Genomic DNA, 72,089 nt, shown 5'->3' on the forward strand with positions numbered 1-72,089 from the left:
AGTTGTACAAAGATTTGATGTATGCGATGGCATGTCTTTATGAATGAAGCAGAAAGAGAAAGAGCAAATAGTGAAAACATCGCAAGTTTGTCAATTACGTTAAAGATGCAACTAAGGTTCCGCTTTCCCTTGACGTACACCTCTCGGTGATCGGCCACGTTCCCATATCTCTATGGTGAAATAGGGATGAACGTGATGAATGTAAGGTTGTTTCCATCTCTAGAAATAATTCTTGCTTTATTAACACATTCTTCCAACCCTCTCTCGATAGGTGGAATAACATCTTCACTTCTGCTCTCATAAGTGAAGATGCTGTGGAGCATGCTTTAGCCAAACTTACTTATTTCCTTAACACAGATTAACTTACTCGCTTAATTCTTACTATTTACCCAAGGGATTAAGAAAACGTCATGGAGAAAATGGATTATGGATGTATGGAAAGAGACAGAGAGATGACAATGGAAATTATCATAACATTTAATACTAAAATTAAACGTCTGATACATGTTGTGAATGAAAGAGTAAAGAAGATGAATACAGATGATGAAATAGAGATTAGAAACAAATACAGAAGGAGTGTCAACATCTTGACATAGATTCCGAACGGAGATTGTGTTTGCCGGCGTATGGAAGTAATGGAGAGGAAAGCTTCCTCTCAGGCTTGCTTTCTCGGTAGAATTGACCTTCGCACAGAGCTTCAACTACGAGAATTGGAAGGATTCTCTGCTTGGAGACTCACCTCTTGGCCTTGTCTCGTGATTCGCCCGGATCTACTCTGTAAGTCGCTTCAGACTAGCCTCTCTCTCAGAATTAGTATATGCACGTCTCTATGTATTCATGTATATTTTTCAATAAATTTGCAGAAGTTATTTATAGGCGAGGCTTGACTCTTTGCATTTGTGGTCCCCACTTTATGGTTATGGTAGTTCCTGAAATGGTGGAGTGAATATTCCTTCTGTTCAACTCATCAGAAATGCACAACTGAAAGCTATACATTTGTCAGAATCCTCCACAATTGCATTGCTCTTTACATCTTCGATCGATCGCCGCATGCGGTGTTATTTTTGATTACTGCATGCGGTTGAACTTAGTTGATTGCTAGAGCTCTTGATCGATTGTCGCATGCACCGTCATTGCGTTGATCATCTCTTCATTGCTGAATGATGGGCGCAATGCGACGTAGATGCGTTGTTTATTTTATCATTGATCCATGAACGCATGCGGTGGCTGATTTCCTGTAAAACAGAAATTGAAATATTCTATTCTACCATCGCAATGGTGTTAGTGGGTGTATTGATGACAATTTATAATTTTTGCATTTCTTAGCCAATTTATATGCTATCAACGCAACTTTTCTTTCTTTTAGCCTCTATATCTAAATAAAACAGTATAAATAACTTGTATTTCTACAAGTTATCACATATCTGTTGGGAACAAAGGTACTCATTCACACTGATCACTCGACAATCAGAAATTTAATGACAAAGAAGGTTGCAAAACCGAGGTTGATCAGATGGGTTCTCCTCCTTCAAGAATTTGATATTGAGATAATTGATCTGAAGAGGACAGACAATCAAGTTGCGGATCACTTGTCCAGATTGGAAAATCTTGAGGTTGACCGCAATGAATCTGAGGTGAGTGTCGTGTTCCCAGACGAGCAGATGTTCCACATAGAAAAATTGCCCTGATATGCGGACATCGTTAATTATTTGGTCTGTGAACAATTCCCTAAGGATTACACCTACCATTAATGGAAGAAGCTCAAGAATGAATGCAGACACTATTATTGGGATGAGCCAAATCTTTATAAAAGAGGTGCAGACCAAATCATTCGATTATGTGTACCAGATGCTGCTCAACAACGCATATTGTCACAATGCCACGATTCGCCATATGGAGGGCACTTTGGAGGGCAATGTACTGCAGCCAAAGTTTTGCAAAGTAGATTCTTTTGGCCTTCATTGTTTAAGGATGTTGTTGATAACTTGTAGAAATACAAGTTATTTATGTTACCTTATCTAGATGTTGCGGCCAAAAGAGAAGGAATATGCGTTGATTGTATGAAAATTAGCTCAGAAATACAATAATTATGAATTAACACAATTACACCCACTAACATCATCAACATAGTAGAAGAGGATATTTTTACTCTATTTTGCAGGAAACCAAGTCACCTCTTGCGATCAAGGCTCAACGAGAAACTGAATAACGCATCTTTGTCACATTGCGCCCGTCAATCAAAAATGAAGAGACATTAACACAATGATGGTGCAATGTGACAGTCGATCTCGAGCTGAATTTCAACCGCATGCGGTAATAAAAGCAACACCACATGCGAGCAACCGATCGAAAGATGCAGCTGAGCAACGCAAAGGCGGAGGATTGCGACACGTGTACAACTAACCGTTGTGCAGATTTGACAGTCTGATTGCATAACAGAAGGAATATTTATTCCTCCACCTTCGGAATTTCCATAACAAGATGTAACGACCCGATCCCCTAGGACTTAGGTAAGGTCGTTACTAAAATAAATGCATGCAAAGAATTTAAAATGACGCTCAGTTATTTGAAATAAATGCTAATTAAAACAAGAGAAGTTCAAAAGACATTTATTAAATGCAATTGTTAAAAACAATAATAGGGTACCCATAAATCATAAAGGTTAATAAATACATATGAAAAACATTTCTTAATAATAAGTTTCAAACATCAAAACTAAACATTAAGAGAAACATGAAAAGAACTCTAAATCTCATGATGCAGAAGCGTAAAAACTAGTCCCAGTGACACGATCACGAATTCCACTGCGCCATCACCGGTGCATCTCTACACTTACCTGAAACATCAACATAAGAAAGAATGAGTATGAAATACTCAGTAAGTAGCCCCACCATTGGGGTCAGGATAGGCATCTATGTCTTCTAGATACCCGCATATGGCACATAAACACATGAAACAGACAAGAGACTGAGTCCTATCCTATTGTAGTTAAGTATGCCCACAAAACTGGTGAATCTCGAAGGAAACACAAAACTGGTGAATCCTAGAGGAAACATAAAATTGGTCAATCTCGAAGGAAACACAAAACTGGTGAATCCCGAAGGAAACACAAAACTGGTGAATCCCAAAGGAAACACAAAACTGGTGAATCCCAAAGGAAACACAAAACTGGTGAATCCCAAAGGAAACACAAACTGGTGAATCCCGAAGGAAACACAAACTGGTGAATCCCAAAGGAAACACAAACTGGTGAGCATCTAACTAATTAATGAGGATATTCACACAGTCTTAACGTGCTAAGAAACAACATTGTACAGTTCTAAAACATACATAAAAATTCTTGATACCATGGCTTCATCACATACACATATTTCTTAATAACATATTATAATCATCCATGTATAACTTACATCATAAATCCACAACATGCAAGTATGCCTCAACACCAGCAGATCAGACATCGACATATGAAAACACATACTATCACATACTAACGATCAAGTACTTAGGTGTGTATGTAAACAAATCAGAATTTGTGCCAGAATGTACTTTGATTCAGGTCATACTGTCAATCAACATGCTAACATTTACCATAACATACACTTATCATGCTAGCATACAACTAAAGCCTGGCCCGTGGGCAGTTCTAGTAGTAAGATTACTTACCTCGAAATCAACTTCCGATTTTTTTTTATCCAAGCTAATGATCTCCAACCAAGAAGCCCTGAACTAATTCCCCTAATACAGAACATAACACAAATTTTAAATTCTTGGAACCAAGATCCATACATATAAATTAAATTTAGGGATAACCAATGAACTTACCCAACGAAACTTGATCAACCAACACTCGCGAGATTTCGACTCAAAATTTCCCCTTAGCAGATTTTAGAACCCAAGGGACAACGACTTGGAACCTTCGAGAAACAAGAATACTTGCTGAACGAACTCGAATCCGCTAAATAGTACACTGCGCACTCCGAAGTACTCCAATCTTGGATCTGGATTCCAAATATAGAGATAACAAATTTTTAACCTAAAATCCAAATGGGTAATCAAACTAGATCAACCAAAATCTTGCCCAAAACAATAATCAATCGCTTACTCAAAACACAAGTCTAGTGGTGTAGGCGGGTCCTGGCGATGAACAGGGTTGGCGGCGCTGGAAGCAGCCGGCAGTAATGCGGTGGGCGGCGGAGGAGAGACTCGGCTAGGATCTGGGTGGAGAAGGACGTCGGCGGCTCGAATCTGGTCGAGTTAAGAGCGGCGAACGTGTGGCAAAGGAGTCGGCTAGGCAGATGCTTACACGGCGAGCGGCGGTGGAGACCAGCTTGGGCTTGGGTGGAATAGTCTGGACGAGCGCTTGGCTGGAGAGCTGGGTGACTGGCGACGTGTCTGATCGGCGGGATCTGGCCAGCCGGAACCCACGAACGACGGCGATTGGATGGCTGAGAGACGCGACGTAGTGAGGCGGCGTGGAAGAAGAAAACGGGGGGGGGGGGGGGGCTCTCGTGAGGGAGAAGGCGTGAGGAGGGGGAGCCCTTTTTATTTTTAAAAAAATACTACTAATAATAATAAGAATGATAATAATAAGAATAATAATAATAAATAAATAAATAATAATAATAATAATGATAATAATAAACAAAATAAAAAATAATAATAAAAGGAAAATAGTATAACTCTAATTAAATCCTTTCCTTAACCCACCTTATACTATTTAATTCCTTTCCTTTTTCTAAAAATAATTAATTTATGCCATAACTTTTCAAATTGAATAATTTTTTAATAATTTCCACGACAACACTTAAATCCTCGCACTTATACTTTAAATTCAAAATTCCAAACATACCCTTCAACTAAGGACAATTACTGAAAAAGGAAAAGTTTTACATTATTAATAAATAAAAAAAAAAGTGTGGGATGTTACACAAGAAGTGGGGTCCACCAGCCAAGAGTCAAATCTTTTCACCTATAAATACCCCCATAGAATTCAAAGAATTACTGGATACGAGTATCATTGATACGAGGGCTAATTGCTGCCGAATTACTGAGAGAGAGGCTAAGCTGAGTACTGATCGGATGAAATCCAGGAAGAAAAGAGACAAGATCGAGAGGTGAGTCTCAGGGCGAATCTGCCAGATCCCCGCCGTGAAGCTCTATGCTTAGATCTCTACTAGCAATTGAGCAAGCTTGAGAGGGAAGTTCATCCGTCTGCACGATCCATCCATATTGGCAAGCAAATCTCCATCCAGATCAACGCCAAGACTTTGGCGTTTATTTGTATTTGTTTCTAACTCTATTCATCACTGTATTTCATCTTCTTAATCTCTTCATTCACAAATCATGTATCAGCGTTGAATAGAAATATTGAGTGTCTTGATCGATTTCATATCCCCATCTTTGTCTATTTCCGTTCCTCCGTTTATCGCTTTCTTCATAAAGTCTTCTTAATCCTTTGGTAATTAATATGAATTAAACAAGTAACTTACTCTGTGCATTTAGCTAAAGCATGCTACACGACATCTTCACCTGTGAGAGCAGAAGTGAAGATGCCATTCTAATATATCGAGAGAAGGTTAGAAGAATGCATTAACTAAAGCATGAAGTTCTTCCAGAGATGGAAGCAAACTTGCGTTCATTATGTTTGTCCCTGTTTCACCATAGAGATGTTGGAGCGTGGCCGATCACCAAGAGGTGTATGTTAAGGGAAAAGCGGAATCTTATTTATGCCTTTAATGCAATTAAGGAACTTGCGATGTTTGTATTAATTATCGTTTTTGTTTCTGCTTCGTACATAAGACTTGTCACCGCACTACATGATCTTTGCATAATCTTAACAGCCAACTTTGACCTTAGTATCTTGTATCATAAAACCTGTACCTTGTATTATCTTAGCTTAGATTTACTTTAACGCAATTTATTTTATTATAGCATCTTTACCGCTTTACTTTACTTGATCGCATGTTTATATTCTTGTACACAAAAAGTTTTATTAATTGAAAGCTCCTAGTCACATGTATAACAAGCATAATGCAATAACCTCAAACAGTCCCTGTGTTCGACCTCAGATCACACAGAGAAACTTGCGGTGAAATTATGCTTGGTTTCAATGCAAGGAAACTTGTGACAACACACAGCATACTACAAGAACATTGTTAATTAATGCATATCTAGAAGTAGTATCACATCATATACATCCATGCGTTGTGTGACATAAGATCAATTCCTAAGTTACATGTTTATGGCACCGTTGCTGGGGAATTGGTAACGGGGACATGGACTTGTTCATTCATTCATATCCATATTTGTATCAGCGCATTGTTTAAGAATAAAATTTGCGTTACAGCTGCCGACTACGCAATGAAATGTGATCGGTGTCAACGTACAAGCAACATTTCATGGAAGAACGCAATGCCAATGAACACTATCTTGGAGTTGGAACTATTTGACGTATGGGGGATTGATTTCATGGGACCATTCCTTCCTTTGAACGGTAAGCACTATATTTTATTAGCCATCGACTATGTCTCCAAGTGGGTAGAGGAAATTGCATGCGCTGCAAGTGATGTGGCGGTAGTCTCCCAGTTCCTGAAGAAAAATATTTTCACTCATTTTGGCACTCCCCGTGCCATCATAAATGATGAAGGATCACACTTTGTCAATCACAATATCAAGGAGCTGCTACGCAAGTACAATATCCTCCACAAAGTGACCACCGCATACCACCCGCAAACGAATGGGCAAGCTGAAGTGTCCAATCGAGAAATTAAATTGATACTTGAAAAGGTAGTAAAGCCTTCACGAAAAGACTGGGCAACAAAGCTTGACGAGGCATTGTGGGCATATCGAACCGCATTTAAAACACCCATAGATATGTCCCCCTATGCATTGGTATTTGGTAAGGCGTGTCACTTGCCTTTGGAGTTGGAATATAAGGCACTGTGGGCAGTAAAGAAGCTGAATTTTGATTTGAAGAAGGCAGGGTAAGTGCAGAAAATGCAACTGGTCGAGCTAAAAGAATGAAGGAACAACGCATATGAAAATGTGAAGATTTATAAAGAGCGCACCAAGCGCTGGCATGATCAACGTATATGTGGTAAGAACCTTCAAGTCGGGCAAAAAGACTTGCTTTTCAATTCACGTCTGCGACTCTTCCCGAGAAAGCTAAAGTCACGTTGACCGTTCATAATTCGACAAGTACTTCTACATGGCGTGGTGGAATCATCAAATGACGATGGAACCAACATATTCAAAGTAAATGGGCAGTAAGTAAAGGCATGCCATGGAGAAGACTGGCATCGCCAAGTCAACTCCATGGAACTAAGAAACTTTGAATGAAGAAGGAAGTAGGTGGTCCCTGCATTATCAAATGATCGCAAGTTATCAGGGACACAAGTTTTGGGAAACCTCAAGTCTTCAACTCTTTTCTCCACTACTCGAAATTTTCATTATCTCTTCAATTCTAATTTATCCTTACTTTATTATCACTATCATTTCTACAAAAAATAATAATAATAATAATAATAATAATTGCAATAACAATTTTTATTTTGTTTAAAATAATTTGACTCTTTGTTTTTCTTACAACGATTGAGGCGCTAGATTGCGGAAATGTTACGCGAGGGAACACTTATCTTATTAAATCATTGCAACCCAACAAAGAGTGATCGCCGTAAAGATGGATGTGTCAATACAATGCGGGTGACAGCGCAAAATTTGTTCCTTATCTTTATTTCCGATTTTGCGCTATCACATTGCATTTTAGTTTTCAAAGTTTTATCACCGCATTTTCTTTAATATCCACAATCATTTGACATAGATAAATTTAGTGAGTTACCGCATTCTATTTCTTATCCAAGTATGATTTCAATGATGATAAATATGCTTCTATTTCTTTCGTATACACTAGAGTCAACTTAGTCTTAAAATAGTCACCTCATGAAATATTTCTAGAAGTTAGGGGTTTGCTAGCTTTCTTTCAAACTCTCTTTACAAGCATTCTATGACCATCGCATGATCTATTTTAATTTCTTTTGGCAATGAGGACATTGCCGCATTTTAAATTTGGGGGTGAGGTATTTATTTTCGACTTTTCTATCTTCTACAAAAAAAAAACATTTTTGAGAATAACAACTCCACTATCAATGCAATGGAAACCCACGTGGGGGCAAGCCAAAGCGAAAGTAAGTCACCAGGATCAACGCATAAATCAATGACTATAACTCCACTGCCAAATCAGTATGAGTTTATTTTGAGAAAGAGTGCATTGCTCGTAGTTGGATGTCCGCATGAGACACGTGGGGGCAAGCCAAAACGAAAGCAAGGCACTCGAATCAGTGCAAGGTCAGAAAAAATAGCAATGAAGAAAATTTTTGTGCAAAGATAAAATCATTTGACACCTCAGAAGAAAATTTTCTTTTAAAATAAATCATGGATGGTCCAAAATTTAGTAAAGTTCTTTTGAAAGTTAAGCTTGCAATCCCTAAGCCTTAAAAATATTTTAAGAAGAGGCTTGAATAAGACTTAAGGAAATTCTAGCATATAGGATTTGAACGAAGTATCCTTGAGAAATCTAGGGAAAGAAAACTTTGCGAATAACTTGCTAAAGGAATCTTTAGCTTATGCTTGAGGATAAGCATTGTTTAAATTTGGGGGTGTGATAACAAGCAGAAATGCACGTTATCATAGTACTAAGTTCTTAAACAATGTTGGAGTGCATTGATGAAATATGTTAAATTGTGTCCATTAAGCATAAATTCTATAATATTGTGGTCGCATGCATCGAACGCGTTAGAGCAGTTGATCTTTACATTTTTGTGCAGAATATGCGTTAACGCAATGTAGAGATTGCGATCATAGGAATACATTTGTCCAGCGCAACTTCACCGTAAGACTTTGCATTGATCGTGCTCACAAACATTCGCTCAAGAAGAATCACCGCAACTTGGTCAGCGCAACATGGTGGGCGCATCTGGGTGAAAGGATAATTAAGAGTGATGGGACAGAAAGCTGATGACAGTTGGATCCAAATTAAGTTAACAACCGATAACGGTCACAAAGTACATTCAGCTTTATCTGTAACAATCATCCGACACATCAATCAGGAATTAAACCTGTCCCATCTGTACAAACGGGAGAGAGAAACTGCCTTTCACCATTGATGCCCTATAAATACCAAGTGCATTCTTCAGAAAAGGGGTTGATTAGTTCACAAATTCACCAGTGCTTCTGTTCATAGTTTTCTTTTCCATTTTACAACGAAGCAATAGAAGAGTGGTGGCGCTGGAGATCACCCAGGGCAGCTTGAGAGAGAACCTTGGGGCTTAAGAGCAGAGAGCGGGCCGAATCTCGCGAGAGCGAGAATATCTTTAGAGCACGAATAGAAATAGTGTAACCACCTGGCAACAAGAATTTGCTATCAGGCTCTTTACTATACTTACATTGTTATTTTGTACTTCATCTTATATCTATTGAATGGAAGTTCTATTTCTACATCTATTCACTCTCTTAATACACATGAGTAGCTAAACTAATTGAATGGGTTGAGAAGAACTAAGCTAACATGACCTAGGAAGTTCATTGCTTGCGACTGTCTTGTTTTATGCTGTGAAAAATATCCTTTAGAGTTACTCGAGAGAGAATCTAAAGAAAGAACCTAATGTCTCGAGAGCGCTAGGTTAGAATCTGGACTCGAAAAAGCAAGATTAGGCTTGCATAAACAAGAGGTAGGGACTTAGAGATAAGCTCTGTTTGTCAACTTGCATCGCATGTATCCTAGGAATGGGAATGATATTATGTGGTCACATATTTGTGTGAATGTCATGTTTTCATCGCATAAATAGAGATAGAGGTTTATGTGTAAACCCTGTAGAATTATCGCATATTTATCGCATGCGTTCTAGCCTTAGAAGCTGTAGCATTCACGTCGAAAGGTGGTTTACTATTGTATGCATGTCACATGATCGCAAAGCATGAACGCATTCTAGGGAGTGTTAGCCGAAACTTTTCTCAACCCGTTCACCACATATTAATCGTATTTCCTATTTACCAACTCTTTTCAAACTCTGCCGCATTCGTTATTTATTTCATCAACGCAAACAACAAACCCAATGATTTATTTATTTAACTGGTTACCGCAAGTCTTCATAAAAATCACCAACGCAACTATTTTCACAAGTCCCTGTGTTCGACCTTGGACTTACTAGGAACCTCAGAGGAACATACGCTTGAATTTCGTTGGGGAAACTTGAGTGCACATTGCAATCCATCAATGCATATCATCCATATTTTCATTCATAAAATAACGCATCAATACCCGACATAGCCATCCAAAAAGCAGTAAAAGTCATTTTCAGCTAGATGGTCTAGCATTTGATCAATGAACAGTAGGGGGAAACGATCTTTCTTTGTGGCCGCATTCAGCTTGTGGTAGTCCATGCAAATGCACCAATCAGTGACGATCCTTTGTGGTATTAGTTCATTGTTTTCGTTTGGGACTACTGTCATGCCACCCTTTTTCGGCACACACTGCACGGGGCTGACCCACGTGCTATCTGCTATAGGATAAATAATGCCTGCATCTAACCATTTAATGATCTCCTTTTTAATGACCTCTTTCATCATAGGGTTGAGCCTACGCTGATGTTCGATCGTTGCCTTATGGTCTTCTTCGAGATGAATGTGGTGCATACAGTACGCTGGGCTGATTCCTCGAATGTCGGTGAGCATCCAACAAATTGCTCGCACATGTTTCCTCATAATGCTCATCAACGCATTCTTCTAGTCTTCGTTGAGTTCAGAGGAAATAATTACTAGTAGCTTCTCGTTCTGCCTCAATTATGCATACTTTAAATGATTGGGCAAGGAATTTAATTCCAATGTTGGTGGTTCTACTAGGGACGGTTGCGTTGTTTTTCTTTCTTCTTTTTCTGTTGGCTCTTCTTCTTGGTTTGCGATCATCTTTTCTTCCTTGTTTGTTTTGTTATGATCGCATTACAGGCATGCATCCTCTTCTTCATTCTCTTTGTCAAACTTTTCTTCTTCAATCAAATTCTGGTCGTCGTCTGAGTCATGCAGGTCTTCTTCGTCAGGAAACTTCATGGCACAGATTATGTTGAACTTGAGCTTCTGTCCATTGATGCTAAAAGTGATCTTCCCTTTATGCACATCAATCTGGGCATGAGCTGTTGATAAAAATGGTCACCTCAGAATGATGGACACATCTTTATTGGTCTTGTAATCCAATATGATGAAGTCGGCTGGTAGGATAAATTTGTCAATGGTGATTAGCGCGTCCTTCACCTTCCCCTCTGGATGCACCAGAGATCTATCAGCCAGTTGGAGAGTCACGGTTGTGGGCACAAGTTGCCCCACATTCAACTGCTTAAAGATCGACAGAGGCATCAAATTGATGTTGGCTCCCAGGTCACACAAGGCTTGCCCGATGTACAGTCCTTCTATGGAGTAGGGTATAGTAAAGCTCCCAGGATCGCTCATCTTCGTTGGAATGATTGATTTCGAACTCTGTGTTAAAGACACCGTGGCAAACTTACCAGTGCCCCTCTTCTTGGTTACCATATCCTTCAAAAACATTGCGTAGGCAGGCATCTCCTCAATCGCTTCACTGACTGGAATATTAATATGTAATTGTTTTAACATAGACAGAAAGCGTTGGTATTTTACCTCTTCGTTCTTTTTCTTTCTTAGTCTCTTCGGGAAAGGTGGCAACTACACTCTCACGATCCCCTTCTCTGTTGGCTTTAAGGTCGATGCAACTTCTGGCTCTATTGCTTCTTTTTCTCCTTCTTCTTCTCGCGTCACCGCAATTTCAGGTTCCGCTTCAATGGGAGCAATCCGGCTAGGCTTCTTTTTTTCTCCCTCCATAGTTTTTCCACTTCGCAATGTCACAACCTGACATTACTCTTCACCTGATCTCCCCGGGTTACGTGGGAGTTTTGTTGAACTCGGTAGAGCCCCTTGCAGTCTGTTCTTTAGCTCACTTGCAATCTGGCCCAACTGTAATTCTAGATTGCGGATGGACGTAGCCTGACTTTGAATCACTGTTTCATTTTTCTCTATATATTGCTTCAATAGGCTTTCCAAGGAAGAAGATTGCGGTGGTTGCGAGCTATTGGCTTGATTGCTTGTCTGACCGTTATTGTGTGGGAAGAATCCAGGTGGCCCTTCTTTTTACGCTACAGGTTGGAAATTCTGCTGCTGTTTTTTCACCCGGGGTTGTAGGTATTCGAAAAGGGATTATTTTTCACAAAGTAAATAGACTGTGGATTCTGTGGGCATTTTTCCATTGCGTGCCCATCACCGCAAGTCGCACACCTTGTGATGTTTTGACTAATTGTGTTGACTTGTCCATTATGCGGTATTGGGCTTCTGATCGCAATTCCCTGAATTAAGTTCATCATTACGATCATCTGATTTTGTAATGAAGTAATAGCACCATTACTTGCATCGGTATCCTTGATTCTCAATCTCTGATCACTCTCTCTCCAATCCTCGTGGTTCTTAGAGATACGATCCAAGATGTTCTTAGCCTCGTCATACGTTTTGTCAAGCACACCACCAGCGGCTGCCGCATTGGCAACAATCTGCGAGGCGGAATTTAAACCATGATAAAAGATTCCATCTGAAGGCAGTCTGACAAACCATTGTGTGGACAGTCCCAGACCAACCTCTTAAACCTCGCCCAGGCATCGCTGAGAAATTCGTCCATGTCTTGTTCAAAATTTGTTATGAGTTTCCTTCATCTAGCGTTCTCAGTAGTTGGAAAATATTTCTTCAAGAACTACTCTACGACCTGTTCCCATGATGTGATTTCTTCTGATCGAGGGAATACGCCCATTTTCTTGCCTGATCAAAAAGAGAAAATGGGAACAACGTTAGTCAAACTCTTCGGTAGAGATGTTCGGGATCATAGAAGTATTGCAGATTTCGATAAAGCTATGGAGGTGGGCATGCGGGTCCTCGCCACGCCGTCCTTCGAATTGTCCTGCAGTCTAGATCATCTGCAGCATCACCGGTTTTATTTCGAATCAGCTTCCATCAAGGGCAGGCCTCATGATTCTTGGAGAGAAATCATAGAGGTTTGGTGATGCATAGTCCCTAATGGGTCTATTGCGATCGTTAGCCAGAAGGATTGGATTCGCCATGACGTTGTTTTCGTTTGGTGCTCCGTTTCCAGGTTGCTCTGCCATCTATTCTTTGTCTAACTGTTGTTGTTGGCGGTCTCTTAATCTCTTTCTGAACGTTCTCTCAATCTCCGAGTCGTAGTTCGCCAGAGATTGAGAGTCTACAAAGAATTTAGAAAAATTACTGTTAGCACACTATTTTTCCGAAGTCCCTGGCAACGGTGCCAAAAACTTGATGCGTGGTTTTATGATGTGGAAATGTGGATCAAATGCGATGATGAATATGTGTTGAGCACTCAAGTTTTCTCAGTGAAATCCAAGTGTAAACTCCACTGAGTTTCCATGGTCGAACTCAGAGACTTGGGAAAATAGGTTGTGGTGGTAATTTTTTAAGAAAACCTTACAGTAACGAAATAAATCAATAGTTGTTGAGGTTTGTTGTTTACGGTAATGAAAAATAAACAAATGCGATGGAGTTTGAAAAGAGTTGAATAAATGGAAGATGCGATGAGTATGCGGTGAACGGGTTGAGAAAAGTTTCAGCTAACACTTCCTAGGATGTGTTCATGCTATGCGATCATGCAACATGCATACAACAGTAAACCACCACTCGGCATGAATGCAACGACTTCTAAGGATAGAACGCATGCGATATATGCGATAAGTCTATTAGGATCTACACATAAGCCTTCATTCTTATTTATGCAATGACAAAATGACACACACACAAATAAGGTGACCACATAATATAATTCCTATCTCTAGGATGCATGCGATGTAGGTTGACAAACAGAGCTTATCTCTAAGTCCCTATCTCTTATTTATGCAGTTCGAATCTTGTTCTCTTGAGTCTAGATTCTAACCTAGCTCTTTCAAGTCTTAGGTTCTTTTTTCAGACTCTCTCTCGAGTAGCTCTAAAGGGATACTTGGCCCAGCATAACACAAGATAATCACAAGCAATGAACTTCCTAGGTCATGTTAGCTTAGTTCTTCTCAATCCATTCGACAAGTTTCGCTACTCATGCGTGCAAAGAGAGTGAATGGATGTAGAATAAGAACTTCCATTGTATAAATATAAAGATGAAGTACAAAACAGGATAGAATAAAGAGCCTGGTAGCAATCTCTTACTGCCCTGGCTTTTACACTATTTTTCTACTCGTGTTCAAAAGATAATCTCACTCTCGTGAGAGTCAGCCCACTCTCTGCTTCTACGCCTCAAGGTTCTCTCTCAAGTTTCCCTGAGCGATCTCTGGCATCTTTACTCTTCTCGTGCTCCGCCTTAAAATAAAAAAGGAAAAACTATGGACAAAGGCGTGCTGAGCTAACTGATCCGAACTTATGAATTTTCGAACTGGTGAACCCCTTTTCTGAAGGATGCCTCTGGTATTTATAAAGCTTCGGGGTGAAGGCGGCTTCTCTCTTATGATTGCTCAGATGAAATGGCTTTAATTCCCTGATTGATGTGCCAAATATTTGTCACCGAAAAGCTAAATGTACTTGTTATCGTTGCGGCTGTCAGCTTAATTCGGATTCGACCGTCATCAGCTTTCTGTCCTATCGCGATTAATTATCCCTTTTACCCAGATGCGCCCACCAAGTTGCACTGACCAAGTTGCGGCAATCCTTCTTGAGAAAATGTTTGCAAACACAATCACTGCAAAGCCTTGCGGTAATGCTGTGTGATAACTTGTAGAAATACAAGTTATTTATAATGCTTTATTTAGATATTGCGGTTAAAAGAGAGGAAAGTTGCGTCAATTGTATGGAAATGGGCTAAGAAATGCAAGAATTATAAATTGTCATCAATACACCCACTGACACCATTGCGATGGTAGAAAAGAATATTTCAAGTCTGTTTTTCAGGAAATCAAGTCACCGTATGCATTCATGGCTCAAGAAAAAAAGATTAATGCATCAATGTCGCATTGCGTCCATCATTCAGGAATGAATAGACGATTAACGCAATGACGGCGCATGCGACAATCAATCAAGAGCTTTGCGATCAACGTAACTTCAACCGCTTGCGGTAATAAAAAACAACACCGCATGTGGACAAATGATCGAAGATGCAAATGAACAAGGCAATCACGGAGGATTTCGACACATGTACAACTAACTGTTGTGCATTTTTGATGGATTGATTGCATAACAGAAGGAATATTGTTCCACCATTTTCGGAATTTCCATAACAATAAAGTGGGGACCACACGGCAGAGAGTCAGAGCATTCATCTATAAATAATCGGAGAAGATCCAGGAAGAAAACAGGTAAGGCCGAGAGGTGAGTCTCAAGGTAAATCATTCCAAATCCCCACCGTGAAGCTCTATACCCAGATCAACTCTACCAGTTGAGCAAGCCTGAGAGGGAAGCTCATCCTTCCATTCACTCCATACGCTAGCAAGCAATCTCTCCATCCAGATCTGTGTCAAGACATTGGCACTGTTCTGTATCTGTTTCTAACTCTTATTCATCAATTGTATTTCATCTTCTTAGTCTAAATCATTCACAACCATGTATCAGACACTTGATTTTATGATTAAATGTCATGATTAGTTTCATCTCCACATTTCTGTCTATTTCCGTTCCTCCATGAATCGCTTTCTCCATGATGTTTTCTTAATCCCTTGGTGATTAATATGAATTAAGCAAGTAATTTAATCTGTGTTAAAGAAAGAAGGATGTTTAGCTAAAGCATGCTAGACGACATCTTCACCTGTGAGAGCAGAAGTGAAGATGCCATTTTGATCTGTCGAGAGAAGGTTAGAAGAATGCGTTAACTAAAGCGAGAAGTACTTCTAGAGATGGAAGCAACCTTGTGTTCATTACATTTGTTCTTGTTTAACTTAAAACAATCCCTATGTTCGACCATGGATCACACCGAGAAACTTGCGGTGGAATTATACTTGGTTCCAATGCAAGGAAACTTGTGACAACACATAGTATACTACAAGATTCTCATAAATAACGCATATCTAGAAGTAGTATTGCATAAATAAAGTGTGTCTGAATAAGCATAACACAACATCCACATTCCATTTCCATTCCAAGTCATTGAGTTTATGGTAACATGAGCGTGTATGATCCATCATTCATCACCATCCATATGCCTATTTAGAAACACCGCATCTTAAGTGTTGTATGACATAATAAGATAAATTTTATGCTTACAAGTTTATGGCATCATCGCAATTTTTATGTCAAACACTATGCTCGACCAATGATTTCCCATGATCGAAATTTCTGCCTTGCGTCAATGCATATTTTGCATAAAAATACAAAAATCAACTGTTCCTATGCGATGAATGCATGCGACCGTAATATTATGAATTTGATGCTTTTTGGACGCAATCTAACATTTTTTATCAATGCAAGCCAACATTGTTTCAGAACTTAGCACTATGATAACGTGCATTTCTACCCGTTATCAGCAACCGAACTACCCTGAAGCACAACTATGCTAGATAAAATGATGAAGTGAAGCACACTCGTGCGTGCGGACGAATGAAGAAGAGCGTTGTGATAACTCTCGGATAAAGCTATTTTTATGTCTTTTATTTTGTTTGCTTGTTATGTTTTAAATAATTAAATATATATTCTCGTAGGAATTCGAGCAAATCATGCATCTCAAAGTGTATGTGCCGTTCAGGGATGATTTGGAACTATCGAAAGTGAAATCGAGTATCTGGAGCTTTAAAGGAGATAAATTATGAAATTTTCCCTGAAGGGAGCACATGGCTACCCTTACTGGTGGTGAGTATGTAGACATGGAATTCCAGAACTATTTGATAGAACATGAAAGTCAGTCTCAACTCACAGCCCCTGGCACACCTCAGCAAAACGGTATGGCAGAAAGGAGAAATAGAACTTTGTTGGACATGGTTCGTTCCATGATGAGTTACGCTAAGTTACCAAATTATTTTTGGGGACACGCAGTTGGGACTGCAGGTATATTTTGAACATGGTTCCCTTGAAAAGTGTTTCTGAAACACCTTACGAGCTCTGGAGAGAATGTAAAGGAAATTTGTATCACTTTAGGATTTGGGGTTGTCCAACACATGTGTTGGTGCATAATCCTAAAAAGTTGGAGAGAACGTAAAGGAAATTTATATCACATCAGGAAAAATTGGCTAAGTACAAAATTAGACATGTATGGGTGTTAGGTAACCTGAACGCATGAGGCTTTGTGTATGAGTGGCAAAGACTTTCAAAGAGTATGCAAGGTTGTATGGAATCTAAGGATAAGCTAGGTGTTGTAGTAGAGGCTTGGATGCATAGAATAAACCTCCATGATGCATAAATGTGAGGTTAAGCCATAGACATAAGATGCCATGAGTAACCTTTGAGTGGCTTTAAGTTGAGGCTTAACGGGTGGAAATTTGACTAAGTGTTGAAGCCTAGGACAATGATGCTTGATTTTATGATGTGGAAATGTGGATGATATGCAATGATGAGATTACATTGAGCACTCAAGTTTCCTCAGTGGAATCCAAGTGTAAACCCCACTGAGTTTCCTGGTAAGTCTAGGGTCGAACTCAGAGACTTGTGAAAACAAGTTGTGTTGGTAATTTTTAGGAAAACTTTGCGGTAACCAAATAAATAAATAGTTGTTAAGGTTATTTTTTGTGATGATAAAAAAAAATAACAAATGCGGCGGAGTTTGAAAAGAGTTGGTAAACGAAAGATATGATGAGTATGCGATGAACGGGTTGAGAAGCGTTTCGGTTAACACTTCCTAGGATGCTTTCATGCTTTGCGATCATGCAACATGCATACAATAATAAACCATCTCTCGATGCGAATGCTATGGCTTCTAATGCTAGAACACATGAGATATATGCGATAAGTCTATAGGACCTACACATAAGCCTCTATTCTTATTTATGAAATGACAGAATAACACACACAAATAAGGCAACCACATAATATCATTCCTATCTCTAGGATGCATGCGATACAGGTTGGAAAACAGAGCTTATCTCTGAGTCCCTATCTTTTGATTATGTAGTTCTAATCTTGCTTTCTCGAGTCTAGATTCTAACCTAGCTCTCTCAAGTCTTAGGTTCTTTCTTCAGACTCTCTCTCGAGTAGCTCTAAAGGGGTATTTGGCACAGCATAACACAAGATAATCGCAAGCAATGAACTCCTAGGTCATGTTAGCTTTGTTTTTCTCAACCGATTCGACTAGTTTAGCTACTCATGCGTACTAAGAGAGTGAACAGATGTAGAATAAGAACTTCCATTGTATAAATGTAAAGATGAAGTACAAAATAACAATGCAAGAATAGAATAAAGAGCCTAGTAGCAATCTCTTGCTACCCAGGCTTTTACATTGTTTTTCTACTTGTGTTCAAAAGATAATCTCGCTCTCGCGAGAGTTGGCCCGCTCTCTGCTTCTACGCCTCAAGGTTCTCTCTCGAGTTGCTCTGAGCGATCTCCAGCATCACCACTCTTCTCTTACTTCGCCTTAAAATGAAAGGAAAACTATGAACAAAGATGAGTGATCCAAACGTATGAATTTTTGAATTGGTGGAACGGTGAACCCCTTTTCTGAAGGATGCCATTGGTATTTATAGAACATCGAGGGTGAACGGTGGCTTCTCTTTCATGATTGCACAGATGGGATGGCTTTAATTCCATGACTGATGCGCCGAATATTTGTCACCGAAAAGATGAATGTACTTGTTATCGGATTCGACTGTCATCAGCTTTCTACCCCATTGCGATTAATTAGCCTTTCACCTAGATGTGCCCACCATGTTGCGCCGACCAAGTTGCGGCAATCCTTCTTGAGCAAATGTTTGCGAACACGATCACCAAAAAGCCTTGCGGTAATGTTGCACTCGACCAATGATTTCCTATGATTGCAATATCCACCTTGCATCATCGCATATTCTGCACAAAAATACGAAAATCATCTGTTCTAATGCGATGAACGCATGCAACTGCAATATTATGAATTTGATGCTTTTTGGACGCAATTTAACATGTTTTATCAACGCAATCCAACATTGTTTAAGAACTTAGCACTATGATAACATGCATTTCTGCCCGTTATCACACCCCCAAATTAAAACAATGCTTGTCCTCAAGCATAAGCTAAAGATTTCTTTTAGCAACTCAACCGCAATGTTCTTTTCCTAGATTTCCCAAGGATATTTCGTTCAAATCCTATATACCAAAATTTCCTTAAGTTTTATTCAAGTATCTTCTTAAAATATTTCTAAGACCTAGGGACTACGAGCTTAACCTTCAAAAGGATTTTACTAATTTTCGGAATATCGCATGATTTATTTCAAAAGGAAAATTTTCCACCGGGGTGTCAAATGATTTTATCCTTGCATATTTCTTGAAATTATTATTATTTTTTTCTGACCTTGTGCTAATCTAAGTGCCTTGCCTTCGTTCTGGCTTGCCCCCACGTATGTCATGCGGACATCCAACTACACGTAAGTGCCTTTCACAACTTAACTCTTATCAACACGGGTTTCCCATTACGTTGACAGTGGAGTTGTTATTCTCAAAAGTGCGCCCTTTGTAAATCTTCGCATTTTCATATGCGTTAATCCTCCATTCTTCTACCTCGACCAGTTATATTTTTCGTGCTTCTCCTGCTTTCTTCAAATCAAAGTTTAGCTTCTTTACCGCCCACAGTGTCTTATATTCTAGCTCCAAAGGTAAATGACATACCTTACCAAATACCAACGCATATGGGGACATACCTATTGGTGTTTTAAATGCAGTCCGGTATGCCCACAACGCATCGTCAAGCTTTGTTGCTCAATCTTTTCACGAAGGCCTTACTACCTTCTCAAGTATTAGCTTAATTTCTTGATTAGACACCTCGGCCTGACCATTCGTCTGCGGATGGTATGCGGTGGCCACTTTGCGGAGATTATTGTGTTTGTGCAGCAGCTCCTTGATATTATGGTTGACAAAGTGGGACCCTTTATCACTTTTCATGGCATATGGAGTGCCAAAATGAGTGAAAATATGTTTCTTCAAGAACTGGGAGACTACCGCCGCATCACTTGCGGCGCATGCCACTACCTCTACCCACTTGGAGACATAATCGATGACTAATAAAATGTAATGTTTACCATTCGAAGGAGGGAATGGTCCCATGAAATCAATACCCCATACGTCGAACAATTCAAGCTCCAAGATAGTGTTCATCGGCATGGCATGTTTCCATGAAATGTTACAGATTCGGCTCATCCCAATAATAATGTCTGCATTCATGTTGAGCTTCCTCTATTGGTGGTAGATGTAATCTTCAGGAAATTGCTCGCAAACCAAATAATTGACTATGTCTGCATACCAGGGCAATTCTTCAATATGGAACAGCTGCTCATCCGTGAACACCACACTCACCTCAGGCTCATTGTGGTCAACCTCAGGATTTTCTAGTCTAGACAAGTGATCCGCAACTTGGTTCTCCGTCCCCTTTTGATCAATTATTTCTATATCAAATTCTTGAAGGAGGAGAACCCATCTGATCAACTTTGGCTTTGCGTCCTTCTTTGTCATTAAGTACTTTATTGCCGAATGATCAATATGGATGAGTACCTTTGTTCCTAGCAGATATGCTCAAAATTTTTCCAACGTAAAAATTACCGTCAGAAGCTCTTTCTCTGTGGTGGTATAATTTGTCCGAGCAAGATTTAATGTTTTATTCGCATATGCGATGGGATGCAAGACTGTTTTTCTCTTTTGTGCCAAAGCTGCTCCCATCACATACCCGCTTGCATCGCACATTATTTCAAAGGGTAGTGTCCAATTAGATGCAATAAGTACGGGTGCGGTAATCAGCGCATTCTTCAAAACTCGACATGCGTTGAGGTAGTTGTTGTCAAAATCAAATTTTCTGTCAGCCTGTAACAACGCACTCAATGGTCATGCTATTTTGGAAAAATCTTTGACAAATCGTCTGTAGAATCCAGCGTGCCCCAAGAAGCTTCGTATAGCCTTCACGCTTGTTGGAGGTGGAAGTTTTTCGATTGCTTTGATTTTTTCTTTGTCCACCTTCAACCCATCCCGGGAAACCTTGTGCCCCAACACTATGCCCTCCTTCACCATGAAATGGCATTTTTCTCAGTTAAGCACCAAATTCGTCTCTTCGCATCTCTTCAGTATCTTTTCCAAGTTGGCTAGAGAGACTTCATAAGTGTTCCCATAATCAAAGAAGTCTTCCATAAAGATTTCAACAGAGTCCTCGAGATAATCTGAAAAGATGGCCATCATGCACCTTTAGAACGTGCTTGGCACATTGCAGAGGCCAAATGGCATTTGACAAAAAGAAAAGATCCCATATGGGCAGGTGAATGTGGTCTTGTCTTGGTCTTTTGGAGTTATCATAATCTGGTTGTACCTGGCATAACCATCATGAAAGCAATAAAACTCATTTCCAGCTAGTCAGTCTAGTATTTGGTCAATGAATGGCAGAGGGAAATGATCTTTCTTTGTGGCCGCATTCAGCTTGCGGTAGTCCATGCAAATGCGCCACCTAGTGATGGTCCTTTGCGGTATTAATTCATTGTTTTCATTTGGGACTACTGTCATGCCGCCCTTTTTGGCACACACTGCACGGGGCTTACCCACGTGCTATCTTCTATAGGATAGATAATGCCTGTATCTAACCATTTAATGATCTTCTTTTTGACGACCTCTTTCATCACAGGATTGAGTCTGCGCTGATGTTCGATCGTTGCTTTATGGTCCTCTTCAAGACGAATGCGGTGCATATAGTATGCTGGGCTAATTCCTCTAATGTCGGCGAGCGTCCAGCCAATTGGTCGCACATGTTTCCTTAGAATGCTCATCAACGCATTCTCCTGGTCTTCGTTGAGCTCAGAGGAAATGATAACTGGCAGCTTCTCGTTCTGCCCCAAAAATGCATACTTTAAATGATTCGGTAGAGTCTTTAATTCCAGTGTTGGTGGTTCTACTAGGGATGGTTGCGTTGTTTTTCTTTCTTCTTTTTCTGTTGACTCTTCTTCTTGGTCTACGATTATTTCTTCTTCCTTGCTTGTTTTTGTTATGATCGCATTATAGGCAACAACGGATACGCTGGCATCCTCTTCTTCATTTTCTTCATCAAACTTTTCTTCTTGAATCAAATTCTGGTCGTCATCTGAGTCATGCAGGTCTTTTTCATCCGAAAACTTCATGGCACGAATTATGTTAAACTTGAGCTTCTGTCCATTGATACTCAAAGTGATTTGCCCTTTATGCACATCAATTTGAGCACGACCTATTGATAAAAATGGTCACCCCAGAATGATGGGCACATCTTTGTCGGCCTTGTAGTCCAAAATGATGAAGTCGGCTGGTAGGATAAATTTGTCAATGGTTATCAGCATGTCCTTCACATTTCCCTCTAGATGCACCAGAGATCTATCGGCCAGTTGGAGAGTCAACGTTGTGGGCACAAGTTGCCCCACATTCAGCTGCCTAAAGATTGACAGAGGCATCAAATTTATGTTGGCTCCTAGGTCACACAGGGCTTGCCCGATGTACAGTCCTCCTATGCAGTTAGTAAAGCTCCTAGGATCACTCATCTTTGGTGGAATGATTGATTTTCAACTTTGAGTTAGCGCCACCATGGCAAACTTACCAACTCCCCTCTTCTTGGTTACCATATCCTTTAGAAACTTTGCGTAGGCAGGCATTTCCTCAATCGCTTCACTGAATGGAATATTAATATGTAATTATTTTAACATAGACAGAAAGCGTTGGTATTGTACCTCTTCGTTCTTTTTCTTTCTTAGTCTCTGTGGGAAAGAGGGTAACTATACTTTCACAGTTTCTGTCTCAGTCGGCTTTGAAGTCGACACAACCTTTCGTTCTACTACTTCTTTTTCTTCTTCTTCTTCTTGCGTCACTGCAATTTCAGATTCTTCTGCAATGGGAGCTATCCGACTAAGCTCCTTCTTTTCTCCCTCCATAGTCTTATCACTTCGCAATGTCACAACCTGACATTGCTCTTTACCTGATCCCCCCGGGTTGCGTGGGAGTTCTGTTGAACTCAGCAGAGCCCTTTGCGGTCTACTCTTTAGCTCACTCGCAATCTGGTCCATCTGTAATTCTAGATTGCAGATGGACGTAGCCTGACTTTGAAACACAGCTTTGTTTTTCTCTATGTATTGCTTCAATAGGCTTTCCAAGGAAGATGATTGTGGTGGTTGTGAGCTACTTGCTTGATTGTTTGTCTGACTGTTATTGCGTGGGAAGAATCCTGGTGGCCTTTATTTTTGCGCCACGAGTTGGAAATTCTGTTGTTCATTCTTCCAAGCAAAATTGGGGTGGTTTCTCTACCCGGGGTTGTAGGTATTCAAAAAGGGATTATTTCTCACAAAGTAAATGGATTGTGGATTTTGCGGGCAATCTTCCATCACGTGCCCATCATCGCAAGTCGTACACCTTGCGGTGTTTTGACTGATTGCATTGATTTGCCTATTTTGCGGTGTTGGACTGCTGATCGCAATTCCCTGGATTAAGTTCATCATTGCGGTCATTTGATTTTGAAGTGAAGAAATAGCACCATTACTTGCGTTATTGTCTTTGATTCTCAATCTCTGGTCACTCTCTTCCAATCTTCATAGTTCTTACAGATGCGATCTAAGTATTCTTCGCCTCGTCATACGTTTTATCAAGCAGACCACCAGCAGCTACCGCATTAGCAGCGGTCTGCAAAGCGGGATTCAAATCACGATAAAAAATGTCCATCTGAAGGTAGTCAGGCAAACCATTGTGTGGAAAATCCCTGACCAACCTTTTAAACCTCGCACAGGCATCGCTGAGCGATTCGTCCATGTCTTGTTCAAAATTTGTAATTAGTTTCCTTCGTATGGAATTCTCAGTAAGTGGAAAGTATTTCTTCATAAACTTCTCCACGACCTGTTCCCATGAAATGATATCTCCTGGTTCGAGAGAATACGCCTATTTCCTAGCCTGATCACAGAGAGAAAATGGGAACAAAGGTAGTCGAACTTCTTAGGCAGAGATGTTTGGGAACACAAAAGTATTGCAGATTTCAATAAAGCTTCGGAGGTGGGCATGCGGGTCTTCGCCATGCCTTCCTCCGAATTGTCCTGCAGTTTGGATCATCTACAGCATCACCGGCTTCATTTCAAATTTTCTTCCATCGAGGGCAAGCCTCATGATTCATGGAGAGAAATCATAGAGATTTGGTGATGCATAGTGCCTGATGGGTCTATTGCAATCGTTTGCCAGTAGGATTGGATTCGCCATGACATTGTTATCATTTGGTGCTCCGTTTCCAGGCTGCTCCGCCATCTCTTCTTTATCTGATTGTGGTTGCTGTTGGCGGTCTCTCATTCTCCGTCTAAATGTTCTCTCAATCTTCGGGTTGTAATTCGTCAGAGATTGAGAGTCTACAAAGAAACAAGAAAAATTACAGTTAGCACACTATTTTGCCAAAGTCCCCAACAACGGCGCCAAAAACTTGATGCTTGAGTTTATGATGTGGAAATGTGAATGATATACGATGATGAGATTGTGTTGAACACTCAAGTTTCCTCAACGGAATCCAAGTGTAAACCCCACTGAGTTTCCTGGTAAGTTCAGGGTCAAACTCAGGGATTTGTGAAAACAAGTTGGGTTAGTAATTTTTAGGAAACCTTTGCGATAACCAAATAAATAAATAGTTGTTGAGGTTGTTAGTTGTGTTGATAAAAAAATAACAAACGTGGTGGAGTTTGAAAAGAGTTGGTAAACGGAAGATACGATGAATATGCGGTGAACGGTGCTAACACTTCCTAGGGGTCATGAGAAGGGTTTTGGCTAACACTTCCTAGGATACTTTCATGCTTTGCAATCATGCAACACGCATATAATAGTAAACCATCTCTAGATGCGAATGCTACGGCTTCTAATGCTAGAATGCATGCAATATATGCAATAAGTCTATAGAACCTACACATAAGCCTCTATTCTTATTTATGCGATGAAAGAATAACACACACAAATAAGACAACCACATAATATCATTCCTATCTCTAGGATGCATGCGATGCAGGTTGGCAAACAGAGCTTATCTCTAAGTCCCTATCTCTTAATTATGCAGTTCTAATATTGCTCTCTCGAGTCTAAGGTTCTTTCTTCAGACTCTCTCTCGAGTAGCTCTAAAGGGGTATTTGGCACAGCATAACACAAGATAATCGCAAGCAATGAACTCCTAGGTCATGTTAGCTTTGTTTTTCTCAACCGATTCGACTAGTTTAGCTACTCATGCGTACTAAGAGAGTGAACAGATGTAGAATAAGAACTTCCATTGTATAAATGTAAAGATGAAGTACAAAACAACAATGCAAGAATAGAATAAAGAGCCTAGTAGCAATCTCTTGCTACCCAGGCTTTTACATTGTTTTTCTACTTGTGTTCAAAAGATAATCTCGCTATTGCGAGAGTTAGCCCGCTCTCTGCTTCTACGCCTCAAGGTTCTCTCTCGAGTTGCTCTGAGCGATCTCCAGCATCACCACTCTTCTCTTACTTCGCCTTAAAATGAAAGGAAAACTATGAACAAAGACGAGTGATCCGAATGTATGAATTTTCGAACTGGTGGAACGGTGAACCCCTTTTTTGAAGGATGCCCTTGGTATTTAAAGAACATCGAGGGTGAACGGTGGCTTCTCTCTCATGATTGAACAGATGGGATGGCTTTAATTCCTTGACTGATGCGCCGAATATTTGTCACCGAAAAGATGAATGTACTTGTTATCGGATTCGACTGTCATCAGCTTTCTGTCCCATTGTGATTAATTAGCCTTTCACCCAGATGCGCCCACCATGTTGCTCCGACCAAGTTGCGGCAATCCTTCTGGAGGAAATGTTTGCGAACACGATCACCGCAAAGCCTTGCGGTAATGCAGCGCTCGACCAATGATTTCTTATGATCACAATTTTTGCCTTGCATCATCGCATATTCTGCACAAAAATACAAAAATCAACTGTTCTAATGCGATGAACGCATGTGACCGCAATATTATGAATTTGATGCTTTTTGGACATAATTTAACATGTTTTATCAATGCAATCCAGCATTGTTTAGGAAATTAGCAATATGATATCGTGCATTTCTGCCCGTTATCAGACAACCATGCGTTGAGGCTTGTGAAGCATGGGCGCATGACTATGCGTTGGTCTTCACATTGAAGGGTGTCATGTTGGCTAAGAGGTGGACGCACGAAGGACTATGTGTTGGTATAGGATGTGCAGCCAAGACACAAAGCATTGAGTCAAACTATGGTGGATGTATGTTGACCGAGCGTGGGCATGAGGTAGGCGTTGGCGTGACAAAAGGCTACTCATGCATTGGAATGATAAGGGGCTGCATGAGCAAGTGGCAAGGAAGGATCTTTTAGTGATGGGGAAGGTGTAGGCATGAGCAAGGATGTATGCAGTTGTGCACAAGCATGGGCGATTAGATGTGCTCCCGGACGGTCGCATACTTGCGAGGCTGCACGATAGCGCTAGACAATGGGTGCAAGCACTAGACGATGGGCATGAGCAGTAGACGATGAGCAAGAGCGTGAGCGCTAGACGATGAGCGACAGCAAGAGGGCTAGACGATAAGCTATGCGATGGGCACAAAGCTAGACAATTGAGCTGGGCGTGCATTGAGGCAGCTAGACGATGAGCTATGCGATGAGCACAAGAGCTACACGATGAAACTATACGATGGGCCAAGCCATAATGGGCACATAGTGTAGTGTCCATCTGTGATGGGGCTTGCGACACACAACGCTTGCAAGGTTGATGTGTTGGTCTTGTACACTCAGCTGTGGATGTTTGTAGACAGCAAGGGCATACTTGCGTTAGTCATAAGACATGCACTAGCAAGAAGCTATGCGAGGGCAAGGCAAGCCTCGGGCCTTGCAGGTGCTTTGCGACAATCTATAGTGTATGCGTTATTCATAAGGCTAGGCGAGAATGCGGTCTTATGGACTAAGCATTTGCCTTGAGAAAGCTGGTAGAACGCATGTGGCTGGTGGATGTAAGAAGCATGTTGGGCGCATAGAGCTACTGGTTAAGAGTTATGGCCGAGAATAGAGGTTGCGTTGGACTTAACCATGCATTGATAAGGCTTAGTTATGCATTGATGATGTGCGATGCACTAAGGCTGAACAATGCGCCAAAGACATCCGAGAGCATGTGGGCACATATGACAAGGTTAGCGCGGGTGACACATGGGGTGACATTGTTGAATGCATGCGCCAAGAATTATGACTTGCGGAAATGAAGGGCATGCGGTGATGAGAGAGCTATAAGCTGATGAACTTAACCGGATATGTGGAAATCAAAAAGATATCTGAAGTCCATGCAATTTGAGCTGGGCGAAGGAGAAGACATGCAAACTTTTTTGGATGAAGAAGAAGCAGGCACTTCAAGCTGGTGGCAACAAAAGAGGGCATTGGCAGCCTGAGTAGTGGACGCCTGGGCATGCAGGGAGCATGAGGTGTCAACACCAGGTGAAGTGGGAATGCCTATAAATAGAGCCGAAGACTTCACTTCATTTCACAAAAACATTTCAACTACAAGAATCACTTAAAAGGAGAGGTTGAGAGCATTTTGGAGGGAACCTTGCGTTGATCAAAGTAAAGGACGTAGGGGCTGTGCAGGCTGTGCAGACAGACAACAACACTAAGTTCAGACGACGTGTTCTCCAAAACTACTTGTGCAAATCAAGTGATTCTTGAACCAAAATCTTTTAAATTGAATGTCGTTTCTGTATGAGGGATTCTATGAGAAAATTTTAAGTGTAAGGCTATCAAAATTGTAGGAAACCAAGAGGTGTTCATAGGAAAAGAGACAGCTGGGCCAAGTGGAAAAAACTTGAGACTCCAAAGTCTCGAGAGGGAATTTCAGGGCCAAAATTTAAGCTAGCTAATGAATTTCTAAACATATTTGTAGAAGGAAGTGTCTTGAGATATGGTTCGGAATAATGAGAAGTCTAAGCTCCAAAATAAATCTGAAATAGGGTTCAACAGAAGACCAGGGGAAGTCGGGTGAACTGGGAGGGAAGAGCAATCCTAACAGATCACTGTGAGTGGTTTCTTATTTTAGTCTTTTAACATATTTTGAGTTATATGCTAATGTTTTGAATGAATGCTTGTCACCTTGATGGAATCTCACGAGATGGTTAGGGGACTGAGAAGTCTAGTTCCTGAGCCTGTGGGAGGAACCTTGCATGGGATGGTTAAAGGGCCGACGGGCCTAGCTTTTGAGACCATAAGAGGGGGATTTATGTGTACATAGGGTTATGAATGGTTTAAATGTGAAATGTCAACTATCTATCGTGTGTGCAGGTAGGGTTGTGAAAGGCTTCATTCAGGATGGAGGTTTGCATAATGACCTTATATTATGATATGTCGAGATGCTTATAAGTTTAAATAGACTTATAAAACTACGATTCCACTCACTCGACTTCAAAGCTCACGTTTTATTTTCATATCTTTCTTGCAGGTAGCAGAAGAGTCCAGGTTGCGGGAAGTGGTCAAGATCTGCCACAAGTTAGATCATTACTAGAATATAGTTTGTAGTCAAGATGGGACTACTGTTGTAAAACTTATTTAAAATGTGTAAACTGGTTTCCTAAATAAGTTGCATTTCTAGTTATTTTCTTTAAGTTTTCTGCTATGAAATTAATTGTTTTAAAAGAAAACTAGCAAAAGTTGTCAATGGATGTCATGAAAGAGCGATATATGTTGTCTTCACTCCTCCTTTTGGATAAGATGTAAACCCAGGAGGGGGTGTGACATTTAGTGATTGGATCACAAACCAACTTTTTATTAGAGGATTAGTGGAACTTAAGGAGCAAGATGTAATTTTGGGGGTAAAACAACATAATGACCAAGCCATTATTACGAACAACCTGTGAAGGGTCGACTTACTGATTATTGTTAAATCAAGTGGACACAAATACATCTATAGTGAAGAGAGTGCAACTATCGAGCTATAGTGGTGTGACTCGGTAGTTAACGAATATTAATTAATTCGATCTAAAGTGATTTTAGCCAGATATCTCAAATCTTTGGAGCTCATGATTTGTAGGTCCATAAGGTCCCTCTACTAGCTCGTAAAACATGAACACCTTGGATTAGTAAATTGATAGAATTTGAAATGATTTAAATTTGAACTGTTCAAATTGAATTTCAATTTGAAATGTTCAAAATTGATTTTAAGGTTTTTCAATGTGAAGTGTTCAAATTGTAATTAGGGTTTGCATGATTATATTCAATATAACTAACGTTTAATTTATCGAAATTAAACGAAATTGGAGAGTATATAATATTTAAATATTGATTACATGAATATGATTCATGTTTAAAATTAGGTGTTTTATTAATTTAATATTTAATATTAAATTATTATTTAATTAATTGCCCAATCTTTTCATGAAGGTTTTACCACATTCTCTAATATCAGCTTGATTTCCCTGTTGGACACTTCAACTTGACCATTTGTTTGTGGATGGTATGCGGTGGTCACTTTATGGAGGATATTATATTTGAGCAGAAAATTGTTGATGATGTGATTAACAAAGTGAAAGCCTTCATCACTTATTATGGCATGTGAAGTGCTAAAACGAGTGAAAATATTTTTCTTTTAGAACTTAGAGACTACCGCCACATCGTTTGCGACGCACGATACCGCTTCTACCCATTTGGAAACGTAGTCGACGGCCAATAGAATGTATTTGTGACTATTTGATGGTGAAAATGGTCCCATGAAGTCTATGCCTCAGATGTCGATTAATTCCAATTCTAAGATGATGTTCATGGGCATCGCATGCTTCCATGAAATGTTTCCCGTATACTGGCACCGATCACATTTCATTGTAGAGTCTCTTGCGTCTTTAAATAAAGTTGGCCAAAAATGTCCACTTTGTAGCAGATTTGTTGCTGTATGTTGGCCTCCAAAGTGTCCTCCATATGGCGAGTCATGGCATTGTGATATTATGCATTGGTGAGCAGCGTTTGGTACGCACAGGCGCAAAATCTGGTCTGATTCCCTCTTATAAAGATTTGGCTCGTCCCAATAATATGATCTACATTCATGTCTGGGCCGCCTCTTCTGGTAGGCTGTGGAGTCCTCAGGGAATTGTTCGCCAACCAGAAAATTGACCACGTCCGCATACCTAATTCCTCAATTTTAAATAGCTGCTCGTCTGGGAAAGTTGTGTTCACCTCTGACTGGTTGCGGTTGACTTTTGGATTTTCTAATCTTGATAAATGATCCGCAACCTGGTTCTTCGTCCCTTACGATCAATGATTTCCATGTTGAATTCTTGGAGGAGGAGAACCCATCGAATCAGTCTCGGCTTTGCGTCTTTCTTTATCATTAAGTATTTGATTGCCAAGTGGTTAGTGTGAACGATCACCTTGGATCCCAGCAAGTATGAATTTTTCCAATGCAAATATCACTGCAAGCAATTATTTTTCTATGGTAGTGTAATTTATTTGAGCAGGGTTCAAGGTTCTACTCGCATATGCGATGGGGTGAAGCATTGTTTTCTTCTTTTGCACCAGCACTGCCCCCATCGCATAACCGCTTACGTCACACATTAATTCAAAGGGCTGTGTCCATTCTAGTAAGATCAACACAGGTACAGTTATTAATGCGTTCTTCAGTATCTTGAATGCATTGAGGCATTGGTCATCAAAGTCAAATGCTCTTTCTGCCTCAATCAACGCACTCAATGGTCGTGCAATCTTTGAAAAGTCTTTCACAAAACGTCGATAAAAGCCTGCATGGCCTAAGAAGCTCTTAACAGCCTTCACATTTTTCGGAAGTGGGAGCTTTTCAATCGCCTCAATCTTCGCCTTGTCCACCTCCAGCTCATCCTTAGAGACTTTGTGCCCAAGCACAATACGTTCCTTCAACATGAAGTGGAATTTCTCCTAGTTCAGCACAAGGTTCATCTCTTCACATCTCTTTAGTATCTTCTCTAGATTGTTGAGACAGACTTTATATGTTTACCCATACACCGAGAAGTCATCCATGAAAATTTCTACAGAATCTTCAAGATACTTAGAAAAGATGGCCATCATACACCTCTGGAATGTGCTCGGCGCATTGCATAGGCCGAACGACATGCGTCGAAACGAAAATGTTCCATAAAGGCAGGTGAATGTGGTTTTCTCTTGATCTTCATGAGCAATTATGATTTGGTTATAGTCGGCATATCTATCCAAGAAGCAGTAGTAATCATTTCCTACTAGGCGGTCTAGCATCTGGTCGATAAAAGGTAAAGGAAATAATCCTTCTTTTTCGCCGCATTCAGTTTGTGGTAGTCCATGCAAATTTGCCAGCCAGTGACAATCCTCATTGGTATCAGTTCATTATTTGCATTTGGGACTACCATCATCCCTCCTTTCTTCGGCACACATTGTCTAACCATTTGATTATTTTTTTCTTCACGAGCACCTTCATCGCAGGGTTGAGTCTGCGTTGATGTTCGATTGATCCTTTCTGATTGTCCTCGAGTCATATCCTAATGTATGCAATATGCAGGGTTGATTCCTCTAATGTTTGCTATTGTCCAACCAATTGCTTTTATGTACTTTCTCAGGATGCTCAGCAGCGCATTTTCTTGATCTTCTTGAAGTGTAGTGCAAATGATTACTGGTAGCGTTTCATTCTGCCCCATAAAAGCATACTTCAGGTGATTTGCCAAGGTTTTCAGCTCTACTGTCGGTGGTTGTTCCAAGGATGGTTTTTGTGTTTTTCTTTCTTCATTTGTTGTCAGTTTTTCTTCTTTGGTTAATGTTTCTATGATCGCATTGCAGGCTATTATGGATGCGGTCGCATCCTCTCTTTCATCTACATCTTCAGACTTTTCTTCTTCATATAAATTGGGTTCATCATCGGACTCAGTGACGTCTTCTTCTTCCGGGTATCTCATGGCTCTGATAATATCAAACTTTTGTCCATTCACGCTCAGTGTGATCTCTCCCTTGTACACATCAATCTGAGCATGACCAATGGATAAAAATGGTCGTCCTAGAATGATGGGTACATCCTTGTCCGCTTCATAATCAAGGATGATGAAGTCTACCGGTAGGATAAATTTGTCAATCATGACCAGGACATCCTTCACCTTTCATTTTAGATGCATAAGGGACCTGTCAGCTAACTGGAAAGTCACCCTCGTGGGCGCCAGCTACTTAAAAATTGAGAGGGCCATTAAGTTGATGCTGGCCCCAAGATTGCAAAGCGCTTGACCAATGTATAACCCGCCTATTGAGCAGTGTATTGTGAAACTTCCAGGGTCGCGCATTTTCGGTGGAATAATGGTTTTTGCTCTTTGCGTTAATGCCACCGTTGCGAACTTACCAGTGCTTCTTTTATTTGTCACCATGTCCTTCAGAAACCTCACATACTTTGTCATCTGTTTAATCGCTTCAGTGAAAAGGATGTTGATATGCACAAGCACTGATACTGCACTTCATCATTTTTCTTCTTTTTAAGTCTTTGGGGGAATGGTGGCAGCTATATTTTCATAGTTCCCTGTTCTTTTGGCTTCGAAGTGGATGCAATCTCCGGTTCTATCGTCTCCTGTTCTTCTATTTCTTCTTGAGTCAACGGGGTCTGTGGTTCCATCACAATTGAAGTAGTTCGACTGGGCTCCTTCTTCTCCTCCGCCACTGTCTTTCTGCTTTGCAACATTACAACTTAACATTACTCCTTTCTCGTACTCCCTGGGTTGTGCAGGAGCTCTTTTGAACTCGGCAGTGCCCCCGGTCTAATTTTGAGTTCGCTTGCAATCTGTCCTATCTGAATTTCAAGATTGCGGCTGGACGTCGCTTGATTCTAAAGCACTCTTTCATTCTTCTCAATATAATGTTTCAGTAAGCTCTCTAAAGATGAAGATTGTGGCACCTGCGAACTACTAGCTTGATTTTTCGTTTGACCATTTGTTCATGGGAAAAATGCTGGTGGCCCTTCTTTTTGCGCCATAGGTTGAAAATTTTCTTGTTAATTTTTGCACGCAAAGTTAGGGTGGTTTCTCCACCCAGGGTTGTAAGTATTGGAAAACGGATTATTCTTCACGAAATAGACAGACTATCAGTTCCTCGGACACTCTTCCATTGGATTGCCTTCACCGCAAGTAGCACAACTTGTGCTCGTTTGGTGGATTGCCTTGACCTACCCCCTATGCATTCCAAGGCTGCTGATTACGATTCCTTGTATTAAATTCATCATTGCAGTCATTTGGTTTTGTAGGGATGCGATGGCCCCATTATTTGCGTCACTATCTTTAATTCTCAGTCTTTGATCGCTTTCTCTCCAGTCTTCATGGTTCTTTGAAATGCGATCAAGTATATTCTTAGCCTCGTTGTAAGTTTTGTCGAGCAGACCTCCAGCTGCTGCCGCATTGACAGCCGTCTGCGATAGGGTTCAAACCGTGGTAGAAAATTTCCATCTATAGACAATCTGGTAAACCATTATGCGGGCAATCTCTCACCAGCCTTTTAAACATCGCCAGGCGTCACTGAGCGGTTCGTCGATATCTTGTACAAAATTGGTAATCAACTTCCTCCTTCTGGCATTTTTCGTCGAGGGGAAGTACTTCTTCATGAACTTTTCCACTACCTGTTCCCATGATGTAATCTCCTCAGGTTCGAGAGAATAAGCCCATTTCCGTGCCTGGTCAAACAACGAAAATGGGAACAATGTTATCCGAACCTCCTTAGTAGAGATGTTTGGGAACAAAAACGTATTTTAGATTTCAATAAAACTCTGGAGGTGGGCATGCGGATCCTCGCCACGCCTATCGCCAAACTATCCAGTAGTTTGAATCATCTGCAGCATCATCAGTTTCATCTCGAACCTCAATCCGTCCAGAGTTGGCCTCATGTTTCCTGGCGAGAAATCATAGAGGTTGGGCAACACATAGTCCCGGATGGTCCTATTGCGATCGTTCACCAAGAAGATGGGGTTCGCCATGATATTATTTGCATTTGGTGCTCTGTCTTTTGGTTGCTCTGCCATGTTTAGATCTTTCTTTTATTGTTGTTGGCGGCTGTTTCTTCTTCTTCTTCAGAAAGTTCTCTCAATCTCTGGGTTGTAGTTGGACTCAAGATTTTGTCCTTCGCTCATATGACGCCCGCTTCTTCCTTTAAGGAGAAGTAATGCATAGAGATGGAAAGTCTGCAAAGAAAAACAAAAAGTTACCGTTAGCACAACTGTACTGCCGTAAGTCCCCGACAACGGCGCCAAAAACTTGATCAGATATTTGATCGCAGGAGCAACACCCACCGTATAAGCTTTGGTTTCGCATCCTTCTTTGTCATCAGATATTTGATCGCAGAATGATCGGTATACACCACAACGTTTGTTCTAATTAAATACTGACGGATTTTCTCCAATGCAAATACCACTACGAGCATTTCCTTCTCCGTGGTTGTATAATTCTCCTGCGCATCATTCAACATTTTGCTCACATAGTAGATAGGATGCAATACCTTGTCCTTGCATTGACTCAACACTGCGCCCACTGCATAACCACTGGCATCACACATCAATGCAAATGGTTACGTCCAATCCGGCGCAATCAAAATGGGTGCGGTGATGAGCGCATATTTCAATGTGTTGAATGCTTCAGTATACGCATCATCAAAATTATATTCACGGTCAGCTTCAAGGAGCGCCCTTAGGGGCCTTGCGATCTGGGAGAAGTTGCAAATAAATCTCCGATAGAACCCAGCATGTCCCAGAAAGCTCCAAAGTGTTTTCACGTTCACTGATGGGGGTAGCTTGGAAATTGCGTCGATTTTCGCCTGATCAACTTCCAATCCTGCTTTCGAGATTTTATGACCCAGAACAATTCCTTCTTCAACCATAAAGTGGCATTTTTCCCAGTTCAGAACAAGATTCGTTGCCACACATCTCTTCAAGACTTTCTTGAGGTTAGCTAAACAGGAGTCATAATTATTGCTGAAAACTAAAAAATCGTCCATAAATACTTCTACTGACTCCTTTAAGTAATCTGAAAAGATTGCCATCATACATCATTGGAAAGTTCCTGGCACATTGCAGAGTCCAAATGGCATGCGTCGGAATGCAAACGTACCAAAGGCACGTGAAGGTTGTCTTGTCTTGATCTTCTGGCGCAATTGCTATTTGGTTGTACCCTAAATAGCCGTCAAGAAAATAGAAGAATTCATTCCCAGCAAGTCTATCTAACATCTGATCAATGAATGGGAGTGGGAAATGGTCCTTTTTAGTGGCCAAATTTAACTTGCGATAATCCATGCAAATTCTCCACCTTGTGGTCGTTCTTGTGGGAATTAATTCATTATTGTCATTAGTGACGACTATCATCCCCCCTTTCTTCAGAACACACTGCACTGGGCTCACCCAGCTGCTATCAGATATCGAGTAGATGACACCTGCGTCCAGCCACTTCACTATTTCCTTCTTCATTACTTCTCTCATAGAAGGGTTCAAGCGTCGTTGCCTTTCTATCAATCCCATCTTTCCTTCTTCCAGACGAATCTTGTGCATGTAGTACGAGGAACTGATTCCTCGAATGTCTGCCAAGGTCCATCCTAAAGCCTTTGTGTTATTTCTCAAGATCTGTATAAGTGCATCTTCTTTCTCCTTACTCAGTGAGCCAGAAATGATAACTGGTAACGTCTTGTTACCTTCTAAGTAAGCATACTTGAGGTGCACAGGAAACGACTTCAACTCTAGCACGGGGGGTTCTTCCAAAGATGGCTTAGCGCATTGTGAGGTTCGTTAAGATAACTTGAGTGGTTCAAAATTTAATTCAACTTGAATTGCGGCGCAATCCTCCTCCCATATTGCGCCGATTCTAAATTCTTCTTCCTTCATTTCTTCCATGGGCTTGTGCGATGGTTCTTCCCGTAGTTCCTTAATATATTGGCAATTCTCCATATCACTTAGGTACTTCAACGCATTGAAAACGTTGAACTTCACTTCCTGATTGTCAACTCTGATGGTGAGTTCTCCTTTTTGCACATCGATCAACGCTCACCCTGTTGCGAGAAATGGGCGACCCAAGATGATAGGTACTTCTCTGTCAGCTTCGTAATCCAATATGATAAAGTCTGTTTGGAAGATAAACTTGTCCACTTGCACGAGTACCATCCTCTATCTTGCCCTCAGGATGCATTATCGATCTATCGGCCAACTGTAGTGTGATCGTGGTTGGTCTTACGTTGCCGATATCCAACTTTTTAAAGATCGATAAGGGCATTAAATTTATGCTCGCCCCTAAATTACACAGCGCGTTCCCGACCTTCTTCCCTCCTATTGAGCAGGGCAATGTAAAACTCCCAGGGTCCTTCATTTTGGTGGGGATATTGTTTTGAAATAGTGCACTACATTCATATGTTATCACAACTGTTTCATTTTCCCTGATCTTTCTTTTATTTGCAAGAATATCCTTGAGAAATTTTACATAGCTCGGCATCTGTTCCAGAGCTTCTATTAAGGGAATATTGATGTGTAGTTGTCGGATAACTTCCAAGAACCTTTGGAATTACTTGCTATCATCTTTCTTCTTCAGCTTGGACGGGAAAGGTGGAGGATCCCGCCTTACTTCTTGTTTAGTTGGTTGTTTGTTGAGGTCCTATTCTTGCTATGTTTCGTTAGTTGGAGGTAACGTTGATTCAAAATTCAAGTCTTGAGGAGCTTCATCTCTTGTAGGTGTACTTACTTCTGAACTGATAATTTTTCCACTACTGATTGATTGGACATCATCGACAGTTAGATCTACTGGCCTTGTTGTTTGATCTGGCACTGGTAGCACAGGGGCTGTTGTTTTACCACTCCTCAATGTTACTGCATGAAATTGCTCTTTACCTCGTGGCCCCGATGCTCCTGAACTGCTAGGCAGCGTACCAAGCATTTTATTTTTCAACTCAATTGCAAGCTGTTCAATCTACTCTTCCAAACCTCCAAGGGAGTCAGCTTGCGATTGTCTAATTGCCTCTCTCTTTTTGATATAATGCTTTAGTGAAGTCTCCAGAGACGAGGTACTGCAAGAGGTAACATATAAGAACGGTTGGTCATAGGGTGGTATACTTTGAGATTACCTGGACTACAGTCTGGATTAATGAAGATCGGAGGGTTGCCTCGATCCCCTTGATAACTCTTCTGATGGAAACTATGGCTCTCATGGTTGTGATTCGCGTCCCAACTTAAAGTTGGGTGATCCCACCAATCAGTGTTGTAGATCTTGCCAAGTGACTCATTATACACAGAATATACAGTTTGTTAATTCCACAGGCAGATTTTTGCTGGATGTCCCTCCCCACATTGAACGCAATTCATTGCGGCCACGTGCATCAACACATTAACTTGCACTGAACCTTGAAAGAGATTTCTCTATCGATTAGCCATCATCTGAAGGAGCAAGGTCATCGTGGTCATTTGATCTACCATTGTACTCATTGTATTAGTTGACACATCGACACTTTCTACTCTTTCTTGCTCCCGACCACTTTCCTCAAACCCAGTATCAATCCACTCATCAGAATGTTGCGAAATGCGATCTAATATGCTCTTGGCTTTTGTATATGATCTGTCCATTAATCCTCCTGCTGCGGAGGCAAGCGTTGCTTGATCTAAGCCATTATAAAACGTCTCCATCAGAATGGTATCAGGAATCCCGATATGCGGACAACTCTTCACTAATTGTTTGGAACGCACCCAGGCGGTGCTCAAAGTTTCATAACCCTTTTGCTCAAAATTCAACACATCCCTCCGTCTCCTTGCGTTGATGGCTGGAGGGAAGAATCTGTTCATGAACCTATCAACCAACAGTTCCCATGCGTTAATCTCATCTGGCTCAAACGACTGAGCCCACCTCTTTGCTTCATCCCGCAGTGTATACGGGAAAACATATAGCCTAAGTCCTTCTTGAGTCACACCAGGCATGGAGAATGTGCTACACATGTCTACAAAATTCGTCAAATGTGCATGTGTGTCTTCTCCTTGTAATCCTCCGAATTGACCCACATTCTGAATCATCTACAGCATAATCGACCTTATTTCAAAGGTTACATTCTCCTCAATCGTTTGTATTGAGATTCCTGGTGAGAAGTTATAGAAATCCGGCACCGCATAGTCTCTCATTGGGACGTTGAAGTCAGAAGCAAAAAAATATGGAATCTTGTGCTGGCCAATTTTCCCATTGATTCTCTGCGAGTGCCTCATTATTATTAGCCATGCTTCTTCACCACTTAATTCAGCCCTGATGTGCTTTTACACGAATAATACACTTGATCTCTGGGTCCGCTTAGAATTTCTGGATTACTCCAGTACTCATAAGCTGTTAGACTGCTCTCTGCGTTGAACAACCAGTACAAAGAGATCTGTCCTGCAAAATACTACAAACATACTCAACACTAACCGTTAACCATTCCCCGACAATGGCGCCATAAACTTGATGACTTAATTTTAGTCTTTAAGCATGTGGACAAATATGAATATGAATGAATGAACACATCCATGTTCCTATTGCCATAAACTTGTTGAAGACATAGAGATATATTTCCTATTGCCATAAACTTGTTGAAGACATAGAGATATATTTCCTATTGCCATAAACTTGACAACATAAAATGAATTCTAATCTTCTTATGATCTTATGTCATACAACGCATGGATGAATGATGACTTTATTTTCTTTATGTCATACTACTTCTAGATATGTGTTATTAATGAATGTTCTTGTAGTATGTTGTGCGTTGTCACAAGTTTCCTTGCATTGGAACCAAGTATAATTCCACCGCAAGTTTCTCGGTGTGATCCGAGGTCGAACACAGGGATTGTTTTAGGTTAATTGGTTTACAATTGTGATATATCGAGGGTTTTTCAATTTAATAAAAGTGATGTTTGTACATGCGATAAAGTAAATTGTGCAGTATAGTAAAGATAAGCGATAAAAATGTGATAATAAAGTAAATTGCAATAAAAGTAAAGTGCAATGAAATAAATCTAAGCTATAATGATACAAGATACAGATTACATGATACAAGATACTGAGGTTGAGACTTACTATGAAGATTATACAAAGGTTATGTTATGCAGTGGCAAGACTTATGTGCGAAGCAGAAAGAGAAAGGATGATTAATATAAACATCGCAGGTTCCTTAATTGCATTAATGATATAAGTACGGTTCCACTTTCTCTTGGTATACACCTCTCGATGATCGGCCACATTTCCCATATCCCTGTGGTGAAACAGGGACGAACGTAGTGAACGCAAGGTTGCTTCCATCTCTGGATGTACTTCTTCCTTTAGTTAATGCATTCTTCTAACCTTCTCTCGATAGATCAGAATGGCATCTTCACTTCTGCTCTCACAGGTGAAGATGCCGTCTAGCATGCTTTAGCTAAACATCCTTATTTCTTTAGCATAGATTAAATAACATGCTTAATTCACATTCATCACCAAGGGATTAAGAAGACATCATGGAGAAAGAGATTTATGGAGGAATGGACATAGATAGAAATGTGGAAATGAAAATGATCACGACAATTAATTATAAAATCAAGCGTCTGATACATGGTTGTGAATGATTTAGACTAAAAAGATGAAATACAATTGATGAATAAGAGTTAGAAACAGATACAGAAGAGTGCCAACGTCTTGACACAGATTTGGATGGCGAAATCCCTTGCCGGTGTATGGAATGAATGGAAGGATGAGCATCCCTCTCAGGATTGCTCAACCGGTAGAGTTGATCTAAGTACAGAGCTTCACGGTGGGGATTCGGAATGATTCGCCCTAATCGGCCTTGTCTCTTTTCTTCCTGGATCTTCTCCGATCAGCACTCAGATCAGCCTCTCTCTCAATAGCCTCGTATCAATTATCCCTCATATCAAGTATATTTTTCAGTGAATTCTTTGAGGGTATTTATAGATGAAAGCTTTAACTTTCTAACTTGTTGTCCTCACTTTATTGTTATGGAAATTCAAAAAATGGTGGAATAAATATTCCTTCTGTTATGCAATCAATTCGTTGAAAATGCACAACGGTTAGTTGTACACATGTCAAAATCCTCCGCGATTGCGTTGCTCATTTGCATCTTTCGATCGTGTGTCCGCATGCAGTGTTGTTTTTATTATCGCATGCAGTTGAAGTTCAGCTCTGGATCGATTGTCGCATGCGTCGTCATTGCGTTGATCGTCTATTCATGTCTGAATAATGGGCGCAATGCGACGTAGATGCATTAATCTTTTTCTCTTGAGCCATGAACGCATACGGTGACTTGATCCTTCAAAACAAAGTTGAAATATTCTTTTCTACCATCGCAATGGTGTTATTGAGTGTATTGAAAACAATTTATTATTCTTACATTTCTTAGCCAATTTCCATACAATTGACGTAACTTTCCTCTCTTTTAACCACAATATCTAAATAAAGCAGTATAAATAACTTGAATTTCTACAAGTTATCACAAGCCACGTTGTCAGCCGTTTCGCTGTCAGTCTCCATTGTTCGTCTTTGTTTGGGTGAGTTGTGGTGTTTGTAAAGGTATCTTAGAGGTATCTTGTATACCCACTTTCGATTGTCTCCAAATTGTTAACACCCACTGGATTTTGAATTTCAAATTCAGAAGACTTGGCCCTTGTGAATTGCCGTCTATCAAGATTTATGATCAATTGGTAAGTTTAGCAAGAGTTTTGGGTTGTCTTTTGGTTTAGTGTGGGTTTAATATTTGGTTGGGTTTTAGATTTGGATTGAGACCCCTCATATTGGCTTGTTTCTGCATTAAATTTTCAATTCGTGGCTCGAGTGAAGTGTCGATTTGGGCAAACACTTCGGGTAAGTGTTTGGATGTATTGGTATGAATTTGTGTTTTTGGCTACATTTTAGGGTTGGAATTAAATTCTAATGTTTGCTTTAGGTTCAATTCAATGTTCTTTTTAGGCAAGGAGAAGAATAAATTCATTGGGATTGAGCTCGAACTCTCAAGTAAGTAATCTTACTACTGGAACTGCCCATGGGCCAGTCACTGGATGTATGCTAGCATGATGGATCAATGTTATGGTAGAATGACAACATGATGAACTGATAGTTTAGTATATGTTATGGTAGAATGACAGCATGATGAACTGATAGTTTAGTACAACCGCTATATGTTCTTGCTTGAGGATCTGAAAGATGTATTTGTGCACATGGATACTTGAATGCTAGCATAAGATGATATTTGATTCCATGAGGTTGTATATGATCTATGGATAATGAGGCATGTGTGTTTGTTGTAGAGCCATGGTGATAAAGCATATATGTATGTCATAGAGCTATATTATGATAATTATGGTGTCGAGCCTACGATAGTGATTTTACTGATTAGTTAGAATGCCCACTAGGTTTGTGTTTCCTTCGGGATTCACCAGTTATTATGTCTCCTTTAGGATTCACCAGTTTTTGTTTCCTTCAGGATTCATCAGTTATTGTGTTTCCTTTGGGATTCACCATTTATTGTGTTTCCTTTGGGATTCACCAGTTTGTGTTTCCTTCGGGATTCACCAGTTTATGTTTCCTTTGGGATTCACTAGTTATTGTGTTTCCTTTGGGATTCACTAGTTATTGTGTTTCCTTCGGGATTCATCAGTTTGTGTTTCCTTCGGGATTCATTAGATATTGTGTCTCCTTCGGGATTCACCAGTTTGTGTCTCCTTCGAGATTCATCAGTTTGTGTTTCCTTCGGGATTCACAAGTTATTGTGTTTCCTTCGGGATTCACCAGAGGTACTAGGCATATTTAGCTACAGTAGGATAGAAATAAGTTTCTTTTTCATGTATGTATGTGTCTTGATAACGGGCAGAAATGCACGTTATTACAGTGCTAAGTTATTAAAAAATGCTAGCTTGCGTTGATAACATCTGTTAGATTGCGTCCAAAAAGTATTAAGTTCTTAACATTGCGGTCGCATGAGTTCATCGCATACAAACGATTAATTTTTGTAATTTTATCCAGAATATACGTTGACGCAAGGCGAAAAGCGCGATCACAAGAAATCAACGGATGATCGCAGCATTACCACAAGACTTTGCGGTGATTTGTGTTCACATACACCTGCACAAGAAGGATTGTCGCATAGAGCCGGCTCAACCTGGTGGGCGTATCTGGGTGAAAGACATAATTAATCACGATGGGACAGAAATCTGATGATGGTTGAATCCAAATTAAGTTGACAAGCCACTAACGATAACAAGTACATTCAGCTTTTCAGTGACAAATATTCGGCGCATCAGTCAGAGAATAAAAGCCATCCCATCTGTGCAATCATAAGAGAGAAGCCATCCTTCACCCCAAAGCTCTATAAATATCGAAGGCACCTTCAAAAAAGGAGTTTGGATACTTAGATAAATTTCTCCATAGTTTAGCCTTGTCCATAGTTTTCCTTTTTATTTTAAGGCGGAGCAAGAGAAGAGCCGAGATGCCGAAAGATCGCTCAGGGTAACTCGAGGGAGAAACTGGAGGTGTAGAAAGAAGAGAGCGGGCCGACTCTCGTGAGAGCGAGATTATCTTTCGAACACGAGTAGAAAAGACAGTGTAAAAGCCTGGGAAGCAAGAGATTGCTACCAGGCTCTTTATTCTATTCTTGCATTGTTATTTTGTACTTCAACTTTATATTTATACAATGGAAGTTCTTATTCTATATTTGTTCACTCTCTGAGCACGCATGAGTAGCTAAACTTATCGAATGGGTTGAGAAGAACTAAGCTAACATGACCTAGGATCTTCATCTCATGCGATTATTTTGTTTTATGTTGTGCCTAACATCCCTTTAGAGCTACTCGAGAGAGAGTCTAAAGAAAGAACCTGAGACTTGAGAGAGCTAGGTTAGAATCTAGACTTGAGAGAGCAAGATTAGATCTGCATAAACAAGAGATAGGGACTTAGAGATAAGCTCTGTTTGTCAACCTGCATCGCATGCACCCTAGAGATAGGTATGATACTATATGGTCGCCAAATTTGTGTGTGTGTCATTTTTTCATCGTATAAATAAGAATAGAGGCTTATGTGTAGGTCCTATAGACTTATCTCATATATCACATGCGTCCTAGCATTAGAAGCCGTAGCATTCACATCGAGAGATGGTTTACTATTGAATGTGTGTTGCATGATCGCATAGCATGAACGCATCCTAGGAAGTGTTAGCCAAACCTTTCTTAACCCGTTCACCACATACTCATCGCATCTTCCGCTTTATCAACTCTTTACGAACTCTGCCGCATTTGTTTATTTGTATTACCGCAAACAACATTCCCAACAACTACTTAATTTATTTGGTTACTGCAAAGTCTTCTGAGAAATTACCGCCGCATATTATTTTCCAAGTCCCTGAGTTCGATCTTGGACTTACCAGGAAACTCAAAGGGGTTTACACTTGGATTCTACTAAGAAAACTTGAGTGCTCAATGCATTTTCATCATCGCATTTCATCCATAATTCCACCTCATAAAATAATAAATCAAGTTTTTGGCGCCGTTGCCGTGGACTTTGGCAAATCAGTGTGCTAACGGTAATTTTTGTGATTTCTTTGCAGAAGCTCACTCTTTGGCGAATTACGACCTGGAGATTGAGAGGATGTTCAGAAGGAGATTAAGAGACTGCCAACAACAACAGCAAGATAAAGAAGATATGGCGGAGCAGCCTGGAAACGGAGCACCAAACGAAAACAACGTCATAGCAAATCCAATCCTTCTGGCAAACGATCGTAATAGGCCCATTAGGGACTATGCATCGCCAAACCTCTATGATTTCTCTCCAGGAATCATGAGGCGTGCCTGGAAGCCGATTCGAAATGAAACTGGTGATGCTACAGATGATCCAGACTGTAGGACAATTCGGAGGAAGGCGTGGCGAGGACCCACACGCCCACCTCCGTAGCTTTATAAAAATCTACAACACTTTTGTGTTCCCGAACATCTCTGACGAAGAAGTTCGACTAACTCTATTTCCATTTTCTCTATGTGATCAAGCAAGAAAATGGGTGTATTCCCTCAAGCCAGGTGAGATCACTTCATGGGAACAGGTCGTAGAGAAATTTATGAAGAAATATTTTCCATCTACTGAAAATGCTAGACGAAGGAAACTAATCACTAGTTTTGAACAAGACATGGACGAATCGCTCAGCGATACCTGGGCGAGGTTTAAGAGGTTCGTTAGGGACTGTCCACACAACAGATTACCAGACTGCCTTCAGATGAAAATCTTTTATCACGGTTTAAATCCCGCTTCGCAGACCGCTGCAATGCAGTAGCCGCTTGTGGTCTGCTAGACAAGACGTATGACGAGGCTAAGAACATCTTGGATCGCATCTCTAAAAACCACGAGGATTGGAGAGAGAGTGATCAGAGACTGAGAATCAAGGATAATGATACAAGTAATGGTACTATTGCTTCACTACAAAATCAGATGACCGCAATGATGAACCTAATTCAAGGAATCATGATCAACAGCCTAACACCACAAACTGGGCAAGTAAATGCAATTAATCAGAACACCGCAAGGTGTGCGACTTGCGGTGATGGACATGCAATGGAAGAATGCCCATAGAATCCACAGTCTATTTACTTTGTGAAAAATAATCCATTTTTTAAAACCTACAACCCCAAATGGAGAAACCACCCCAATTTTGCATGGAAGAATCAGCAGCAGAATTTCCAATCTGTGGCACAAAAAGAAGGGCCACCTGGATTCTTCCCGCGGAATAACAGTCAGACAAGCAATCAAGCCTGTAGCTCGCAACTGCCGTAATCTTCGTCCTTGGAAAGCCTGTTGAAGCAATATATAGAGAAAAACAAAACTGTGCTTCAAAGTCAGGCTACGTCCATCCGCAATCTAGAGTTTTAGATGGGCCAGATTGCAAGGAAGCTAAAGAACAGACCGCAAGCTACTCTACCGAGTTCAATAGAACTCCCACAAAACCCGAGGGGATCAGGTTAAAAGCAATGTCAAGTTGTGACATTGCGGAGTGGAAAAACTGTTGAGGGAGAAAGAAAGGAACCTAGCTGGACTGCTCCCATTGCGTTGGAACTTGAGATTGTGGTGACTCAAGAAGAAGAGAGGGAAAAAGAAGCGATAGAGCCAGAAGTTGCGTCCACCTTTAAGCCAACATAAAAGGGGACCGTGAGAATGCAGTTACCACCTTTCCTGTAGAGACTTGGAAAGAAAAAGAATGACGAGGTACAATACCAACACTTCATGTCTATGTTAAAACAATTACATATTAATATTCCATTCAGTGAAGCGATTGAGGAGATGCCTGCGTACGCAAAATTTCTGAAGGATATGGTAACCAAGAAGAGGGGCACTGGTAAGTTTGCCACGGTGGCTTTAACACAAATCTCGAAATCAATAATTCCACCGAAGATGAGTGATCCTGGGAGCTTTACTATACCTTGCTCCATTGGAGGACTGTACATTGGGCAAGCATTGTGTGACCTTGGAGCCAACATCAACTTGATGCCTCTGTCGATCTTTAAGCAGCTGAATATGGGGTAACTTGCGCCCACGATCGTGACTCTCCAACTTGCAAATAGATCTCTGGTGCATCTAGAGGGAAGGTGAAGGATGTGCTGGTCACCATCGACAAATTTATCCTACCAGCTGACTTCATCATCTTAGATTACGAAGCCGACGAAGATGTGCCTATCATCTTGGGGCGACCATTTTTATCAATAGGTCATGCTCAGATTGATGTGCACAAAGGAGAGATCACTTTAAGCATAAATGGATAGAAGCTCAAGTTCAACATAATCCATGCCATAAAGTTTCCTGACGAAGAAGACCTGCATGACTCTAACGACGACCAAAATTTGACTGAAGAAGAAAAGCTTGACAAAGAGAATGAAGAAGAGGATGCAAGCGCATCCATTGCTGCATGTAATGTGATCATAAAAAAAACAAACACGGAAGTTAAGATGATCGAAACTCAAGAAGAAGAGCCAACAGAAAAAGAAGAAAGAAAAACAATGCAACCGTCCTTAGTAGAACCACCAATAATGGAATTGAAGACCCTGCCGAACAACTTAAAGTATGCATTTTTGGGGCAGAATGAGAAGTTGCCTGTAATTATTTCCTCGGAACTTAATGAAGACCAAGAGAATGCATTGATGAGCATTTCAGGAAACATGTGCGAGCAATTGGCTGAACAGTTGCAAACATTCGAGGAATTCGCCCCACATACTGTATGCATCGCATACGTCTCGAAGAAGACCACAAGGCATCGATCGAACATCAGCACAGACTCAACCCTACGATGAAAGAAGTCGTTAAAAAGGAGATCATTAAATGGTTAGATGTGGGCATTATTTATCTGATAGCAGACAGCATGTGGGTCAGCCCCGTGCAGTGCGTGCCGAAAAAAGGCAACATGACGGTAGTCCCCAACGAAAATAATGAGCTAATACCGCAAAGAACCGTCACCGGGTGGCATATTTGCATGGACTACCACAAGGTGAATGTGGCAACGAAGAAAGATCATTTCCCTTTACCGTTCATTGACCAAATGCTAGATCACCTACCGGAAATGACTTTTACTACTTTCTGGATGGTTATGTCGTGTATAACCAGATTATGATTACTCCAGAAGATTAGGACAAGATCACATTCACTTGCCCATATGGGACTTTTGCTTTTCGCCGCATGCCATTGGGCCTCTGCAATGTGCCGACCACATTCCAAAGGTGCATGATGGCCATCTTTTCAAACTATCTTGAGGACTCTGTTGAAATCTTCATGGACGACTTCTCTGTCTATGGGCACACTTATGACATTTTTCTGGCCAATGATAACTTATAGAAATTCAAGTTATTTATATTGTTTTATTTAGATATTGTGGCTAAAAGAAAGAAAAGTTACGTCGATAGTATAGAAATTGGCTAAGAAATGTGGGAATTATAAAATGTCGTCAATACACCCATTAACACCATTACGATGGTAGAATAGAGTGTTTCAATTTCTGTTTTGCAAGAAATCAGTCACCGCATGCGTTAATAGCTCAAAGATAAAATAAACAACGCATCTACGTTGCATTACACCCATCATTTAGGAATGAAGAGATGATCAACGCAATGATGGCACATGCGACAATCGATCAAGAGCTTAGCGATCAACGTAATTTCAACCGCATGCGATAATAAAAAATAACACCGCATGCGACGATCGATCGAAGATGTAAAGAGCAATGCATTTGCGGAGGATTCTAACAAATGTACAGCTTTCAGTTGTGCATTTTTGACGGGTTGATTGCATAACAGAAGGAATATTCACTCTGCCATTTCAGGAACTACCATAACCATAAAGTGGGAACCATGAAGTCAAAGAGCCAAGCTTCACTCATAAATAGCTTATGCAAATTCACTGAGAAATATATATGAATACATAGAGACGTGCATATATCGATTCTAAGAGAGAGACTGGTCTAAAGCGACTGTCTAGAGTAGATCCGGGATAATCACGAGACAAGGCCGAGAGGTGAGTCTCCGAGAAAGGAATCCTTCCATTCCCCACTATTGAAGCTCTGTGTGAAGGTCATTTCTACTAGAAGAGCAAGCCTGAGAGGGAAGCTCTTCTCTCCATTACTTCCACATGCCAGCAAACAAAACCTCCATTCGAAATCTATGTCAAGACATTGACACTTCTTCTGTATTTGTTTCTAATCTCTTTTTCATCATCTGTATTCATCTTCTCTAATCATTCATTCACACCATTTATCAAACGCTTAATTCTATAATTAAATGTTATGATAATTACCATTGTCATCTCTGTCTATTTCTGTTCATCCATAATCCATTTTCTCCATGATGTTTTCATAATTCCCTAGGTAAATAGAAAGAATTAAGCGAGTGAGTTAATTGTGTTAAAGAAATATTTAAGTTTAGCTAAAGCATGCTTGACAACATCTTCATCTATGAGAGCAGAAGTGAATATGTTATTCCGCCTATTGAGAGAAGGTTGGAAGAATGCATTAATTAAAGCGAGAAGTATTTCCAGAGATGGAAACAACCTTGCGTTCATCACGTTCATCCCTATTTCACCATAGAGATATGGGAATGCGGCCGATCACCGAGAGGTGTACGCCAAGGGAAAGCGGAACCTTAGTTGCATCTTTAACGCAATTGACAAACGTGCATTGTTTTTACTATTTATTCTCTCTTTTTCTGCTACATCCATAAAGACTTGCCATTACATACATAGATTCTTTGTACAACTTCACATTCAGTTCTCAAACTCAGTATCGTGTATCATGTATCTTGTATCTTGTATCATATTAGTTTAGGATTTTATTTTATCAACGCAATTTTATTTCATCACAATTTACATTCCTGTATAAACCTAATTCTTTATTCATTATTATACTGGTCGTATATATCACAAAAGTAACGCATTAATGAAAACAATCCCTGTGTTTGACCTCGGATTATTCTGAGAAACTTGCGTTGGAATTATACTTGGTTTCAGCGCAAGGAAACTTGTGACAAGAACTACTACATCGCATACTACGAGCATAGCATTAATAACGCATATATTTAGACGTAGTATCTCATAAAATTCTCTTTAATGCAGATATTTGTTCATTCATTCATATTCATATTTGTCCACATGCTTAAAGTTAAAGATATGAATTCAGCGTTATAGCCAACCTAAAAAAGATACTGAAAAGATGCAAGGAGACGAATCTCGTTCTTAACTGGGAAAAATGCCATTTTATGGTAAAGGAATGCATCATGTTGGGGCACAAGGTTTCTCGGGATGGGTTGGAGGTGGATAAAGAAAAAATAGAAGCAATTGAAAAACTCCCACCTCCAATAAGTGTGAAGGCTGTAAGAAGTTTCTTGGGGAATGTCAGATTCTATAGACGCTTTGTCGAGGACTTTTCGAAAATAGCACGACCGCTGAGTGCGTTAATGAAGGCTGACAAAAAATTTGATTTTGACAACAATTGCCTCAAAGCATTCGAGATTTTGAAGAATGCACTGACTACTGCGCCTGTATTAATCGCACCTGATTGGACACTTCCTTTTGAATTAATGTGCGATGCAAACGGGTATGCGATGGGAGTAGCTCTGGCATAGAAGAGAGAGACAATCTTACATCCCATCGCATATGCAAGTAAGACACTGAATCCTGCTCAGACTAATTACACCACCACAGAAAAGGAGCTATTTGCAGTAATTTTTGCATTGGAAAAATTTAGAGCATATTTGCTGGGAACAAAGGTACTTATCCAAACTGATCATTCAACGATAAAGTATTAATGACAAAGAAGGATGCGAAGTCGAGGTTGATTAGATGGGTTCTTCTCCTCCAAGAATTTGACATAGAAATAATTGATCGCAAGGGGACGGAGAACCAAGTTGCGGATCACTTGTCTATATTGGAAAACCCTGAGGTTGACTGCAATGAGTCAGAGGTGAGTGCGGTGTTCCCAGATGAGCAGCTGTTCCACATTGAAGAATTGCCATGGTACGCTAACATAGTCAACTATCTGGTTTGCAAGCAATTTCCACAGGATTATACTGACCACCAGAATAAGAGGCTCAAGTACGAATGTAGATAATATTTCTGGGATGAGCCAAATCTGTATAAAAGGAGGGCAGACCAAATTCTGCGACTATGCGTACTAAATGCTGCTCAACAATGCATATTATCACAATGTCACGACTCACCATATGGTGGGCACTTTGGAGGACAGCGCACCACAACTAAGGTTTTACAGAGTGGATTCTTTTGGCAACCATTGTTTAAGGATGCTGCTGACTATGTGATGAAGTGTCATTGGTGCCAATGCATAGGTAAAATTTAATGGAAACATGTAATGCCTATGAACATCATCTTGGAGCTTAAGTTGTTCGACGTATGGGATATCGACTTCATGGGACCATTCCCTCCATCGAATAGTAAAACTTATATTTTGTTAACCATCGACTATGTATCCAAGTGGGTAGAGGCAGTGGCATGCGCCGCAAGCAATGCGGCGGTAGTCTCTCAATTCCTGAAGAAAAACATTTTCACTCGTTTTGGCACCCCACATGCCATAATAAGTGTGAAGGGTTTCACTTTGTCAATCATACTGTCAAGGAACTGTTGCACAAATATAACATTCTCCACAAAGTGGCCACCGCATATCATCTGCAGACGAATGGTCAGGCCGAGGTGTCCAATCAAGAGATCAAGTTGATACTTGAAAAGGTAGTAAGGCCTTTGCAAAAGAATTGGGTAACAAACTCGACGATACATTATGGGCATACCAGACTGCATTTAAGACACACATAGGTATATTCCTATATGCGTTGATATTTGGTAAAGCGTGTCATTTGCCTCTGAAGCTGGAATACAAAGCATTGTGGGCGGTGAAGAAGCTAAACTTTAACGTGAGGAAAGCAGGAGAAGCGAGAAAACTTCAATTGGTCGAGCTGGAGGAATGGAGGATCAACGCATATGAAAATGCAAAGATTTACTGCGCGCTAGCATGACAAACACATATGCAACAAAAACCTCCAAGTCGAGCAGAGTGTCTTACTATTCAACTCCCGATTACGGCTCTTCCTTAGAAAATTGAAGTCACGTTGGTCAGGATCATTCATAGTTAGAGAAGTATTTCTGCATGGCGCGGTTGAATTATCGAATGAGGACGGAACCAACATATTCAAAGTTAACGAGCAACGAGTAAAAGTATATCATGGAGAAGGCTGGCATCGCCAAGTCGACTCCATGGAACTAAGAGACTATGAATAAGAAAGAAGTAGGTGGTCCCTGCGCTATCAGACGATCGAAATTCATCAGGGACGCAAGTTTTGGGAATCATGAAATCTTTAACTTTTCTCTACTACTCAAAATTTTCATTACACTATATCTTTTCAGTTATTTATCTATTCCCATTCTAAAAAAAATGTTGTTTAAAAAAAAACATGTGATCGTGTTAAACGATTGCGGTAAAAATGTTGTTTTTTTTAATATTATTTTACCCTCTCATTGTTTTTCTTGCAACGATCGAGGCGAACGATTGTGGAGGCATTACGCGGAGAAGCAACCTATCTTATTCTGTCACCGCAATCTAAAGATAGGAGATCGCCGCAAAGAAGGATGCATTAACAAACAATGTGGGCGACAGAGCAAATTTGGGGGTTGTATTCTTTCTTGACTTTATTCCAAATTTTGCACTATCGCATCGCATTTTAGTTTTAAAAGTTTTATCACCACATCTTCTTTGATTACTGCAATCATTTACCATTGATAAATTTAGTAAGTCACCGCTTGCTGCCTCTTTGCCAATTATGATTTCAATGATGAAACACATGCTTTTATCTTTTTTCATATATACTAGAATCAACTTAATCTTAGAAAAGTCACCTCATGAAATATTTCTAGAAGTTAGAGGTCTGCTAGATTTCTTTCAAACTCTCTTTATGTAGCTTCCTAAGAACATCGCATGATTTCTTTCAATCTTTTGGCAATGGGAATATTGCCGCATTTTAAATTTGGGGGTGAGGTATTTATTTTTCAACCTTGCTATTTTTAGCTTTATGAAAAAAAAAATACTAAGAATAACAACTCCACTTTCAATGCAATGGGGAAACCCATGTTGATAAGAGTTAAGTTGTTAAGGTCACTTACCCATAGTTGGATATCCGCATGATACACATGGGGGCAAGCTAAAATGAAAGTAAGTCACCAGGATCAACACGTAAATAAATGACCGCAACTCTACTGCCAAGTAGGTATGAGTTTAGTTTGAGAAAGATCGCATTGCTCATAGTTGGATGTCCGCATGACACACATGAAGGCAAGCCAAAACAAAGGCAAGGCACTTGGATCAGCGCAAGGTTAGGAAAAATAATAATGTCAAGAAATATGCAAGGATAAAATTCATTTGACATCCCCGTGGAAAAGTTTTCTTTTTGAAATAAATCATGCGATGTCCCAGAATTTAGTAAAGTCCTTTTGGGTTAAGCTTGCGATCCCTAGGTCTTTGAATAAGACTCAAGAAAATTTTGGTTTATAGGATTTGAATGAAGTATCCTTGAGAAATCTAGGAAAAGAGATTTGCGGTCGACTTGCTAAAGGAAATCTTTAGCTTATGCTTGAGGACAAGCATTGTTTAAATTTGGAGGTGTGATAACGGGCAAAAATGCACGTTATTACAGTGCTAAGTTCTTAAACAATGCTAACTTGCGTTGATAAAATATGTTAGATTGCGTCCAAAAAGAATTAAGTTCATAACATTGCGGTCTCATGCATTCATCGCATAGAAACAGTTAAATTTTTTTATTTTTATGCAGAATATGCGTTGACGCAAGGCAAAAAGTGCGATCACAAGAAATCAACGAACGAGCGCAACATTACCGCAAGGTTTTGTGGTGATTTGCGTTCGCATACATCTGCTCGAGAAGGATTACCGCATAGAGCTGGCGCAACCTGGTGGGTACATCTGGGTGAAAGGCATAATTAATCATGATGGGACAGAAAGCTGATGAAGGTCGAATCCGAATTAAGTTGACAAGTGATAACTTGTAGAAATACAAGTTATTTATGTTGCCTTATTCAGATATTACGGCCAAAAGAGAGTAAATATGCGTCGATTTTCTGAAAATTAGCTCAAAAATAAAATAAATATAAATTATTGCAATTGCACCCACTAACATCATCAAGATGGTAGAAGAGGATATTTCTACTCTGTTTTGCAGGAAACTAAGTCACCGCTTGCGATCAACGTTGAACGAGAGACTGAACAATGCATCTCTTTCACATTACGCCTGTCAATCAACAATGAAGAGATGATTAATGCAATGACAGTGTAATGCAACAGTCGATCCCGAGCTGAATGTCAACCGCATACGGTAATAAAAACAACACCGCATGCGAGCAACCGATCGAAAGATGCAGCTGAGCAATGCAAACGCGTAGGATTGTGACACGTGTACAATTAACCATTGTGCAGATTTGACGGTCTGATTGCATAACATAAGGAATATTTATTCCTCCATCTTTGGAATTTCTATAACAAGAAATGGGGTCCACAAGCCAAGAGTCAAAGCTTTTCACCTATAAATACCCCCATAGAATTCAGAGAAGATATACTTGATACAGGGATAATTGATATGAGGGCTAATTAATGCTAGATTGAGAGAAAGGCTAAGTTGAGTATTGATCGGAAGAAATCTGGGAAGAGAAGAGACAAGGCCGAGAGGTGAGTCTCAGTGCGATTCTTCCAAATCCCCACCGTTAAGCTCTGTGCTTAGATCCCTACTACCAGTTGAGCAAGCCTGAGAGGGAAGCTCATTCTTCCGCACGATCCATCCACGCCGGCAAGCAATTAAGGAACTTGCACTGTTTGTATTAATTATCTTTTCTCTTTCTGATTCGCACATAACACTTGTCACCGCATTAGATGATCTTTGCATAATCTTCACAGCCAGCCTTGACCCCAGTATCTTGTATCATGAAACCTGTATCTTGTATCATCTTAGCTTATATTTACTTTATCGCAATTTATTTTTACCGCTTTACTTTACTCTATCCCATGTTTAAATACTTGTACAAACAAGCTTTATTAATTTGAAAAAACCCTAGTCGCATATATCACAAACATAACGCAATAACCTCAAACAATCCCTGTGACTTCGGATCACACCGAGAAAATTGCGATGAAATTATACTTGGTTTCAACGCAAGGAAACTTGTGACAATGCACAGCATACTACAAGAACATTCATTAATAACACATATCTAGAAGTAGTATCACATATCATTGCATAAAATCTATGTCATCAAGTTTATGGCATGGACTTGCATCATAGTACAAAAATATGCGTTACAAGTTTATGGCGCCATTGCAGGGGATCATAAACTTGCGTTATAATCATCCATGCATTGTGTGACATAAGATAAATTTTATGTCTACAAGTTTATGGCGCCGTTGTCGGGGAGTGGTTAACAGTTTATTGTTTGAGTTTGTTTGTGGTGTTTTGCAGGCAGATCTCGTTGTACTGGCTGTTCAACACGAAGAGCAGCTTAACGGTTTATGAGTACTGGTGCTGAACCAAAATTCAAAGTCGACCGTGAGATCAAGCGTACCTTTCGCGAACGGGCACGTCAGAATCGGATAAGGCAAAAGAAAGCAGCAAGTATGGCTGATAATAACGACAATGCAGTTCCCGTAGTAAATCAATTAGGCTAGTGCAGGATCCTGTTTTCCTGGCTGCCGATCGCAACATCCCCATGAGGAATTATGCGGAACCCAACCTATATGATTTTTTGCCTGGGATTTCAAGGCCTATTGTTGAAGAGAATGCAAGGTTCAAAATAAAGTCGGTCATGCTACAAATGATCCAAAATGTAGGGAAATTTGGGGGTTTGCAAGGTGAAAACCCGTATACTCACCTGACTAGCTTTATCAAAATGTGCGACAACTTCTCACTACCTGGCGTTACCCCGAAAAGTATTAGACCGTATTTGTTCCCTAACACCTTGAGGGACGAAGCCAAGAGGTAAGCTCACTCACTGGAGCCAAACGAGATCACATCATGGGATTAACTGGTGGAGCAATTCATGAAGAAGTTCTTCCCATCAGCCGTCAACGCAAGGCGACGAAATAATGTGCTGAAATTTGAAAAAATGGAGAATGAGAGCCTGAGCACCGCCTGGGTGCGATTTAGAAGATTGGTGAAAAACTGCCCGTATATCGAGATACCCAATTGCATTTTGATGGAGACCTTTTATAATGGCCTAAATAGATCGACGTAGGCTGTCGCTGATGCCTCTACGGCAGGAGGTTTTATGGACAAAATGTATACTGAGGCTAAAGTCATCCTTGACTGCATATTGCGAAACATGGATGACTGGATTGATGATGGCCATGGAGGCCGAGGCACCGAACGAAGAAAGAACGAAACTGTCGTTGTCCCTGCGGAAATAATGACCACACTGGCTGCTTAGATGGCCGCGGTGACCTCGATCCTTCAATCGATGGCAATCAATCAAGGAGCCATCTCCCAACAATCAGCGCAACCCGCTGCACCAACTCAAGTGGCCGTAATAAGTTGCGTTAATTGTGGAGGGGCTCATGTAGCAGAAATGTGCCCATCGAATCTCTAGTAAGTATGCGCCATCCAAAACAACCCCTTCAGCAACACCCACAATCCTGGCTGGAGGATCCATCTTAACTTCGGTTGGGGAGGCAATCCTAACTAAGGGGGGCCAATCAACCATCATAGTGGCAGTCGAGGAAATCCTTCTTTACACCATAACTCGAACCAGGGGCAACCAAGGCAATTGCATAACCAGCAACCCTCATCTTCAAACACCTCTGGAAGTTCATTGGAGGCCCTACTAAAACAATATATGGACAAAAATGACGCAGTAATGCAAGCGCATGCGTCTTCAATTCGAAACTTGGAGATCCAAGTGGGCCAGCTGGCATCTGAGCTGAGAAGTAGAGCACCAGGAACGTTGCCCAGCAACTCAGAAGCCCCGGGATCCAATGGAAATAAGCAATGTCCCTAGGACATTAGGCAGGCAAGCCGGACCGCCTGCAGAAATGTGGAATGCGCTCATTCAAAGAAACGCATCTTCCAATCCATATCTCACATCTATGTTAATGCTTTCTTTAAATTTCTGTCTTATTGAATTCTTGAATTTTGTCTTCACTTCTTCATTTAATTTTTTTCTTGACTTTATGAATTTATTCTTCATTTATTTCCTTTGCATTTATTTCTGTACCGTCTTTAATTCTTTTAACTTTTTTTTTTTTTTTTGTAATTAATGTGTTAGTCTTTAATTGGTGACTAATTGAGAAATAAAGAGAAATTTTTTGCCACAAGCCATAGCAACTTGTGTTGATGAAGAATAAAATAAAATAAATAAAATGAAACAATCAACATCTAGTATGCAAGGCGATAATGGACGCATCTTGAACCAAGCAAGATATGTTTTGCATTCATCCAACTCAAATGCGTTGAAACCGAGGGGTGTGTTGCGCGCGTATATGTCCTTTGCCCGTCATTGGTTAAATGCACTATGTTGAGGTAGTGTTGCGCTGGTAGCAATACCGTGCACCCGATCCTCTAGAAATGTGTTTAGTTAAGGGGTGTGTTGCGGGGATGCATGCGTTGTTGCCCGTCCTCTGCGAAGATGCATTTGCGTTGGTGAACACATTGCGTTAATCTTTACATTGTGTCCATTCGAATAAAACATTAAAGAAAATTATTTTTGTCATTTGAGGAGTCCAATCGTTTCGTATCCCAAAGAAATGATGACTCTGCAGACGAAAAAACGTTTTTCTAAAATTTCATAAATGAGGGAAGTTCGAGCGATGGGCCTTTTGAGTGTCTCGAGACCTGTCACCATGAAAACCGCGTTGGGCCCATTACTGCCCAACCTATAAATAGGAACCCTTCCCCATCTGTGAACTTTTTACCTCATTTTTCTAACTGAAAACCCTAGTGCCCAGTATACGAAGCTTTCTTCTTCTCAAAACCCTAGCGATTTTTCCAGTCCTCCCTAACTTATCATCCATGGCTGACCAAGCTTCCTAACACTCTACTTCACCCTCAACCCCTTCCTCTGACCAAATCGCCATGCGAGAGGCAACATTCCTCGCTGCCAATTGTAGACTTGCTGCCCAACTCCACACCGTCCCGAGAATCGCCAGTAGGACCTGGAGAAACCCCTTAGCGTCAGACCTCCTCAGTTCAAAAGGGAGCAAAGCACTGAGAGCACACTAGTTCCAACTCCTGCCATCTCAACTGGGAGTCAGAAGAAGAGACGCGATGATACGTAGGTGTTTGGTAACATTCTGAGCAATCTAGAGCAAGGAGGGGGATTACCCAAGGTAGGGGTTGTAAACTAACCACTGTCTACAGAGGAGGTGGCGGTGGTGGTGCCAAAGGCAGTGGTGAACGAAGAAGAGATAGGAAGAGGCACTCTGGCCTTAGAGACTTCTGAGGTAACTGCCAACGTAAAAACCTATGACGAAACCTCCAAAGTTGCGATGGAGGAGATTGTGGTGGCTAAAGTTGCGATGGATGAGGTTGCAGTGGAGACGCAACCAGAAGTAGTTGAAGAGAAAAAGAAGAAGAAGAAAAGAAAAGGGAGAAAGGTTAGAGAGGCGGAGACTTCTCATCATCGCAAGGAGAAAAAGAATAAAGAAAGAAGGATGATGATGAAGATGAGAAAGAGAAGAGGAAGAGGAAAAGAAGAGGGAGAGGAAGAAAGAAGAATGCACCAGCGTGAAGAAATGCGCCTAAGAAAAGAAGAAGAAAAGAAGTAGAGGGTTGCGAGCCTGGAAAAGGATGGAGAATCAACCTCTGTAAGGGAAGACAGAGGGGAAGCAACGTAATTAATGGAGCCAAGGCAACCTGAAACAACGCAAATCGTTGTGACAGATGAAGGCGAAGAAGGAGAAGATACCCCCCTGATATGGCGTCGCAAGGGTCTACTGTTGACCCTTAAAGATTAATCATTGCATTGAAGAACAGGAAAGAGGGAGAAAAGAAGAGAAGGAGAAACGGGAGAAAATGGAGCGCGCAAGATTCATCATGGCAGAAGGAAATCACAAAAGAAGACTGCAAGATGAGGAAATGCACATTAATAATGAGCTCGCAAGGCTCGAAAGGATAAGAAGGCGCGAGGAGAAACAACATCTGTTGCTGGCCTCCGAGAAGTTTGTAGAAGAGTTCGAGAGAGAAGAAAGAGAAGAAGAAGAAGAAGAGAAAAAGAAGAAAGAAGAAGAGGAAGAGAAAAAGAAGAAGGAAGAAGAGAAAGTTAAGAAGCGTGAAGCTAATAGAAGGTACTTACAGAAGAAGAAGGGTAAAGAACTCGCAGAATGCGAGAAGAAGGAATAACGTAGAGAGCGGGAGAAGAGACAAAGGCAAGCAGCCCACCTTGCGTTGGCAAAAGAAAAGGGCAAAGCAATCGCAGAAAGTAGCGAGCCCGCGTTGGCAAGGATGCGTCCATTGAAGAAAAAAGGGAATGATGACATGCTGATAGAGATGGGCTTCTATCCTACGCCAACGCCGCTACCTGACCTCATCACAAGTGTGATTGTGGAACATGGCTGGGCACATTTTGCCAATGCCCAGCCATTATTGTGCTGCAAGTAGTGAGAGACTTCTATAGAGGGCGTCTACACGAAACCAGGGATGCGGTGACCTTCAAAGGAGAAACGGTGTCCTTTAGCGCAACGGTCATCAATGAGATATACCAAATGAAGGATAACCCGGATGCACCGGGGAATAAAATTATTGATGATCCCATGGAGTAGCAGATGGAGGACGCGCTGCAAGTATTAACGCAACCGAGCACGAAGTGGTCGGTTTCACTCAATCCGCACCCTGGCATCCAAGTCTTTGCTTCTGGAGGGAAGGCTCTGGGTTTACTTGGTCAAGAAGCGGCTGATCCCAACAACACATGACAAGACTGTATCAAGGGATCGAGTTATGGCCGCATATTGCATTGCGAGCAACATACCGATTGATGTAGAGCGACTGATCGCAAGACCGCTTAGAGCACTAGTAGGGCATATTTGAGGACAGTACTTCTTTTCGTGGACTGTTTCAAGTCTGTGCCTGTCAATGGGTGTAGGCGTTGATGAAGAGCCTATGCCTGAAGTCCACGAACTCATCAACATAAAGATATTGAGGTTGCTCCTCAAAGACTCCCCACATTTCCCTGAGCTACCCTTAAAAAGGCCCGCAATCGACCTTAATGCGCCGCAGGGACAGAAGCCTAAGAGACCACACAGAGAAGACAAGGGAAAAGAAAAGGTCCAAGAGTCAACGGTGCATGATCCATAACCTTTGGACCCTTTGCCCTTAGTAATTCGCCCTCGAAGCCCTCGAAGCCCACCTACACAACCTTCTTCTCCACTATATGAGCACTTTACCAATCTTCTTCTCATTCCCAATTCTCAATTGTTCACCCAGCAACCCTAACTTCACCCTCAACCACATCACCGTAACCTTCCATTCCACCACCGCAAGTTGATGACCCACACGATTTGGGTGAAGGCACCTCTGCCCAACCCCAAAACGATGCTGGCGAGACATCGCAGGCAAGACCCTCCATAACCTCCCTGGCTACTGAGTTAGCAGAAATGCGGTCACTTCTAACCCAACAATAACAACTTCTCTACCAACAGCGGCAACTCTTCAACCAACAAGAAGCCTACTTCGACCAGCGGTTTGATGCAGTCATGGAGCAAGTTGATAATATTCAGCGAAGTGTTGCCACATCAAAGGAGGCATTGATCAACATACATCGCAACACTCATACAATCAACCGCCACCAAAGACAACTTGCGGAGCCCAACCATGAATACTTTAATTTTCTCAGAGCATACCTTCATGGTCCATTGGTGCCCCCACATCTCAGGCAACACTTTCTTTTTGAAGAGACATCCTTTGCATCACCGCGAAACCCTCCTTCAGACCCTCCAGCTCCTGAGCAATAATCCTGACATTCTATTTTTTATGCGGCCATTCTATACTTTTATTCAATTCATTATTTAATTAAATTCTTTGATTCTTTGTATTGGCAACAATTTTGTATTGCGTTAATTTTTAATTATTCGTATACTTTGTTAATATTCAATACAAATGAGTACATATTCACTCCTTTTTTCCTGTGCCTTTCTCTTTATCATCATTTGACAATATTTGCGATATTCTTAATCCTTTACTATTGCGTTATTCATTGCGCTGCCATGATGTATAATATGTTTATACTAACATTTCCTATACTTTGTAAATTCTGACCAACACTTAGTTAATTCTTAGTTTAGCAGTAATTCACCTTTTATCTTTCAAAGTTCTGCTCCAACATTATTTTTGAAATTTTTATTCTAAGTGTTTGTCTAATCCATCCAAACAACGCAATGAGGACCTTGCTCATCCTTAAATTTGGGGGTGGGGAAGGTCTAAGCAGATAAGATCAAGAATATTCGATCTGCAAGAAAATGTGTTCATATATCAAATATATATATATATATATATATATACAAAACACCAATGTCAGTGCAAGGGAAAACCTAAAAAATGTTCCCAACTTGATAAGAGTTTAGTTGTGAAAGGAATCTGCTCGTAGTTGGATGTTCGTATGACACCCATAAGAGCAAGCCAAAACGAAGGTAGGTTTCCAAGAGCAACGCAGTATGAGAAGAAAAAAAAATATAAAAGAGTGTAAGAGACAACTCCTCTGAATATCATGAGTTAAAGATGAAATTGGCACACAACCTTAGTTGGATGTTCGCATGACACCCGTGGGAACAAACCAAAACGAAGGGTGTAACCATGACCACCAGTCTCTAATAAATGACGCAAAGTTTGACCACCGCATATAGACATATCAAGTTGTTTTGACAAAGAAGAATAAACATTCTATTTTAAAAACTAGAGAAGGCTCTTTGAGCAGAATTTTGTTATATAGAAGAATAAAGTAGGGCTTTGTTCAGAATTAGCAAGGATAGAAGGATATTGCATTGTTAAGAAATGTGCCTAAGTGTAACATTCGGAGCAACCAATCGACGAAAAAATATAGGAGAGGAATTTAGCATTATTGCCTTAGTAGAAGATATGCTTGAGGACAAGCATATATCTAAATTTGGGGGTGTGATAACTTGTAGAAATACAAGTTATTTATGCTGCCTTATTCTGATATTGTGGCCAAAAGAGAGTAAATATGTGTCGATTGTATGAAAATTAGCTCAGAAATACAATAAATATAAATTATTGCAATTGCACCCATTAACATCATCAAGATGGTAGAAGAGGATATTTCTACTCTGTTTTGCAGGAAACCAAGTCACCGCTTGCAATCAAGGCTGAACGAAAGACTAAACAACGCATCTCTATCACATTGTGCCCGTCAATCAAAAATGAAGAGACGATTAACGCAATGACGGCACAATGCGACAATCCATCCCGAGCTGAATGTCAACCGCATGTGGTAATAAAAACAACACCGCATGCGAGCAACCGATCGAAAGATGCAACTGAGCAATGCAAACGCGGAGGATTGTGACACGTGTACAACTAACTGTTGTGCAAATTTGATGGTTTGATTGCATAACAGAAGGAATATTTATTCCTCCATCTTATAAATTTCCATAACAAGAAGTGGGGTCCACAAGCCAAGAGTCAAAGCTTTTCACCTGTAAATACCCCCATAGAATTCACAGAAGATATACTTGATACGAGGGCTAATTCCTGCTAAATTACTGAGAGAGAGGCTGAGCTAAATACTGAACGGAAGAAATCCGGGAAGAAAAGAGACAAGGCCGAGAGGTGAGTCTCAGTGCTATTCTGCCAAATCCCCGCCGCGAAGCTCTATACTCAGATCCCTGCTACCGATTGAGCAAGCTTGAGAGGGAAGCTCATCCTTCCGCATGATCCATCCATGCCGACAAGCAAATCTCCATCTAAATCGGTGCCAAGACGTTGGTGTTTATTTGTATTTTTTTCTAACTCTATTCATCAATTGTATTTCATTCTCTTAATCTCTTCATTCACAAATCATGTATCAGACATTAAATAGTTTTATTGAATGTCTTGATCACTTTCATTTCCACTTTTTCGTCTATTTTCGTTCCTCCATTAATCGTTTTCTCCATGAATTTTTCTTAATTCCTTGGTAATTAATATGGATTAAACGAGTAACTTAATCTATGTTAAAGAGATAAATGCGTTTAGCTAAGGCATGCTAGACGACATCTTCACCTGTGAAAGCAAAAGTGAAGATGTCATTCTGATCTGTCTAGAGAAGGTTAGAAGAATGCGTTAACTAAAGCGAGTAGTACTTCCAGAGATTGAAGCAACCTTGCGTTCACTATGTTCGTCCCTGTTTCACCACAGAGATGTGGGAACGTGGCCGATCATCGAGAGGTGTGCACCAAGGGAAAAGTGGAACAGTACTTATATCTTTAACGTAATTAAGGAACTTGCGTTGTTTGTATTAATTATCTTTTCTCTTTCAGATTCGCACATAAGACTTGTCACCGCATTACACGATCTTTGCATAATCTTCACAACCAGCCTTGACCTCAGTATCTTGTATCATGAAACCTATATCGTGTATCATCTTGGCTTAGATTTACTTTATCGCAATTTATTTTATTATCGCATTTTTATCGCTTTACTTTACTCTATCCCATGTTTAAATACTTGTACAAACAACCTTTATTAATTTGAAAAACCCCTGGGCATATATCACAAACATAATGCAATAACCTCAAACAGTCCCTGTGTTCGACCTTGGATCACACCGAGAAACTTGCAGTGAAATTATACTTGGTTTCAACACAAGGAAACTTATGACAATGCACAACATACTACAAGAACATTCGTTAATAACGCATATCTAGACGTAGTATCACATATCATCGCATAAAATCTATGTCATCAAGTTTATGGCATGGACTTGCATCATAGTACAAAAATACGCGTTACAAGTTTATGGCGCCATTGCCGGGGATGATAAACTTGCATTATAATCATCCCTGCGTTGTGGGACATAAGATAAATTTTATGTTTACAAGTTTATGGTGCTGTTGCCTGGGATCATAAACCTGCGTTATAATCATCCATGCGTTGTGTGACATAAGATAAATTTTATGTTTACAACAAGCCGCTAACGATAACAAGTACATTAAGCTTTTCGGTGACAAATATTCGGCGCATCAGTCAGAGAATTAAAGCCATCCCATCTATGCAATCATAAGAGAGAAACAGCCCTTCACTCCGAAGCTTTATAAATATTGAAGGCAACCTTAAGAAAAGAAGTTCGGATACTTAGATAAATTTCTCCATGTTTAGCCTTGTCCATAGTTTTCCTTTTTATTTAAGGCGGAGCAAGAGCCGAGATGCCTGAAGATCGCTTAGGGCAACTTGAGAGAGAACCCGGAAGCGTAGAAAGCAGAGAGTGGGCCGACTCTCGCGAGAGCGAGATTATCTTTTGAACACGAGTAGAAAAGACAGTGTAAAAGCCTGGGAAGCAAGAGATTGTTACCAGGCTCTTTATTCTCCCCTTGTATTGTTATTTTGTACTTCAACTTTATATTTATACAATAGAAGTTCTTATTATACATCTGTTCACTCTCTTAGCATGCATGAGTAGCTAAACTTATCGAATGGGTTGAGAAAACTAAGCTAACATGACCTAGGATCTTCATCGCATGCGATTATCTTGTTTTATGCTGTGCTTAACATCCCTTCAGAGCTACTCGAGAGAGAGTCTAAAGAAAGAACCTGAGACTTAAGAGAGCTAGGTTAGAATCTAGACTCGAGAGAGCAAGATTAGATCTGCATAAACAAGAGATAGGGACTTAGAGATAATCTCTATTTGTCAACCTGCATCGCATGCACCCTAGATATAGGTATGATATTATGTGGTCACCTTATTTGTGTGTGTGTCATTTTTTCATCACATAAATAAGAATAGAGGCTTATGTGTATGTCCTATAGACTTATCGCATATATCGCATGCGTTCTAGCATTAGAAACCGTAGCATTCGCATCGAGAGATGGTTTACTATTGTATGTGTGTTGCATGATCGCATAGCATGAACGCATCCTAGGAAGTGTTAGCCGAAATCCTTCTCAACCCGTTCACCACATACTCATCGCATCTTCCGCTTTATCAACTATTTTTGAACTCCGCCGCATTTGTTTATTTTTATTACTGAAAACAACATTCCCAACAACTACTTGATTTATTTGGTTACCGTAAAGTCTTCCTGAAAATTACCACTGCATATTGCTTCCCCAAGTCCCTGAGTTCGACCTTGGACTTACCAGGAAACGCAGTGGGGTTTACATTTGGATTCCACTGAGAAGACTTTAGTGCTCAACGCATTTTCATCACCGCATTTCATTTCATATTTCCACCTCATAAAATAACGCATCATTAGGTGGTAGTCAATCCTGTTCAAAAGAACATTGCTCTGGAAATGAAGAAAACTTTTAGGTAAAGATTCCAAAATAATGCTCACCTTGCTGGCTTCATCAATGATGGACCCATTCATCTCCACCCCGTAGAAGTGGACCATCATGTTGAGAACATGTTCTCAAACAGATGCCCCTTCTTGCATATGGGCATTGAAGATGTGTTTGAGAGCATCATGCCTGAGTTATGCGAACGATTTTAAAATAACGCATCATGTCTCATGAGGACTAATTTTGACCTCCCGAGCATGAATCCGCATTTATTTTCTTGAAATTCAAATCACATTTGAATATAAGGTCGGTCAAAGTTTGACTTTTCAAAGTCAAAAGTCAACTCTTTGACTTTTTACATCTTTGACCATTTCCATTATTTCCGAGCTTCCGAATATGAAGGTATTCATATTCTTGATATTTAAATAATATTTAAATATTAAAGCTGTATCTCTAAACTGAAAACCCGACTACTATATCGCATATACTTGTCGGTTTCTCTCTCTTCACCTAATTCGAACAATTCAAATCATTCTATCATACTGTTCTAAGTTTATTCAATATGAGCTAGTAGGGGAACCTAATGAACCTATAGATCATGGGCTCCAACGATTCGAGATTAGCTTGCTAAACTCTTTAGACGGAGCTAATCAACATTCGTTAACTAATGGGTCATTCCACTATAGTCCCGTAATTGCACTCCCTTCACTATAGATATATTTGTGTCTATTTTTTATAACCATGATTAGTAAGCTAATCCTTCACAGGTTGTTCGTAATCTCTACTAGGTCATAAAAACTGTTTTACACTTGAGACTACATTTTATTCCTTAAGTTCCACTGATTCTCTAATGAACAAGAGGGTGGGGCCCCTTGTTCAAGACCTGGATTCAGTACTAAAGGGAACAACCTATCTACTATCCCTATAACAGGTAGGAGTGAATTCCGTTTTGCACCCTATGTTCCGAACTATCCACCCGATCTTATCCATGAAATGGGAGGCTTATTGGGCCAGCGATGATGAGCTGCCCTCACCTATGTAGATCTAAGGATAATTCCGAGTGAACAGGAGTTCATAGTTAGCTTATGATTAGGATTAAGTTAAATAGGTCATCAATTAACGAAATAGTCAGTTTTATACATAAAACGACATTTAGAACGTAAAAAGTGACTATTTCATGGTTCAGTCTTATGCAAACTCATTGCATAGGATGCCCCCACTCACATATCTCTATATGAACGATTCAGGATCACATCGTTTGTACTAACTACAAAGTGGGTCGCATCCATAGTTGTCCCCAGAATAAGGCGCCCAACCTTATTCATATACTATAGACCATTTTGGCTATATATTTGAACTTGATCCACATTTATGTCACTACATAAAGTTCAAAATACATTAAATAGCCTCAGGACCTTAGTTTATTGGATTCAAGATTACTATTTCAAAAACAACATTATCGAAAAACAAAACAAAATATGTTTATTAATTTACCAACTATGAGTTTTAGGACATAAAATCCAACAAAGGGAACCCTAACGCCTCTAACTAACGAGATATCCCTAGTCTTGTCCATGTTAGTAGAATTCCCTAACTACGGGTACAACTGCCTCACCAGGACGGCCGGCGAAAGATTCCCACCCTTGTTCGTGGATTTACTCGGTAATGTTGGGGTAATAGTTAGACTCTAGGCTCAGGACTCTCTTAGGAACTAATCTCTTAGAAGAAATAACGTACTTATATCTATCTAGAGCTTCCCTAGAACTAAATCTAATATGGTCAAACTCTGGTGCGGGGTCTTGCCCACTAGTGCTAGCTTCACTTCTTCGTACCCTTCTAGGACCCATTATAGATTTTTCAAAAAAAAACAAAAAGTTCAGAAAATTTGGTTTCTAGATAATCTCCAACACCCTTCTTCTAAAACTCACCAAGCCTACCAAAAAAAATTCCAAAAATTACCCAAAATTCCAACATGCACGTAGAAAAACCCAACATATTCATATTCAATAATATCAACTCAAACCCATATAAGAATCAAGCAATAACCAAGCAGAAACAGATTTCTTATACCCATACACCAGAAATATAAAACAAGAAACAAGAATGACCAAAGATTTTTACCTTTGAAGCGATGAAATTTGAAAAAAAAAAAAAAGCTCAAGAACTTGCTAAACCTTGAATGGACGAAAACCCACGAAACTTTCAATGAATTCAAGGGAAAATCGTGAAGGGATGGGCGAAAAGCGTGCAAAAGATGAAAAATAGTGAAGAGAATTGAGGAAAAGTGGGAGGGATGGCTCGGGCTTGAGGGAAAAATTGAAGAAGATGAAAAAGAACGTAGACAGACGCAACGTTTTAACGCTTTTCTGCCTCGCAGTGTTGCAACGCTATGATTGCAGCGTCGCGATGATGTGCCCTAATTTTTAATTTTTTTAATTTATTTATTCATTTTAAAAAATTAGTCTTAAAATAAAAAAATAAAACCAAAATATCTACCTTAAAGTTAAAAAGAAAAGAAGAAAATAAAATAATATCTATCCTAATAAAATAAAAAAGTAAAAATTTTAAAACCTGGCTACCTCCAAGAACCGCAAATATTTAATATCGTTGTTCAACGTGACCCGTGACCTGTAACGTACAAAGAAATTCTCGTATTTCTCCGATCCTTTCTTGGATGAGTCGATATGGCCAGGTAGGGCCATAAGGGTTCCCATCTTCATAAAAGAACCATATAGGTCGATTTTTTTATTTTAAATATTTGAAAACGCTGATAAAATTAAAGACTCTAAAACTGACTCAACTGAAAAGAAAGATTCTGACTCACCTGACTCGTGAGGTGAAGGTAATCAAAATTCAAAAATAAGAGGAATACCGGTACAAAGAACAGGGCGAGGCTTGGGAGCCTCTAACTCTTTTACATAAAATTCTTCCAAATTAAGCCCATGCTCATACTTAAGCATCATTGTCTGAATTGCTCCACGCATATTCTATTACAAGGTTGAGCTCAGTGCCACAGACGTAGGATGGCTCTAAATGATTTCTTGCGCGCTTAGAAAAATCATTAGTACGTTCACATATTAAATAATCCAACACCTTACCTTGCTCAGAAATTTGAGAGACCATTAGTCCTGCAGGATCATCTACGCTCATATCTCCGCTACTCACCTCGACATCCTCAGAGGGTTTTTCACAAGACTCCTTCTATTTCCTAACTGATTCAGCAATTTGAGCGATTTGGTTACTCAAATTTTGAATTTCAGTTCTGACCTCAAGTTCGAAATAGATGTCATCCTATTGGGAATTGATGGGTTCTTGATAATAGTAGGGGCGTTCCTACACAAACTCACTAGAGCAACTAGAAAGTTCCCTAACTATATCCTCTAAAGAAATACCTGTGTGGGTAGGCTGATATGGCACTAGCAACAATGTTTGGCCAACTAACTCTCTAGGAGGATAATATCCGCACTCAGACCCATGCGAATTTTGAACCTGCATATTAGCCAAAGCTTGCACAACATAGGTTAGTTCAGAAATTTGATCTCTAAGGCCACGAATCTCTCTTACCTCTGGTGATTCCCATTGCTCCACATATGGAAAACCATACTTGTTGATATTTCCTGCCATAAAAGAACAAATAGACACACAAGGTAGAAATGTATATATATATATATATATATATATTTTTCTAAAGTTTAACAGTCAATTCTAATTAAAAGACATTAATTAGCTTGCTTCCCCGGCAGTGGCGCAGTTTTTGGTAGATTTAAAAGCCTACGTCGTTAATAAGCCTCGAGTCTAGTCAAAAGAAAATTTATAATATCACTGAACTACTCCTATTTCTACTAAAATGTAGCAATAGTGGTAAATGCGGGGTCGAACCGCAGAGAAGCAAGGAATTAATTTCTTTTTGTGTTAGATTTAACTGCGGGAAAAATAGTAAAAATGGGGTTTTGGTTTCAATTTAGAAAGATGCAAGAAAAGTAAATTGCAAGGGATAAATTGAATGGTAAATTACTCTTTAGTTCTCATATCAAGTGCTCATTCGATGTAAATTAAGTCATTGTTATATGCCAAATAACTAATATTCGAATTATGCATGCATAGCTACATAATTTAATAAGAATTAATCAATCTCTACAAAGGCCGAAGATCAATTAATTCAAACCAAATCGAGCATCCTAATGCATAGTTGAGGCTAGAAAGACCGTGGCCTAACTAGCTGATAACTTGTAGAAATACAAGTTATTTATGCTGCCTTATATAGATATTGCGGCCAAAAGAGAAGGAATATGCGTTGATTGTATGAAAATTAGCTCAGGAATACAATTATTATGAATTAACGCAATTACACCCACTAACATCGTCAAGATGGTAGAAGAGGATATTTTTACTCTGTTTTGCATGAAACCAAGTCACCGCTTGCGATCAAGGGTCAACAAAATACTGAATAACGCATCTTTGTCACATTGCGCCTGTCAATCAACAATGAAGAGACGATTAACGCAATGACGGCGCAATGCGACAGTCGATCCCGAGTTGAATTTCAACCACATGCGGTAATAAAAACAACACCGCATACGAGCAACCGATTGAAAGATGCAACTGAGCAACGTAATGGGGGAGGATTGCAACACGTGTACAACTAACCTTTATGCAGATTTGACAGTCTGATTGCATAACAGAAAGAATATTTATTCCTCCATCTTCGAAATTTCCATAAAGAAGTGGGGTCCACAGCCAAGAGTCAAAGCTTTTCACCTATAAATACCCCTATAGAATTCATAGAAGATATACTTGATACGGGTATCATTGATACGAGGGCTAATTGCTTCTAAATTACTGAGAGAGAGGCTGAGCTGAGTACTGAACAAAAGAAATCAGGGAAGAAAAGAGATAAGGCCGAGTGGTGAGTCTTAGTACTATTCTGCCAGATCCCCACCGCGAAGCTCTATACTCAGATCCCTGCTACCGGTTGAGCAAGCTGGAAAGGGAAGCTCATCCTTCCACACGATCCATCCACACCGACAAGCAAATCTCCATCCAGATCAGTGCCAAGACATTGGCATTTATTTGTATTTGTTTCTAACTCTATTCATCACTGTATTTCATCTTTTTATTCTCTTCATTCACAAATCATGTATCAGACGCTGAATAGAAATATTGAATGTCTCGATCATTTTCATATCCCTTTCTTTGTCTATTTCCGTTCCTCCATTTATTGCTTTCTTCATAAAGTCTTCTTAATCCCTTGGTAATCAATATGAATTAAAAAAGTAACTTACTCTATGCTAAAGAAATAAGAACGTTTAGCGAAAGCATGCTAGACAACATCTTCACTTATGAGAGCAGAAGTGAAGATGCCATTCTGATCTGTCGAGAGAAGGTTAGAAGAATGCGTTAACTAAGCAAGAAGTACTTCCAGAGATGGAAGCAACCTTGCATTCATTACGTTCGTCCCTGTTTCACCATAGTGATGTGAGAACGTGGTCGATCACCAAGAGGTGTACGTCAAGGGAAAAGCAGAACCGTATTTATGCCTTTAATGCAATTAAGGAACTTGTGATGTTTGTATTAATTATCTTTTCTCTTTCTGTTTCACACATAAGACTTGCCACCATATAACACGATTTTTGTATATCTTCACAATCAGCCTTGACCTCAGTTTCTTGTATCTTGATAACTTGTATTTTGTATCATCTTAGATTAGATTTACTTTAACACAATTTACTTTAATGCATTTTATGTTATCATCGCATTTTTACCGCTTTACTTTACTTTATCGCATGTTTATATTCTTGTACATAACAAATTTTATTAATTGAAAACCCCTGGTCGCATGTATCACAAGCATAACACAATAACCTCAAACAATCCCTGTGTTTGACCTCAGATCACACCGAGGAACTTGTGGTGAAATTATACTTAGTTTCAACGCAAGGAAACTTGTGACAATGTATAGATACTACAAGAACATTGTTAATTAACGAATATCTAGAAGTAGTATCACATGGAATTAAACCTTGCATCATATGCATCCATGCGTTGTGTGGCATAAGATCAATTTCTAAGTAACAAGTTTATGGTGCCGCTGCCAGGGATTGGTTAACGATTTATTGTTTGAGTACATTTGTGGTATTTTACAGGACAGATCTCTTTGTACAGGCGATAAGAGATTTGGACTGTGATCAGTGGGACAAAGCCATGGACCTCAAAATGGAGTTTATGTACTTCAATTTTGTCTAGGAACTTGTAGATCAACCAAATGATGTAAAACCAATTGGTTGTAAGTGAATCTACAAGAGAAAACGAGACTAAGCCAGTAAAGTATAGACTTTTAAGGCTCGACTTGTGGCAAAGGGTTATACCGAGAGAGAGAGAGTGGACTATGAAGAAACTTTCTCTCTCGTTGTCATGCTTAAGTCGATTAGAATACTCTGATCCATTACCACCTTTTATGACTATGAAATTTGGCATATGGATGTCAAGACAACCTTTCTAAACGGCGATCTTGAAGAGAGTATCTATATGGCTCAACCTGAGGGGTTTATTGCACAAGGTCAAGAACAAAAGGTTTGTAAGCTTCAAAAATCCATTTATGGGTTGAAACAAGCTTTTAGATCTTAGAATATAAGATTTGATACTGCGATCAAATCTTATGGCTTTGTACAGAATGTTGGCGAGCCTTATGTTTACAAGAAGATCATCAATTCTACTATAGCGTTCTTAGTTTTATATGTTGACGATATTCTACTCATTGGGAATGAAGTAGGTTACCCAACTGACATCAAGAAATGGCTAGCAACGCAGTTCCAAATGAAAGATTTAGGAAATGCGCAGTATGCTCTCGGGATTCAGATTATTCAGAACCGCAAGAATAGAACACTAGCCATGTCTCAAGCAACTTATATAGACAAAATGTTGTCTAGGTATAAGATGCAAAATTCCAAAAGAGGTATGTTACCTTACAGATATGGAATTCATTTGTCAAAGAATCAATGTCCTAAGACACCTCAAGAGGTTGAGGATATGAGACGCATTCCCTATGCTTCCACAATAGGGAGCCTGATGTATGCAATGTTATGTACTAGACCTGATATATGCTACGTAGTAGGGATAGTTAATAGTATCAGTCCAATCCTGGATATGATCATTGGACTGCCGTTAAGAATATCCTCAAGTATCTTAAGAGAACGAGGAACTACATGCTCGTGTATGGTACTAAGGATTTGATCCTTACTGGATACACTGACTCTGATTTTCAAACCGATAAAGATGCTAAAAAGTCTACATCTGGATCAGTGTTCACTCTTAACGGAGAAGCAGTAGTGTAGAGAAATGTGAACCAAAACTATATTTCAGACTCCACAATGGAAGCTGAATACATAGCTGCTTGTGAAGCAACAAAGGAAGCAGTATGGTTGAGGAAATTCTTGACAGATTTGGAAGTCGTTCCAAATATGCATCTACCTATCACCCTATATTGTGATAATAGTGGTGCAGTTGCAAATTCAAAAGAACCAAGAAGCCACAAGCGCGGCAAGCATATTGAGTGAACATACCATATGATCCGGGAGATTGTACATCGTGGAGACGTTGTAGTAACCTAGATATCTTCTGAGCAAAACATTGTTGATCCTTTTACAAAGGCCCTCACAGCTAAAGTGTTTGAAGGTCACCTACAGAGTCTGGGTCTACGGAGTTTGTAAACTAGGACAAGTGGGAGAACTTTTGGGTATATGCCCTAGTTTATTGTATTCATATGTTTATTGTACTCATATGTTTCTCACTTAAATTCAACATTGTGATACTCCACTAGGAGTTTTAGTCCAAGTGGGAGTTTGTTGGATTTTATGTCCTAAAACTCGTAGTTTGTAAATTAATAAACATATTCTGTTTTGTTTTTCGATAAAGTTGTTATTGAAATTGTAATCTTGAATCCAATAAACTAAGGTCCTGAGGCTATTTAAAGTAGTTTGAACTTTATGTAGTGACAT

General features: G+C 40.1%; 2 pseudogenes; one reads left to right on the forward strand and one right to left on the reverse strand.

Annotated features, from left to right (window-relative positions):
- Window positions 1-12,659: 12,659 nt before the first annotated feature.
- On the forward strand, window positions 12,660-12,757 carry LOC150033936 (small nucleolar RNA R71; annotated as a pseudogene).
- Window positions 12,758-20,611: 7,854 nt separating this feature from the next.
- Window positions 20,612-31,052, reverse strand: LOC150033937 (uncharacterized; annotated as a pseudogene).
- Window positions 31,053-72,089: the final 41,037 nt, after the last annotated feature.

Source organism: Benincasa hispida, chromosome 9 (genome assembly GCF_027475165.1).
Source record: "Benincasa hispida cultivar pf3 chromosome 9, pf3_genome.v1.1, whole genome shotgun sequence".
In the NCBI taxonomy this organism is placed as follows: Eukaryota; Viridiplantae; Streptophyta; class Magnoliopsida; order Cucurbitales; family Cucurbitaceae; genus Benincasa; species Benincasa hispida.